At 46.0% G+C, this 72,089-nt stretch overlaps 2 protein-coding genes across 3 annotated transcripts; one reads left to right on the top strand and one right to left on the bottom strand.

Moving 5' to 3' along the window:
• The first annotated feature begins 4,255 nt into the window (after positions 1-4,255).
• Positions 4,256-20,090, top strand: LOC116957989 (E3 ubiquitin-protein ligase TRIM47-like). The gene is made up of 4 exons (XM_032980450.2): positions 4,256-6,870; positions 7,414-7,509; positions 9,994-10,372; positions 20,038-20,090. Exons 1-4 carry the CDS (start codon positions 6,313-6,315, stop codon positions 20,088-20,090), a joined length of 1,086 nt encoding a protein of 361 aa, XP_032836341.2. The 5' UTR covers positions 4,256-6,312.
• Positions 20,091-44,012: 23,922 nt separating this feature from the next.
• Positions 44,013-59,326, bottom strand: LOC142908020 (E3 ubiquitin-protein ligase TRIM47-like). 2 transcript variants are annotated; one of them, XM_076058154.1, is made up of 5 exons: positions 56,868-59,326; positions 56,235-56,330; positions 54,822-55,055; positions 54,372-54,700; positions 44,013-44,126 (listed from the first exon to the last, which is right to left on the bottom strand). In XM_076058154.1, the coding sequence occupies exons 1-4, from the start codon at positions 57,174-57,176 to the stop codon at positions 54,650-54,652; spliced, it is 690 nt and encodes a 229-aa protein (XP_075914269.1). In that variant the 5' UTR covers positions 57,177-59,326; the 3' UTR covers positions 44,013-44,126; positions 54,372-54,649. The 2 variants fall into 2 exon arrangements, with proteins under 2 accessions (XP_075914269.1, XP_075914270.1); XM_076058155.1 differs by having other exon boundaries at positions 44,065-45,901.
• Between the last annotated feature and the right edge of the window lie 12,763 nt (positions 59,327-72,089).

The raw sequence follows: 72,089 nt of genomic DNA, 5'->3' as shown, positions 1-72,089 counted from the left end.
TCCAGCTATGGGATTCTATCTTGAGTTTGAGGCTAAATTGTTCAGATTCTGACATAGGAAAATTGGGTTACATTCTCTGAAACCTAACCCCATCCGTAACCTGTGGACTGTCTGTACTATGGATAGAATAAACGAAGTGTTAGAAATGATAGCTAGGAAGAGCATAACATTGTAAATTGTAATCTGGATAGGTTATGTAATGAATATCATAGATAGGATAAATATGGTCATATAAATGATAGCTAGAATAGGGTCAACATTATTAGTGATAGTCAATCTTGATTTGAAGCTTTCGTGACTGCAGGCATCCATACTATTTGGTTATTTCGGTAAAGTCACGTAGTAGGTAGAAAATAATAGATCGCGACATTGAAATCACAACAAAAGTGACCGTCATCAATTGAGACAATTAAAGCAGGGAAACTGCTTCAGCAGTTTCCTGCTGTAATTGTCTGAAGCAGGTTCCCTGCTGTAATTGTCTGAAGCAGTGTCTCTGCTGTAATTGTCTGAAGCAGTTTCCCTGCTGTAATTGTCTCACCTGATGATGGTCGATTGTGTTGCGATCGAAATGTCGTGATCTCTTATTTTCTACCTACGTGACTTTACCGAAAGAACCAAAGAGTAATGATAGTCAAGTTAAGAAAATCGTAGTCGTATAAAGGATAGTTATGATTAGTATAACATGAATGATTGTTTAGATAATTAGAGTGAATTTTGATTATTGTTCAAATATGTATTCACATATTTGCGAGAGTCACGCTTGAAGAGAGGGAGGCCTGTGTCGGGAGTCCAATCGTGACGCCAGAACGTCGACATTAAAGGGTTCCGTTGGCGTCCCTGTCTAGTGGCGTAACGCGCTCAAGGTTGCAAACAGCAGGTGCATTTCAGGGCGAGCAGGTGCAAGCGTCAGGATATGGAACAGCCGCCAGAGAGGCGCCAGCAATTAAGGAGAGAAGCGGTAATGAGGCAGGTGCATTCGGGGACAGGCAGGTGCAAGCGTGCAAACACGGTGTAGGTGCCGGAAAGACGGGAGATGGAGACAATAAGGGAGCACGTGCAGGAGGCTCGCCGGGCAACTGTGAACCCTTAATGAGGAGGGGGATATAAAGGAGTGTGCGGAGAACACGGGGTTGAGTTGGTTGGAGCTGATGGAACGAAGAGAACAAGAGCCGGAGACAATAAGCCTGGGACCTCGCCCTCCACACCTTGTCCTTTCCAGTGGTGTTCGCTGAAGCCCAGATGGGGGCACGGATGAGGTTGGAGGTGTGAGAGAAGGCTGAGAGGCTAGCGGAGTATTCAGTAAAAGGCTAGCGGAGTAGTAAGTGGCAGGCTAGCGGAGTATTCACTAACAGGCTAGCGGAGTATTAAGTGATAGGCTAGTGGAGCAAGAGAGAGTTCGGAACAAGACTGCGTGGTGTTAAGTGCGAGGAGCATCCGTGCGGGATGCGACAAAATAAAGTTACACAGGAGAAAAGCTGAAAGTGTTCGCGTGAAACGCTACTACACCTGTGTGCTGGGAGCTGGACAAAGAAACAGATGCCGTTTTGGAGCCTCGTCAACCCCTCAGAATGTCTTCGGTGTGTTGTGAGTCTGTGTGGTGTGTGTGCACGTGGCCCGCGTTGGGAGAGAGAGGTGAGAGTCGTGCCGCAGTTGACAAGGAGGAGGATCACGCAGTGGTGCCAAGGAAAACTCCGCAGGAGTGCTATCCAAAACTTTGATTTAATCATTTATTGATAACCGCCACCCCCCCTGTGTGCTCGATAATGGTCACGGCCAGGAAAGATCGAGGCACAGTGGGCACGGGTCACACGTGCCTGTATCTCTCTCTTCTTGTGGTCTTGTGGATTTTTCTCCGGGTCTCTGTATATCTATGTGTCCCTATATATGTATCTATGTGTCACGATGGGTCTAGTGTGTGTGTATATATATATGGGTCTCTATTTATATCTATGGGTCTTTATGTATTTTTATGTATCCATATATATTTATATGGGTGTCTAGGTATCTCCATGGATCTCTGTATATCTGTGTGTCCATATGGGTCTATGTATCTCTATGGGTCTCTATCTATTTGGGTGTCAATATATATTTGGCTGCTGCTATAAATGTCCACAGTGACGATCAGCCACTTCGTAGAGCTTTCATTTGTGGTGGCCAGGTCGCTTCTGGAAAGGGGCTACATAGCTCAGTGTGTGTATGCGATTGTGTTGTCTAGGGATATGTGTGATTATGTGCGTGTGTGATTGTGTTAGTGATTATGTGTTTGTGTGTGCAGTTATTGTGGTTAGATTATTATTGACTCTCGTCTCGGGGTATGTTTCACCAATCGTGATTATATCAATGATTCTCTCTCTGAGTTTATGATTCTTGCTTTGACATTTAAGTGTGCAATTATGGCAGGTCTCAGGATTAAGATTTCACCGCAGAAGACAGTTCGTCATCACGACAATGATGCATGAGCTTAGGGAAGAAGCACTCCGAAACCTGTTTTTTAATCTAAGCAACTTTAATATCAACTTACTCTAATATGCAGAACTGTTATCAACAGGAATTAACAGCAACAACAATATCCATTCAAATATACCTACTCAATCCGTATTGAATGAAAAAAAGTATTGGCTAACATTCACGATCACGTGCTAAAAATAGGCAGACCCTAAAATCGCAATATTCGTACGGAATGCGTGTCCGAAAATACGCGTATTAAATGGTTAGAAGTATCAACACAATCGAATCTCACGATCACTTGATCAAACAATACTTACAGGCTAACCCACAACAGTATCAATGTCAGCATACGTGTTCAAAAACATTTGTATTCTTTTCAAATGTCTAGAAGGCATCAACGATCAGATTTGCAAGATTTTACGATTGAAAGAAAACAAACCGCAAATATCACAATTATCGTGTTCATGTAGCAATATGGGTTCTTAAAATAAATGCTGATCAAATGGTTAGAATAATTCTAGATTTGAAGCTTTCGTGACTGAAATAATTCATACTCTTTGGTTTTATTCGGTAAAGTCACGTAGGTAAAAAAAACAAATTAAAATAAAATAAACGATTAAAACACGACGTTTAGGAGGCATCACAAGCTTCCGTCTTCAGGTGGAAACAGTCAGCGATTTTTTGCTGTGACTGTTTCCACCTGAAGACGGAAGCTTGTGTTGCCTCCGAAACGTCGTGTTTTAATTGTTTATTTTATTTTAATTAGTTTTTTACCTACCTGACTTTACCGAATAAAACCAAAGAGTATGGTTAGAAGAGCAAAGATCGAATCTAACAATCACGTGATTGAAATAAAACAATAGGCTGTCTCATGGTAACGCGACCATACACAATTCCCTTGTTTTGGTGTATGAGGCAATGCACAGACACTCTAAATAACCACAAAATCATCGGGCAGATGCCTGGCAAGCCCGCCATCTACTACAGCGCCGATTCAGTCGTGAGCGAAGATCCTAGCGACACTGCATTTTCCAGTCGAGTTTCTTAACGAACAGACGCTATCGGGAATGCCACCACACGTCCTGCTGCTGAAGAAGGGCGTCATCATGCTTCTGCAGAGTTTCGACTCAAAGAAAGGACTTTGCAACGGCACGCGATTGATTGTCGAGGAGCTCGCGAGAAATTTAATCAAGGAGCTGATCATCTCTGAGTGTAACCGAGGCGATTCGGTGTTGATTCCCAGAATCGACTTGGCCCCCACCGACAATTTCTCATTCTCCCCGCATACGCTATTACAAGCAATAAGTCGCAGGGACAGACTTTAGATTACGTTGGAATCGATCTGCCGATGGCGGTCTTCTCGCACGGCCAGCTCTATGTCGCCTTATCTCGATCCCACAATCCCAACCAGGTGAAAGTCCAAACCCCCAGCAAGGACATCTACTTAACGACGAGAGAAAATTCACACGAAATTTATTTTTCAATGAAGTCTTCCAGATGTAAAATGACATAAGCTTTTAATTAAGGAACATAATTTTATAATTCGAAACAATACAATTAAAAGATGTTTCATATAAAACGGAGCATCGAGTGCTTCCGTGAATGCGTCGTTCGTGTGCAAATTTCGTGACTTTCCCGGCCGAAGGCCGTAAATGGTTTTGAGGGGTGCCACTGGGGAGACAAAGGCGGTTGGGCAGGCTCTGGTTTTACCCCTGGAATACAAATTATTCTGGTCGTGTATAATTGACGTAATTCGTATTAAGACTTTTTTTTACCGCGCTAAATCCAGAAATATGGAGATAAAAAAAAACTGTTACGTAAAAAATACGCAATATCACCCAATATAATTTTTTTGGAAAAGGCATAGATAAACACAGGTGGGACACAGATGACTTTTTAAAAATACATACATACTAGAGACACAGACTAGAAACACGCAGATTCATGTACGGGAGTCCACAGACGGCTGCATACAAGTGGTGAGTTAGAAAGAGAGACCGTAGGCCCGTGTGTGAGGGAGTGAATGAGTATGTGTGTGAGTGGCCTGGCACAAGCTTCATGGTGACGTCACCGCCACTTCGTGGCGAATGGCGGTTGTTGTGTGAGTGTGTAAGTGTGTGAGCGAGTGTGTGATTGTGTGAGTGTAACTGAAAGCATAGCCGGGTGTGGGCTGCTTGGCACCCGAAGGGTGAGCTGTCACCTAAACGGCTCTCCCGGGACGCTGCGAGGATTTGTTGGCTGCAAAACCCGCGGCGGATCACGCTGCCTGCCTGGCCTGGAGCCACTGCGCCTCAAAGCAGGCTGTTTTGTCCCATTGTGTGCTGCCGCGCCCCACTTTGCTCCATGCATACCTCATGCTAATTGTGTCCCATTGTCTCTCAGCCTTACCTTCTCTGCCTATTTAAGGCAACTTTACTGTGTGCTTGTCTCTGTGCTGGTTCGCTCTACTTGGATGTCTGTGTGTGTGTGTGCGGTCTGTATTTTGAGTTTCATACTTAACTTGCAATTTAGCAATCTTTGAAATAGCGTGATCAACTGGACTATGCGTTAATTGTGTTTTGACCGACCGTCTGTGTTGCTTTACATGGTTTCCAAAATTTTGCTAAACCCTGTTTGTCTGGTATGCTTCTATCTCTGTGTCCCCTGTTCTATCTGTGTCAGTTCCCCCTACTTGGGTGTCTGTATATACATCTGAGGTTATATGTTTCCCCTCTCTAATAAATTTAGCTCTTCTGTACCTGATGATGGCTGCTTGTGTTGCAACCGAAACGTCATACGCTGTTATGGTATTTTATTATTTCTTATTTATACGTGACTTTACCGATAAAAACAAAGAGTAATTGCAAAAAATAGTTTAGTTTTATGTGTATTTTATTTTTTACAATCATGGGAAACTCCGATTCCCATCTGTGTTGCTGCGTGTGCATGCGTGTTGAGTAGCCGTGTGTGTGAATGTGAAACAACGCAGCTGAAGTAAGCGGTGGGTGCGGCTGTGAATGGCCGGCACGGGGATCTGCAGTCCCGGACAAGGTGAGAGTGAGAGACGGCGACATCGCCAGCAGTGGGTGATGGAGGCAGGTAGAGTTGGTGACAGATTCACACTGCTAGCAAAAGTCTCAACATTCCAGGATCTGTCACGGGAGCCTACACGCACATTTTTTTTCTGATGCCACGATGACATTAAAGCAACTTGTCACGTTGGGGTAATTACACGGAGATAGAGTTACAGGACATCATGAGATATCTACAACTATGCCAACTATATATATTAATTTTACCAGGCAAGGCTCACTGAGCTGTGTAGCTATTTTTCAGAAACGACCTGGCCACAAATTATGGCTTATCACGTGGTAATGTGTTAAAGCCAACTATTCTAAATGCGTGATGTTGATTGTAAATGTGGAATGAAAAACCGGAGGGCCCGGAGAAAAATTCATGCGACCACGGAGAGAGACGCAAACTTTAAATATAAAGCAGGCGTCAGGATTGGGATCAAACCCCACCACCTCCTGTATACCGGGCGAGGGAGATAACATCTTGCCACCAATTTGCTGTAGAAGTTCATCTCTCGACACTCATCTCACGAATGAGCCACCGCAGCTGAGCCTCACCGATTTATATTAACAACAGCACTAATTTCTATAAATGTCAAGGTGTGTACAGTAGCCGTGTTCACATTGAGGCTGCTGTTTGCACACCTCGGGGCGCGGGTTCACATTCCAGGCAGTGTCTCGTGATATCAGTGACGATAATGAAAATATTTTAAGTATTTTACTTCCTTCTTCACCGTCGCTATAAGAGAAAGGTCCTGGTCCAGCGTCTCTCTGAGCCACACAGTGAGCGATCCCAGCGAAGCCATGAGTCATGGCGAGCACGACTCCCAGTGAGAGTGCGGATAGTGAGCTGCGCTGCTCCATCTGCCTGGACACGTTCGTCTGCCCCTCCACGCTGAGCTGCGGACACTCGTTCTGCCTGCGGTGCCTGGAGGCCGCCTGGGAGACGGCGAGCAGCTTCAGCTGCCCGCAGTGCCGAGCGACCTTCCCTGTGCGACCCCAGCTGAGGAGGAGCGTGGCCCTCGCCAACCTGGCGGAACAGCTCAGAGTTGGAGTCGGGATGGCCGCAGCTGTCATGTGTGACATCTGCGGTGATGGCCACACTCCTGCAGTGAAGACCTGCCTGAGATGTGAGATGTCCTTCTGTGTGACGCACTTGAAGCGTCACGTGGAGAATCCCAGGTTGAGAGAACACCTCCTGGTGGCTCCCATCGCGAACCTGGAGGAGCGACGGTGCCGGGAGCACAGCAGGGAGCTAGAATTCTACTGCACAGTAGACAGCAGGCTGGTCTGCTCAACTTGCACCATCACAGGAAAACACACAGGACATAAGGTCCTGACGCTGAAGGACGAGCACGAGACACGGAAGGTGAGGCCCTCAGAGTGAGACACCGCAACACGATCTGACCAATTCTGTCACTGGGCTGTACAACATGTTGTGAAAAAAAACAATTGTGTGTTCATGCTCTGTTATGATTCTCTGTCTCTGCCTGTGTAGACATCTCCTGCTTGTTGTTTAAGGAAACGACCTTAAGATGTATTGAATGCTAGGTTCTCACTAAACATAATTCTCGTGTAAAGGAATTGAGTGGATAGAGATGTGAGACTGATATCACAGCCACCTGAGAGACAATTCTATTAAATTTATCTTCTAAACGAGACAGCTGTGGGCACATGGGCTCTTGGGGCCGAGTCGGTATGGCCACCAAGCCAGCACGGCTCCCAGTGGCTGCTGCTACAATGAATCATCAGCTTGCCCACTCCGAGTTCCCCCCATCTCAGTCGCCGTAGAGAGGCAGCGTGGAGATGAGGGCCTTCCCTGTGGAGGGGTCGGTGTGGATGGAAGGGCGGTGTGAGGGGTGGTTCAGGGGGCTGGAGTCTCCCCCTGGTGACGTCTCGTCTCTCACTACAGACGCGCGTAGGGGAGGAGACGCGAGCGGTGGAGGAGAAGAGGAAGGAGGCGGAGGAGTCCGTGAAGCGGATGGAGGCCGCTCGCAAGGAGGCGCAGGTACCGTGTCCGGGCCGGGCTCTTTGAGCCCCGTCATCTCCACTCAGTGTGGAAGTCGTGGAGGTCAAAATTTATTCAAGCGAACTTCGTGCAGCTTCATAACTGTGATACCTCTTAATTAAATCATTCACTTTTGAACTCAACATTAACTACAAGGGGGTTCCACATTTACTGCATTCGATAACCGCATTGGCGAGTCTGCCGCAAGGTCGGGTTACTCGGCATTGCGTCTTCAACTCCTGTGGGAAAAAAAAAGTGTCGAGAGTGTCACGGATTGTCGGGGTGGAGCTGTGGTGCAGCTGTTGCACTGCACGGGAGGTCGCGCACCGGAACGGAAGCAGAGGCACGAACACCGCACAGCTGCACCTCACACCGTCCCTAATCGCGTCACCGGAGTTTATTTAAAATACAACTATTTTTATTTTACCAGTTAAGGCCCCACTGAGCTGTGTAGATTTTTTCAGAAGTGACCCTGGCTGTCACAAACAATAGCAGCTCAGCAAAGTGGCTGGCATCATCATCATCACGTGAAATATAGCAGCAGACCCATAGAGATACATAGAGACCCATAGATGTACATTGGGACAAATAGTGATACATAGGGACACTTAGAGATACATGGAGAGCCACAGACTAAACTATTTATATTTTCTTGACATAAAGCTTTCATGACTGAAGGAATTCTTATTCTTTGGGTCTTTCGGTAAAGTCACGTAGATAATATATATTTTTAATAACAATAAAATGAAATAAAGTGAGTAATAAACTCCTTAAAAAAAGTTTTTTTTTTTAACTTTTATTTTAAAGTGCATTAAAAAGTAAATAACTCGATTGGACAACGGGAAGTGGACGACAACTTGATGACAAAAGAGACACGTGACGCCTGAGACACTTGGCGCCTGAGACGCTTGGCGCCTGAGACGCTTGGCGCCTGAGTTGCGTGGCGCCTGCTTCTTGGGCGAGGCGATTCCAGATTTTAGGGACCGTGGCGTTTTTGACCTGCACAAATTGATATTAAACTAAGCCATCCATACAAAAAGTTAATTGCTTTAAAAGAGCCAATTAATTGATTAATTGATGCCGATTTTGATACAGGCATGCATTGTCACCGGATCTGAGTAGGTGTGCTAAATTTGGAATTGATTGCACAACAGGAAGTAGACAAAATGTTGATTACAAGATTTGACCACGACAAACATAGGAGTCCAGTTAAGTAAAACCGTTGAGAAAATAATAAAAATATCACGACGTTTCGATCGCAACACAAGCAATCATCATCAGCTAAGGCCCCACTGAGCCTTGTAACTCTTTTGCAGATGGAACCTGAATTTCACAAATGATAGCTCAATGAAATGGCTTATCAGTTGAAATTTATAGCAGCCAAATACTCTAAATATTGTATTCTAAACGCATACTTGAACCCGGAGATGCTCTCTTGGGCTCTGTCGGTTGTGCACAACAGATAAGGAATCACTTGGATTATAAACCCAAGTCGGATTTATGGGAAAACCCGACCTGGATTACACCGATTCTAAATGTGGAGGGAAAAGCCGGAGGACTCGGAGAAAAATCCACACAGGCATCAGGGTCGTGATCGAACCCACGACTCCCTGCATACCAGGCGAGGTAGTTAACATTTCCCCACATCTCGTCAGACCCACGAGGGGGTTCCCACCGGACTCCGAGTGCCCGTGTCTCAACATCCACGACCCCAGCGCCCTCTAGGGGAGAAACAAGAAGAGAGCGGAACCCCTCTTGCCCCCTTGGCATGGATCGACTCAGTCCCATGGGCGCCTCATCACTGGGGCATGATTCACCACGAGGGAATATTATTTTATTATTTTAGCAGGTTAGGCCCACTGAGCTGTGTAGCTCTTTTTCAGAAGCGACCTGGCAATCACAAATTACAGATCAACCAAATTGCTGATATCATTATCATGTGGAAATATATAGCAGTTGCAAAATATACATAGAGACCCATATCGATACATAGACACCCATATACATACTAGACCCATAGAGATAACTAGACACCATAGAGACACACAGATAAACAGAGACATATAGAGAGACCCCGAGAGAGGCCTAGAGACCCGTAGAGACCCATAGACTAAACTAATTTTTATTTTACCAGGAATAGCTCCACTGAGCTACATAGTTATTTTTTCAGAAGCGACCTGGCTACTACAAATTATAGCTCAACAAAGCGGCTGATTGTAACGTGGAATTTGATAGCAACCAAATACTCTAAACGCGCGACGTTGACCCTAAATGTGGAGGCAAAAACCGGGGGACCCGGAGAAAAATACATACGACTACAGAGAGAACAAACTCCAAATAAACAGGCGTCAGGATCAAGATTGAACCCGACCTGCGGTATACCAGGCGAGGGAGTCAACATTTCCTCGCCACCCCGGCGCCCACACGCACACACGGAGTGGCTTATGGCTCAGGGGGCCAACCGTGGTCCTCGCGTCTCCGCAGGAATCGGTAGCCGGGATCAGGAGTCGCATCACGGGCAAGTTCGCCCGCCTAAAGAAGGCTCTGGACGAGGATGAGAAGGAGGCTCTCCAACGCGTGGCTGTGAAGGAGCGCGAGCTGCTGTCCCGGATCGACGAGGACATCGCTCGTCACAAGCAGGAGATCGGGGAGCTCCTGGCGGCGGCCGCTCGCTTGCGCACCCTGCAGCACGAGAGGGACTCGTTCGCCTTCCTGCAGGTGGGGAGCGCCTCTGTGGAGACGCCGTTTGGGTGTCCAGAACAACAGAGTGGGCAGTGGCAGGCGGCTCGTGATCCAAGGTTAGAGACGTCACTCATGATCCCTGTCTCTCTCTTCCACAGGGGCACCTGGAGGAGACGCGCAGGTACAGATCCTCAATGTCTCACGGTTAAACACTCACAACACAGTAGATGTTAGACACACGGGCTGTGTATGTTAGACACACAGGCTGTGCGTGTTAGACACACGGGCCTTGTGTTTTAGACACAGGGTGTGTTTGTGTGTTTTAGATATGCAGGCTGTCTGTGAGACACGTGCTGTGTGTGAGACACAGGCTGTGTGTGAGACACGGGCTGTGTGTGAGACACGGGCTGTGTGTGAGACAAGGGCTACGTGTTAGACACTTGCTGTGTGTGCTATGGATGCTGAGTGTTCCATGGCTGTGGTTAAACGAGGCTGTGTGTGATGCTGTTGGTGGTTGTCCCAGGAGAGAGATCCCAAAGGAATCTGCACCCCCACCTCCCACTTCACTGGACGTCATCACGATCCGCTCCCTTGAAAAGGTCGTGAACAGATTCCTGCCTCTCGTCTGTGAGTTCCTCAGTCTTGCACCCGCAATGTCCCGCTCTGTTGCACTGCACTTCTGTGCTCCCCACCTTCAACAACATTTTATTTTATTTTTACCAGGTAAGGAACCCACTGAACCTTGTCGCTCTGTTTTCGGAAGCGACATATCACAAATGACAGCTCTACGAAGTGGCTCATCACGTGGATATTTACAGCAGCAACCAAATCCTTTGAACGCAAATTTATTATAAACGTGGAGGGAAAAACGCGAGGAGCCAGGGAAAAATCCACGCTACCATGGGAAGAGACGCAGACTCTGTAAGAGAGCGACATGGATCAGTGGGTTCTACCTGCTGAAATAAAATTAGTTTAAAAGTTTCAACATTCATCTGAACCATTTTGCTGGGTACTGGGGCAAGTGCTGTTAGTGAATAGCAGCACCTAGGAAGGTAGGCACGGCACACGAGGGAGTGGGTGGCCAGCATCACGCCCGGCCGCCTTTGTCTCTCTCGTGCCGAATGTATACACATCACACCAGCAGAGGGCAGTGCAGCGTGAACCATTGTTATACTATACCTCTACGCTTCTACGTTCACGATCCCCAACATAGACAACGCGCACCGACGAGAGTGGTGAAATTTGGTCAAATCACCCCCCCCCCCCTCAGGATGCGCACGGCGTGGGGAGGCGCTCATCCAGCTTGACACACAATGTCTGTGCGTAGGTGTGAGAGTGTGCGAGGCTGTGACACACGATGTCTGTGCGTAGGTGTGAGAGTGTATGAGGCTGTGACACACAATGTCTGTGTGTGGGTGTGAGAGTGTGCGATGCTTTGACACACAATGGCTGTGTGTGGGTGTGAGGGTGTGCGAGGCTGTGACACACAATGTCTGTGTGTGGATGTGAGAGTGTGCGAGGCTGTGACACACAATGTCTGTGTATGTGGGTGTGAGAGTGTGCGAGGCTGTGACACACAATGTCTGTGTGTGGGTGTGAGAGTGTGCGAGGCTGTGACACACAATGTGTGTGTGTGGGTGTGAGAGTGTGCGAGGCTGTGACACACAATGTCTGTGTGTGGGTGTGAGAGTGTGCGAGTCTGTGACACACAATGTCTGTGTGTGGGTGTGAGCGTGTGCGAGTCTGTGACACACAATGTGTGTGTGTGGGTGTGAGATTGTGCGAGGCTGTGACACACAATGTCTGTGGGTGTGAGATTGTGCGAGGCTGTGACACACAATGTCTGTGTGTGGGTGTGAGAGTGTGCGAGTCTGTGACACACAATGTCTGTGTGTGGGTGTGAGAGTGTGCGAGTCTGTGACACACAATGTCTGTGTATGGGTGTGAGAGTATGCGAGGCTGTGACACACAATGTCTGTGTGTGGATTTGAGAGTGGCGTCAACATCGTGGTGCTGGCATCATCACCACTCTTCACTACCACTGCACACACACACACACACATAGTCAAGTTAGTGTGGTAATATTATTATTTATTATTATTCACAAGTGATTAGCAGTGTGTACAGTTATACTAACTAATATTAGTGTGTGTACACTAATACTAACAATATTAGTATGTGTACACTAATACTAACTAATATTAGTATGTGTACACTAATACTAACTAATATTAGTATGTGTACACTATTACTAACTAATATTAGTATGTGTACAATAATACTAACTAATATTGGTGTGTGTACACTAATACTAACAAATATTAGTATGTGTACACTAATGCTAACTAATATTGGTTTGTGAACACTAATACTAAATAATATTAAGTGTACACTATTACTAACTAATTTTAGAATGTGTACACTAATGTTAACTAATATTTGTATGTGTACGCTAATGTTAAATAATATTTGTACGTGTACACTAATACTAACTAATATTAGAATGTGTTCACAAATACTAACTAATGTTAGTTTGCGTACACTAATACTAACTAATATTAGATTGCGTACACTATTACTGACTAATATTTGTATGTGTACACTAACACTAACTAATATTAGTATGTGTACACTAATACTGACTAAAATTGGTATGTGTACACTAATACTAACTAATCGTAGTATGTGTAGACTAATACGAACTAATATTAGTATGTGTATACGAATACTGACTAATATAAGTATGTGTACACTAATAATAACTAATATTAGTATCTGTACATGAACACTAACTAACATTGGTATGTGTACACTAACACTAACTAATATTAGTATGTGTACACTAATACTGACTAATATTGGTATGTGTATACTAATACTAACTAATAGTAGTATGTGTACACTAATACTAACTAATATTAGTATGTGTACACTAATACTAACTAATATTAGTATGTGTACAATAATACTGACTAATATTAGTATGTGTACACTAATACTGACTAATATTTGTATGTGTACAATAACACTAGCGAATATTAGTATGTGTACACTAATACTGACTAATATTGGTATGTGTACATTAATACTAATATTAGTATGTGTACACTAATGCTAACTAATAATAGTATGTGTACACGAATACTGACTAATATTAGTATGTGTACACTATTACTAACTAATATTAGTATGTGTACACTAATACGAACTAATATTAATGTGTGTACACTAATACTAACTAATATTAGTTTGTGTAAACTAATGCTAACTAATATTAGTGTGTGTACACTAATACTACCTATTATTAGTATGTGTACACTAACACTAGCTAATATTAGTATGTGTACACTAACACTAACTAATATTAGTATCTGTACAAGAACACTAGCTAACATTATTAGGTGTACACTAACGCCAGATAATATTAGTATGTGTACACCAACACTAACTAATATTAGTATGTGTACACTAATACTAACTAATATTGGTATCTGTACACTAATACTAACTAATATTAGTATGTGTACACCAATGCTAACTAATATTTGTATGTGTACACTAACACTAACTAATATTAGTATGTGTACACTAATACTGACTAATATTGGTATGTGTACACTAATACTAACTAATAGTAGTTTGTGTACACTAATAAGAACTAATATTAGTATGTGTACACGAATACTGACTAATATTAGTATGTGTACACTAATACTAACTAATATTAGTATCTGTACATGAACACTAACTAACATTAGTATGTGTACACTAACGCCAGCTAATATTAGTATGTGTACACTAACGCTAACTAATAATAGTATGTGTACACTAATACTAACTAATGTTAGTATGTATACACTAATACTAACTAATATTAGTTTGTTTACATTAATAATAACTAATATTAGTGTGTGTACACTAATACTAACTAATAATAGTATGTGTACACTAATACTAACTAATATTAGTGTGTGTACACTAGCACTAACGAATATTAGTATGTGTACACTAATACTAACTAATATTAGTGTGTGTACACTAATACTAACTAATATTAGTATGTGTACACTAATACTAATGAATTTTAGTATGTGTACACTATTACTAACTAATATTAGTATGTGTACACTAATACTAACTAATATTAGTATGTGTACATTAATACTGACTAATATTAGTATGTGTACACCAATGCTAACTAATATTTGTATGTGTACACTAATACTAACTAATAGTAGTATGTGTACACTAATAAGAACTAATATTAGTATGTGTACATGATTACTGACTAATGTTAGTATGTGTACACTAATACTAACTAATATTAGTATCTGTACATGAACACTAACTAACATTACTATGTGTACACTAACGCCAGCTAATATTAGTATGTGTACACTAACTAATAATAGTATGTGTACAGTAATACTAACTAATATTGGTATGTGTACACAAATAGAAATAATATTAGTATGTGTACACTGATACTAACTAATATTAGTATGTGTACACTAATACTAACTAATATTAGTGTGGGTACACTAATACTAACTAATATTAGTATATATACACTAATACTAAGTAATATTAGTGTGTGTACACTAATGTTAACTAATATTTGTTTGTATACTCTAACACTAACTAATATTAATATGTGTACACTAATACTAACTAATATTGCTATGTCTTCACTAATACTAACTAATATTAGTGTGTGTACACTAATACTATGTAATATTAGTGTGTCTACACTAACACTAACGAATATTAGTATGTTTACAATAATACTAACTAATATTAGCGTGTGTACACTAATACTAACTAATAATAGTATGTGTACACTAATACTAACTAATATTAGTGTGGGTACACTAATACTAACTAATGTTAGTATATATACACTAATACTAACTAATATTAGTGTGTGTACACTAATGTTAACTAATATTTGTTTGTGTATACTAATACTAACTAATATTAATATGTGTACACTAATACTAACTAATGTTAGTATGTATACACTAATACCAACTAATATTAGTTTGTTAACACTAATACTAACTAATATTAGTATGTTTACACTAATACTAACTAATATTATGTCTACACTAATACTAACTAATATTAGTGTGTGTACACTAATACTATATAATATTAGTGGGTGTACACTAACACTAACGAATATTAGTATGTGTACACTAATACTAACTAATATTAGTATGTGTACACTAATACTAACTAATATGAGTGTGTGTACACTAATACTAACTAATATTAGTATGTGTACACTAATACTAATGAATATGAGTATGTGTACTCTAATACTAACTAATATTAGTATGTGTACACTAATACTAACTAATATCATTATGTATACACTAATACTAACTAATATTAGTTTGTTTACACTAATAATAACTAATATTAGTATGTGTACACTAATACTACCTAATATTATTGTCTACACTAATACTAACTAATAGTAGTGTGTGTACACTAATACTTTGTAATATTAGTGTGTGTACACTAACACTAACGAATATTGGTATGTGTACACTAATACTTACTAATGTTATTATGTATACACTAATACTAACTAATATTATTATGTCTACACAAATACTAACTAATATTAGTGTGTGTACACTAATACTATATAATATTAGTATGTGTACAGTAATACTAACTAATATTAATATGTATACACTAATACTAACTAATAGTTTGTTTACACTAATAATAACTAATATTAGTATGTGTATACTAATACTAACTAATATTATTGTCTACACTAATTCTAACTAATAGTAGTGTGTGTACACTAATACTGTGTAATATTAGTGTGTGTACACTAACACTAACGAATATTGGTATGTGTACACTAATACTAACTAATATTAGTGTGTGTACACTAATACTAACTAATAATAGTATGTGTACACTAATACTAACTAATATTAGTGTGGGTACACTAATACTAACTAATATTAGTGTGGGTACACTAATACTAACTAATATTAGTGTGTGCACACTAATGTTAACTAATATTTGTTTGTGTATACTAATACTAACTAATATTAATATGTGTACACTAATACTAACTAATGTTAGTATATACACTAATACTAACTAATTTTAGTTTGTTTAACACTAATACTAACTAATATTCGTATGTGTACACTAATACTAACTAATATTATTACGTCTCCACTAATACTAACTAATATTAGTGTGTGTACACTAATACTATTTAATATTGTGTGTACACTAACACTAACGAATATTAGTATGTGTACACTAAAACTAACTAATATTAGTGTGTGTACACTAATACTAACTAATAATAGTATGTGTACACTAATACTAACTAATATTAGTGTGTGTACACTAATACTAACTAATATTAGTATGTGTACACTAATACTAATGAATATTAGTATGTGTACACTAATAATATGTAATATTATTGTGTGTACACTAACACTAACGAATATTGGTATGTGTACACTAATTCTAACTAATATTAGTGTGTGTACACTAATACTAACTAATAATAGTATGTGTACACTAATACTAACTAATATTAGTTTGGGTACACTAATACTAACTAATATTTATATATATACACTAATACTAACTAATGTTAGTGTGTGTACACTAATGTTAACTAATATTTGTTTGTGTATACTAATACTAACTAATATTAATATGTGTACAAATACTAACTAATGTTAGTATGTATACACTAATACTAACTAATATTAGTTTGTTAACACTAATACTAACTAATATTCGTATGTGTACACTAATACTAACTAATATTATTATGTCTACACTAATACTAACTAATATTATTATGTCTACACTAATACTAACTAATATTAGTGTGTGTACACTAATACTAACTAATAATAGTATGTGTACACTAATACTATTATTAGTGTGTGTACACTAATACTAACTAATATTAGTATGTGTACAGTAATACTAATGAATATTAGTATGTGTACACTATTACTAACTAATATTAGTATGTGTACACTAATACGAACTAATATTAATATGTGTACACTAATACTAACTAATATTGCTATGTCTTCACTAATACTAACTAATATTAGTGTGTGTACACTAATACTATGTAATATTAGTGTGTCTACACTAACACTAACGAATATTAGTATGTTTACAATAATACTAACTAATATTAGCGTGTGTACACTAATACTAACTAATAATAGTATGTGTACACTAATACTAACTAATATTAGTGTGGGTACACTAATACTAACTAATGTTAGTATATATACACTAATACTAACTAATATTAGTGTGTGTACACTAATGTTAACTAATATTTGTTTGTGTATACTAATACTAACTAATATTAATATGTGTACACTAATACTAACTAATGTTAGTATGTATACACTAATACCAACTAATATTAGTTTGTTAACACTAATACTAACTAATATTAGTATGTTTACAATAATACTAACTAATATTATGTCTACACTAATTCTAACTAATATTAGTGTGTGTACACTAATACTATATAATATTAGTGGGTGTACACTAACACTAACGAATATTAGTATGTGTACACTAATACTAACTAATATTAGTATGTGTACACTAATACTAACTAATATGAGTGTGTGTACACTAATACTAACTAATATTAGTATGTGTACACTAATACTAATGAATATGAGTATGTGTACTCTAATACTAACTAATATTAGTATGTGTACACTAATACTAACTAATATCATTATGTATACACTAATAATAACTAATATTAGTATGTGTACACTAATACTACCTAATATTATTGTCTACACTAATACTAACTAATAGTAGTGTGTGTACACTAATACTATGTAATATTAGTGTGTGTACACTAACACTAACGAATATTGGTATGTGTACACTAATACTTACTAATGTTATTATGTATACACTAATACTAACTAATATTATTATGTCTACACAAATACTAACTAATATTAGTGTGTGTACACTAATACTATATAATATTAGTATGTGTACAGTAATACTAACTAATATTAATATGTATACACTAATACTAACTAATAGTTTGTTTACACTAATAATAACTAATATTAGTATGTGTATACTAATACTAACTAATATTATTGTCTACACTAATTCTAACTAATAGTAGTGTGTGTACACTAATACTGTGTAATATTAGTGTGTGTACACTAACACTAACGAATATTGGTATGTGTACACTAATACTAACTAATATTAGTGTGTGTACACTAATACTAACTAATAATAGTATGTGTACACTAATACTAACTAATATTAGTGTGGGTACACTAATACTAACTAATATTAGTATATATACACTAATACTAACTAATATTAGTGTGTGCACACTAATGTTAACTAATATTTGTTTGTGTATACTAATACTAACTAATATTAATATGTGTACACTAATACTAACTAATGTTAGTATATACACTAATACTAACTAATTTTAGTTTGTTTAACACTAATACTAACTAATATTCGTATGTGTACACTAATACTAACTAATATTATTATGTCTCCACTAATACTAACTAATATTAGTGTGTGTACACTAATACTATTTAATATTGTGTGTACACTAACACTAACGAATATTAGTATGTGTACACTAATACTAACTAATATTAGTGTGTGTACACTAATACTAACTAATAATAGTATGTGTACACTAATACTAACTAATATTAGTGTGTGTACACTAATACTAATGAATATTAGTATGTGTACACTAATAATATGTAATATTAGTGTGTGTACACTAACACTAACGAATATTGGTATGTGTACACTAATACTAACTAATATTAGTGTGTGTACACTAATACTAACTAATAATAGTATGTGTACACTAATACTAACTAATATTAGTTTGGGTACACTAATACTAACTAATATTTATATATATACACTAATACTAACTAATGTTAGTGTGTGTACACTAATGTTAACTAATATTTGTTTGTGTATACTAATACTAACTAATATTAATATGTGTACAAATACTAACTAATGTTAGTATGTATACACTAATACTAACTAATATTAGTTTGTTAACACTAATACTAACTAATATTCGTATGTGTACACTAATACTAACTAATATTATTATGTCTACACTAATACTAACTAATATTAGTGTGTGTACACTAATACTAACTAATAATAGTATGTGTACACTAATACTATTATTAGTGTGTGTACACTAATACTAACTAATATTAGTATGTGTACAGTAATACTAATGAATATTAGTATGTGTACACTTATACTAACTAATATTAGTATGTGTTCACTAATACTAACTAATATTAATATGTGTACACTAATACTAACTAATATTAGTATGTGTACACTAATACTAACTAATATTAGTATGTGTACACTAATACTATCAAATATTAGTTTGTTTACACTAATACTAACTAATATTAGTATGTGTACACTAATACTAACTAATATTACTAATACTAACTAATAATATTGTAAAGGAGTTCCGGACGACTCACTCGGAGGCTAAGGTAAGGGCTTCCGCCAAGTTTTTATTACAAATCTTTAACAATACATAGGGGTGAACAACTCCCCAGGGGTTAGGGGTCCCGGGCTAGGTCCCGACACAGCCGGCTGCCCTGTGCTGTCTCCTCTGCGCCGGCCGTGGGATCAACCAACACGGCCGTCCGAGGAGCACGGCCACGTCTCGCCTGGCACTGTGCTCTCCACTATCTCTACCCTCTTGCCCCTCGCTCCCCGTTCCCCACCTTTTCTGACCCTATTCTCCAGCTACGACCCCGCTTACGTCACAGGGTCCCCCTTTTATCATTGAGGAGCCTTGACGTCACTCTGCTGCCCCGATCGCATGACATCACGTCATCGCCCTGGACAGCACAAGTGACGCCACTTCCCCATTTACTCCTCTACATTACCCCCCCTGTGAAAAAAAAATAGCCGACCCGGCTGCAACCACCACGCCAACGGGGCATAACCCCCCCCCATTGACGGCCGAACAACTAACCGTGCACGTGCCCGAAGGTAAAACCGGCTGCTAGAAAACCCCAACCTTAGGGCAGCATGGCATCCCAGGCATCACAATAACAACAACAACAACCAAACGAACGGGAAAAAGTAAAGACCGGATCCGCATCCCCCTTGAACGGGTTTGCGCTGCCGGCCGGCTTCCCCATGTGGCGTCCACCACCGGTGCAGGTGGGCTGTCAGCAGGCAACAGGCTGACCGCCGTTTCCTCCCGTGGCCGGGGGGTCCTCGCCGGCGCTACTTGGAAGGGCCCTGGGGGCACACAAACAGGGCGAACGCCGCCCCCGTCAACAGGACCCGGCCGGACAAGCACGACAGACGCATCACCCGCCGGCCGCCCCGGAGTTGGGGGTGGATCCCCCAGGGTAGATGGAACATAGCGTTTGAGCTGGGACGGGTGCACTATCCACCGCCGGCGTCTGAACCGAATCCGGACGCACTGCGGCCGGGGGACTTCCACGACCTCAATGGGACCCTGCCAAGGGCAGTGCAATTTGGCAGATGTGCCAACTTTGACCTGGGGACAATGCAGCCACGCTTTCTTGCCCGCTACCCATGGGAGGCCCGCTGCCTGGTGTTTGGGCAGCCGCTCATTAGCCGCCTGCCGGCCGGCGGATATCTCGGCAGCGGCCTGCCATGCCTCGCGCAGCCGGTCAAGCGCGACTTTCAAAGGGACCGGCACGGCCGACCCCTTCTTGGAGGACCCCACGTCCAGTTGGACGTGCACCGGGGGCTCCGGCTCCCTCCCGTACATTAAATAAAAAGGTGAAAATCCTGTTGAGGCATGAGGAGCCAACCGATACGCTGCCAAGACCCCCGGGATGAACAGGTCCCAGTCCGATTGAGATGTGTTCACATGGTGGCACAGCATGGAAGTAAGGGTGCGGTTCAAGTGCTCTACCATCCCGTCCGATTGGGGGTAGTAGGGCGAGGTGCGGATTTTCTTGGTACCAAGGAGGTCACACATCTCCTTGAGCAGCTTAGACGAGAAATTCCGCCCCTGATCCATCAACAATTGTTCTGGCGCGTCCTTGTCCAACACGTACCCCTGGACGAACGCCTTGGTGATAGAAGAGGCCGACTGATCGACCAAAGGCCACGCCACAGGCCAACATGTGAGGTACTCAACGCCCACCAAGAGGTATTTATGGCCCCGTTGGGATGCAGGGAATGGGCCCAAGATGTCGAGCGCCACGAGTTCATTAACGCGAGTAACCCGGATGAACTGCAGCGGGGCCCGGTCCTGGACCACTGGGGCCTTCCTCCGCGCGCAGTCATGGCAACCCTTCAAAATCAGTGCCACGTCACCCTCCACACCTGGCCAGTAATAGTCCCGCTTAAGGGTCAATAGGGTCTTGTGGTAGCCATGCTGCATAAGCTTCTCGTGAATGGCTCGGGTTAATTTACCACGCAGGCTAGTGGGCACAACCACGTAATAGCGTTCCAATTGGGCATCCCAACGCATGAGGAGTCCGTCATGCACGGCGATCGCTGGGGCCACCGACAAAGCTGAGCCCCGGGCCTTACGTCTGACGCATCGCCGTAGCTTCAGCAGAGAGGAATCCTCCATCTGCAAGCTGGACCATACCTCCCGGGGGAGTCCCAGGCCAAAATCCGCGGACATCGCCACACCTGGGGGGGTGGCCGTCGCGGCCGACGTGACCAACTGGGCGCGACGTCCCTTGGGGCCTTGCAACGGCTAGAGCCCAGGGCGCAAGCACACCCGCCGCCTGCCGGCAATCTGGACAAGCCGTCCGCATTTCTATGCAGTGCCCCCTTCTGTGGATTACGTCAAAGGGGTAATCCTGGAGCACCTCGAGCCAGCGGGACAGCTGACCCGAGGGCTGACCAATCCTCAGCGAATATTGCAGGGCCGCGTGGTCAGTTCGGACTGTAAACCGCCTACCGTACAAGTAGGGCCTATACAATTGAACAAAAAAAAACTATTGCCAAAAGCTCCCTCCGAGTCACACAGTGTCGCTGTTCCATCGGGGACAGAACAAAACTGCCATAGGCTACCACCCTCTCCACCCCGTCGACCACCTGGGCCAGGACTGCCCCAATGCCCGTGTTGCTGGCATCGGTGTCAAGCAGAAAGAGCTTCAAGAAATCGGGGTACCCCAAGGGCGGCGCATCTGCCAAGGCCGTGCGAAGCGTTGCAAAAGCAGCCTCCTCCCCCATGCCCCAGTGAAACTTTTGGCCTTTGGCAGAGAGGGCGTGCAGCGGCTTCGCAATCGTCGCAAAATCGTGGACAAACCGGCGATAGTACGATGCGAAGCCGAGGAAGCTACGCACCTCCGCGACAGATGTGGGAGTTTGCCACATCCGGACACAAGCCGTTTTCTCCGGGTCCGTGGCGACACCTGATGCACTAACGATGTGTCCCAAATACTTCACCGATGGTTGTAGCAAATGGCATTTCTGGGGTTTAAATTTCAAGCCTGCAGCGCGCACTTTGACGAACACAGCCTCGAGGTGTTGCAAGTGCTCGTCAAACGTACGCCCAAAAACAATAACGTCATACAAGTAGAATAAACAAGACTCCCACTGCAGCCCCACCAAAACTATCTCCAGGAGATGCTGGAAGGTGGCTGGGGCCGAATGAAGACCCATAGGAAGCCGGTTGAACTCGAACAACCCCTGGGGCGTGCGGAACGCTGTCTTGGGTCTAGAGGCTTCGTCCAGCGGCAATTTCCAGAAGCCGGAGAGCAAATCTAGAGTCGAAAAGAACTGCTCGCCCGACAGGGCGTCCAGGGAATCATCCATGCGAGGCAATGGATATGCGTCAGCCACCGACATCTTGTTCAATTTACGGAAATCGACGCAGAACCGGAGACTCCCATCCCGTTTCTTGACTAGCACAATGGGGGCACCCCAAGGGCTAGTGGAAGGGGAGACGATGTCCGCCGCCAACATGTCGTCGACAGCCGAGCGGACATGCTCCTTTTCCACAGGGCTAAAGTGGTGGGAATTAAGCTGAATAGGGTGTGAGTCGCCCATATCTATGTGGTGTTCCAAAAGAGTAGTGCAACCCAGATCAAACTTACTTTGGCTAAACACATCGGCGAACCTCTCGATGAGTTCGCGGAGTTGCTGACGCTCCCCGGTGGACAACGAGGCTTTCTCGTCACACAACGTGGCGATCCACAATGCGTCGGAGTCCCCCGTGCGCATCACGCCCACCACGATTCCTCCATCCGGGGCAGCGCTCTCGGGTGGGGGAGCTGGGGTCGCGTGCGCCAGGATGGCACCGGCCGGGATTACGATCAGCGTAGGCCCCGAATTGAGGACCTGTAGAAAAAGGTCCTGGCCCCCCGACACGGCCGTCAAGGCGCCTACCAATCCCATCGTCCTTGAAAAGTAACTCGACGGGGACAGGAGGATACCTGTCTCCATGGAGCCCCCTTCGAGCGGTCTGCGCAACCTAAGGGGTAGCAAGATTTGTGACGCTGGCGGCACGGTCACTGCTGCCCTATTCAAGGCCCGCACACTGGCAACCAAGGAAGACAGGACGGTAGGCGATTGTAGGAATTGCAGCCGCCTCCCTGATGGCAATTCCACACAGCCCTGGTCAACGAGAATTCGAATGGGCATTCTAGACAAAAAGTCGGTCCCCAAGAGGCATGGAACTGCCAAGGTCTTGGAGACCAAAATAGGCCCGGCCAACTCAATATCATCAACCCGAACCGATGCTATAACTTGGCCCAATATGCCCAAACTGCTGCCATTCGCGGCGACACAAGCCCCACGAACCGCCCCTAATGGACCGACACTGTGGGATAGGAGCTTGAAAACGGCCTCTGAACTAATGGTGGCAGATGCGCCCATATCCACCAAGAGGCGAACTTGTACCCCCTGCACGCAACCCGCCAACGCTGAGGAGCCAGCAGCTGCCGCCACCATCCGATGTGCCAGCGCGTTCCAGTGGCGGATCAGCCTGGGCCATCCAGTGGGTGACAATGGTGGTGCATCCGACCCCTCAAGGATAACCCCCTGACGATGGGCCCTAGCCCCGCTAGATGCATGAGGTGAGGGGGGCGGCCGCGCGGGTGATGCGACGCGACTCATCTGGGGCCCTGGGCTCGATGCCGATGAGGGTCCAGGAGGAGTTGGAGCCCCCTTGCTGAAGGCCCCCGGGGCATTCATACACCCCCGCTCAATGTGGCCCTGCTGACCACAGCGGAAGCAGGTCACCATGGCAGTGTCCTGCGGGCGGGAAGGTCCCGGCCACCCCCGCTGATCCGGACGGCGACCACCCGCCCCCCTCCCGCGACGACCGGGCATTGCCAGGGCCGCGAGGGTGTCCACATCCTGAGAGGCGGCCTCCTCTTCTGGCGCCGGGATCCCCGTGCACGCCGCCATCCGGGGCTGTTGGCGGAGGAAGAGGTGCACCTGGATGTTCTCGGCCACCCCCAATGACGTGATCTGGCGATCGCTATTTATGGACAAAGCGATCCCCAGCTCACGTGCCAGGTCGAGTAGCCATTCCAGGGCCATCGAGTCCAGCGCCCTGCCCTGTATATCAGGGTATGTGGCCTGTGCCAAGGCCAGGAGCAAGCAGTGGAAGACCAATGGCGATTCTCCCGCCACCATAGTGAAACTTTTGGTGTGCCCTGGACGGCGGCTCGAGTACGTCGGCCATCCGGAGGTACACCATCGGAAGCGTAGCCTTATCGCCCAGGGGAATGGATTTGAAGACCTGCATCGCCTTCTCGTCCAGGTAGGTCGGAAGGGCCCCCAACGTCTCCTCCATGGACCAGCCGACTGACATATACGCCGCGTCGAACCGGTCCTGGAAGGCCAACCAGTCGCCCACTTTCGTGACAAACGGCGCAATGTGGGGTAACCGGCGCAGCCCTTGGCCGCGCGGTGTGGCGAGGTATGGAAGCCCTCCGAACCCCGCGGCTCACCCTGCAACCATGGCGTGATGCGGCAGCGTTGCGGCCCCCATAGGCCACGCCGAAGACGCGGCAAGGTGCTGTGGCGCTGCGGCCCCCGTAGGCCACGCCGGAGACGCGGTGGGTGGTGGCAGAGTTGCGGCCCCCATAGGCCACGCCGAAGACGTGCAAGGTGCGGTGGCGCTGCGGCCCCCGTAGGCTACGCCGGAGACGCGGCGGTATAACACGGCCCCGCGGTGGCCCCTGCGGGCCACCCCGCAGGTGCAGAGACGGATGGATCTGCATCCGCAGCCGCGGCAACCTCCCGCGATGCGGCGAGGGGCAGCGGCGTTGCGGGCTTCCCGGGCCATGCCATAGACGCGGCGAGGTGTGGAGGTGCCATAGCGCCCGCGACCCACCTGTCCGCGGCACCGTACGGAGCCGCGGTGCCGGCGTGCGTGCCTGCGGCGGCCTCCGCAGCCGCGGAAACCTCCCGCGACATGGCGTGGTGCGGCAGTGTTGCGGCCCCCGTGGGCAACGCCGGAGACGCAGTGAGCAGCGGCCACGTTGCGGCCCCCCGAGCCACGCTGTAGACACGGCGAGGTGCGGAAGTGCATCAGCGGCCGCCGCCCACCCCGCCGGCGCGGCAGGATGCGGAGGCGCATTAGCGCCCGTGACCCACCTTGAAGGCGCGACGAGGTGCGGGCCCGCAACATTGCCAACGGCCAGCTCCGTGACCCCGCCCGCGTGCTGAGCCGCGGCAGCCCCCTCGGCCCCTCCCACAGACGCGACGAGGGCCGGCGGCATTGCGGCCTCCGTGGGCCATGCCACAGACACGGCGAGGTGAGGAGGCGCAGTAGCGCCTCCGAGCCACCTCGCAAATGCGGCAGCAAATGGATCCATGGCGCCCGCGACCCACCCTGCAATAGCGTCAGCGTGGGAGGGGGGCCGCGGCGTCCGTGGCGTCCGCGGCCCATCCCGCCAACGTGGCGAGGTGCGGCGTTGCGGTCCCCGCAGGCCACGCCGCAATTGCGGCGGAATCCGCGGCCCGGCACGCAGCCACGGCAAGTTGCGGAGCCGCGGCGGCATCCGCAGCCGCATCCGCGGCAGCCACGGTCGCAACAATGGCCGCCGTTTCCGGCGTCGCAGCGGAAATTACGTCCGCTTGCGGCGCCCCCACCAACATGGCCGCCACTTCCGGCGGCGCATAAAAAATGGCATCGACTTCCAAATTGGCGGGCGGCAAAACGGCAGAAATCCGCCGGTGCCACGCGGAGTGTGGGCTGGGTGGGTGCGTCCGCGCTCCCACCTCTTTAAGGGCGGCGATGAGCTGCTCCATCACCCGCAGGAGCAGCTGCGACCGCCCCTCGGCATCGCCCCCTGCCACCGGCGGTGGTGCGCTGGGACCCCCAGCCGCCGACACCACCTGCCCCGCCGAGTCCATCTCCACGGCGATGGACTGCCCCCGGGTCGCAGCCGGAGCCTCCCCGACGTCGTCAGCACTCTCCCGGCGTCCCACCGGTGGCTTCTTACGCCGCCCACCCGATTTAGGCATAGCGACGGCAGCGTAACCACTCCTGACACCAGTTGTAAAGGAGTTCCCGACGACTCACTCGGAGGCTAAGGTAAGGTAAGGGCTTCTGCCAAGGTTTTTTTACAAATCTTTTACAATACACAGGGGTGAACAACTCCCCAGGGGTTAGGGGTCCCAGGCTAGGTCCCGACACAGCCGGCTGCCCTCTGCTGTCTCCTCTGCGCCAGCCGTGGGATCAGCCAACACGGCCGACCGAGGAGCACAGCCATGTCTAGCCTGGCACTGTGCTCTCCCCTATCCCTACCCTCCTGCCCCTGGCTCCCCATTCCCCACCTTCTCCGACCCTATTCTCCAGCTATGACCCCGCTTACATCACGAGGTCCCCCTTTTATCCTTGAGGAGCCGTGACACCACTCTGTTGCCCCGAGCGCATGACGTCACGTCATCGCCCTGGACAGCACAAGTGACGCCACTTCCCCATTCTACTCCTCTACAATAGTATGTGTACACTAATACTAACTAATATTAGTATGTGTACACTAATACTAACTAATATTAGTATGTGTACACTAATACTAACTAATATTAGTATGTGTACACTAATACTAACTAATATTAGTATGTGTACACTAATACTAACTAATATTAATATGTGTACAAAAATACTAACTAATATTAGTATGTGTACACTAACTGGGATGTGTTTATACACTGGTGGTGTCATAAGTTGTGGGAGAGATACAACACTAATACTAACTAATAGTATGTGTACACTAATACTAACTAATATTAGTACGTGTACACTAATACTAACTAATATGAGTGTGTGCACACTAATACTAACTAATAGTAGTATGTGTACACTAATACTAATTAATATTAGTGTGTGTACACTAATACTAACTAATATTAGTATGTGTACACTAATACTCACCACAGATGGACGCTCACCGACTCTGGACACAAACTCAGCCCACGACTTCCTCCAGATTTCCTCGGATCTCAGGACGGCGACGCTGAGTGGTGTCCCCCAGGGTCGCCCCCATCACCCACACCGCTTTGAGTGCCGGCCACAAGCGCTGTGCTCTGAGAGCTTCTCGTCGGGTCAGCACTACTGGGAGGTGGACGTGGGGAGCGCGAGGTGGTGTCTGGTTGGAGTCGCGTACGGGACGATACCACGGAGAGGGCGTGGTGCTGAGTGCTCCCTGGGACTGAATGACGTCTCCTGGTGTCTAGAGAAACATAACGACATCTTCTCAGTGCGGCATGGCGGGGTAGTGACGTCACTGTCGGTGCCGCAGCCTCCGCGGAGAGTCGGGGTCCACCTGGACTGGGACGCGGGGCTGCTGTCGTTTTACAGCGCCGATTCCATGGCGCCGTTGCACTCGTTTCACCAAACATTCACTAAGCCCCTACACCCTGGGCTGGCGGTGGGGGGGTGGTTGGGCAAGTTGTTGTACGGTAAAGTTGGTGTCTCAGTGAGGATCGTGGATCTGAGTGGTGCGTCCTGAGAGAGGCGAACGTGAACAGCGCAGAGGGCAGACGCCACGACGCACGGCGCTCGCCACCCTCGTCACCGTCACGCGAAGCGCCACGCCCGTGACTGGCTGGTGGCTGTCGGTGGCTAGGGGCTGCGTGGCTCTCCATCACAGCGTGGGGGGGGAGGGGGGGGTGAGTGTAAACAATCCTCACAACCTTCATTGAGTGGGGATGATAAAATAAGTACCGCTCTGTGTGTGTGTGAAGCCAGCGTGGATGTATTCACCCTGCCAGAGGAGTGTGACTGTGGTGTAGGGTGCAGTGATTAGCAATGATGAACTTGGATGTGTTTATACACTGGTGGTCATAAGTTGTGGGAGAGATGGAGTTTAATAGCGCCTCGCAGCTGTCTCTCTCCCCCTCCTCTGTTCCGACCATGGATGAACTCGTCCGTCTGAACGGGGCCCGTAGCTATCCGTGGTGCTAAAGTTGAGGGTAAGAATCCACCCATTTTTTCGCCATATAGCATTGTGATATATAACGACTTATTGATGGTAGCTTAGCTGATTGGAGAATATAGAGTTTATTGATAACATTAAGGTAATTTATATTTTAGTTTTTTATTGGTTCACTATATAGTACTGTGAATAGCTCAGATGTGTAGGCCTTGACTTCAACATAGTCATTTCTGTGACCAGTAACTAGCTAATCACTCAGTTATTTCAATGCTAAATTCGCCTAGTAATTTCAATGCTAAATTCTTCTGTTTGATTTGTACTAAGTGCCTCAATGAATGTGTATGCTCTGACTTTAACGTAGCTATTTCTGTGACCAGTTACAAGCTAATCACTCAGCTATTTCAATGATAAATTCTATGCTAATTCCTTTGTCAAGGGGTGCCTCTGCGGATGTGTATGCTTTAACTTAGCTATTTCAATGCTAAATTCTATGCTAATTCCTTTATCAAGGGGTGTCTCTGCGGATGTGTATGCTTTAACTTTTAACATAGCTATTTCTGTGACCAGTCACAAGCTAATCACTCAGCCATTTCAATGCTAAATTATATGCTAATTCCTTTGTCAAGGCGCTTTGTTTCCTGTCACACAGCTTAAAGCTCGTGATCTGAACGTGGCTCTTTCACTCCAGCGCTGTCCTACCAGACAGTCTCGTCCCTTCACCTGATGAAGGCCGCTTGTGTTGTGGCCGAAACGTCATGAGAATATTGTGTTATTTTATTTTATCAATTTATTATTTTATTCTCATTCTACATGACTTTACCGAAAGAACCAAAGAAGATTAAATTTGTAGTTTTTATTATTAACATTTTATTTTAATTGTATTTTCTATACGTCACTTTACCGAAAGAACCAAATAATATAATATTATTATTGTTGTTGTATCTCCTGCAGTCCCGAAAAGTTAAAAGTAAAAAAAAATATTATTGATTTTATAAAGTATAAATGTACGACATTGGCAATGTAACGCTTGTATCGTCGATTCTACAATAAAAGTACAGAACAATGTAGTTGTGTACAGCGTCAATCCTGCTCACTGCATCCCGCAACGCCGTTGATTAATTAAACACGAGGACCAAATCCTCTACACAGCCACCGCCAAGCAAATTGAATCTACAAATTAATGAACAAATAAAGAGACGGCGCCAAACATAAAAGGCGCCAACAATGTCCCAGCTATTCAAGTCGTCTGCTGCTGCGTCATGGACGTGGTGACGTCAACACGCTCACTCCCCCAATAACCACCACAACCACCACCACTGCAACCACAACAACCACCATAACAAACACCGCAACCACCTCCACAACTACCACCACAGCAACCATCACCACAACCACCACCACAACCACCACAACCACCACCACATCCACCACAACAACCACCACAACAACCACCACAACCACCACAACAACCACCACAACCACCATAACAACCAGCACCACAACCACCACCACCACAACAACCACCACCCTATAAACCACCACAACAACCACCACAATAACCACAACAACAACCACCACTACAACAACCACCACCACCACGTGTGAACTTCACACAGTGACAGAGACTGGGAACTTACAATAAAAGTCGACTCACACAAATTACGGCTATGGGCAACAATTATTCATATATTTATACACTCATACATAATTCTACTTGTACATATTCACTGTATATTATGTTTTTTAGATGCTTATATTTACATTTAAATATTAATTTATGAAAACTATATTGCGAAATATATATGTATAGTTTCATATGAATATGTTGATATTTCGTCATATATTCATATAATTACGTATCATTTTATAAAGATGCGTATATTCACGTATACATACTAATTTACATGTAAATATATTTCGAAATATATTTATATGTAATTAACAATTATATAAAACGTGTGTATATATTTAGAAATGCATGTGTGTCGTAGTACAATGACAATGACGTGGTAGTGGTAGTAGCTAAACGGTACCACGTGACACACCGTGGTGCTGGTTTGATGACAGCGATGTGGTAGTGGTAGTAGCTCGACGGTGCCACGTGACGCACCGTGGTGCTGGTGCGATGACAGCGGTGTGGTAGTTGTAGTAGCTAGACGGTGCCACGTGACACACCGTGGGGCTGGTGTGATGACAGCGGTGTGGTAGAGGTAGTAGCTAGATGGTGCCACGTGACGCACCGAGGCGCTGGTGTGATGACAGCGGTGTGGTAGTGGTAGTAGCTATACGGTGCCACGTGACGCGCCGTGGTGCTGGTGCGATGACAGCGGTGTGGTAGTGGTAGTAGCTAGACGGTGCCACGTGACGCACCGTGGTGCTGATGTGATGACAGTGGTGTGGTAGTGGTAGTAGATAGACGGTTCTAGATTTAAAGCTTTCGTGACTACAAGGATCCATACTCTTTGGTTCTATTCGGTAAAGTCAAGTAAGAAAACAACAACAAATAAAAAATTCACGACGTTTCGGCCACAACACAAGTGGCCTTCATCAGGTGAAGGGACAGACTGGATAGAGGACAGCGCTGGAGTGAAATAGAGCCAAGCTCCGACCGCGACCTTTAAGCTGTGTGAGAGGAAGCAGAGCGCCTTGACAAAGGAATTAGCTTTTGATTTAAAGCTTTCATGTCTGCAGTAATTCATATTCTTAGCTCTTTCGGTAAAGTGATGTTGAAGGGAAACAATAAAAGAATAAAATATATATAAAACAATAATAATTCTCACGACGTTTCGACCATAACACAAACGGTCGTAATCAGGTGTGTCGGTTTGCATTTATTTATTTTTAAACGGTGTATTTATTTATAAAAAAAACGTCAGCGCCACACGCAGTGATTTTGCACTTTATTTACAATGACTAGTCCATCTATGTTCTGAAAAGAGGAGGGGGGAGACGAAAAATTAATGTATGCTGTCTGAAAGCCACTGTAAGCGTGAACAATCAATTAAGACCTGAAATGGTTTATCAAATCTTTCCAATGATTGCTAAGCCAGAATCCGTCTTCTCGGTTGAAATTGTCTCTGTGCTTGTTTATGTGGATAGCCTCATGAACGAATCTCTCATGGTAGCCAGATGGCTTACAAAGAACCTCTGTCTTGGAAAAATCAATGTCATGTGAGCCTTCTGAATTATAACAATGATCTTCCACGGCCGAGGTGTTGGTCCTACCGTGTTTAAGGTCTGCTTTGTGTTCACGAATGCGGTCCGAGACATGGCGTTTGGTTTCTCCAATGTAACTACTGCCACATAGGCAACTTAGTTTGTAGACACCAGGGTACTGTATGTCCGGAATCACATCTTTTACACACGGAACCAGATCACGGATTTTATGTAATGTCTTGAAACGGACCTGGATCTTGTGTTTATTCAAGATTTTGTAGATCTTTTTTGTGATCCCCGCAATGTAGGGTAAAGTGATGGTTTTGAAAGGCTCCTCAAGAGGGTCCTTCTTCATGGTTTGAGTGATAGCTTTGCGGATTGTATAGTCGGAGTAACCATTCGCCTTAAGAGCTTGGTGTACGTGCTTGAGTTCACTGCCTATGTGTTCCTGGTCGGATATGCATTGGGCTCTATGGTACAGAGTCTTGATGAGAAAATTCTTCTGTGATGGATGGTGGTGGGAATCCGGTATCAGATAAGCATCCGTATGGGTAGCTTTCCTGTAGACAGAGTGGCTCATTGAACCATCAGGTCTCTTTTTTATTAGGACATCCAAAAAAGGTAGCTTGCCATCTTTTTCGACATCCATGGTAAATCTGATGGCTGGGTGTATGGAATTGATGTGGTCGAAGAATTGGTCTAGAGCAGGCCGGCCATGTGGCCAGATGACAAAAGTGTCATCCACGCACCTCTTCCATAAGGTTGGGCGCAGAGTGGCAGTCTGGATGGCGTCAGTCTCAAATTTCTCCATGAAAATGTTAGCTATAACCCGAGATAGGGGGAGCCCATTAGGGGTGCCCTCAGTTTGTTTGTAGAAAGTTCCATTCCAAGTGAAGTATGTATTGGTTAAACAGTGTCTCACCAGGGGGGGTACCTCAGTGTATAGTCCTTGATGAACCAAGTCTTCAATGATTGTGATGGTGTCAGGTACAGGAACATTGGTGAATAAGGAAACTACATCAAAACTGACAAGCAGGTCGTCTGGGGACAGGGAAATACCCTTGATTGTCGATACCAGGTGAGTAGAATTGTGTACCGCAGAGGTGGTTTTTCCAGTGAAAGGACGCAGGATTTCAGACTTAAAACGAGCCAGTTTGTAGGTGGGGGAGTTGATAGTAGAGACGATGGGACGAACGGGTATATGTACTTTATGTATTTTTTGGTAAGCCGTATAATCTTGGTGGCCTGGCAGCAGAAGGCTTCAACGAAAACTGTTTAGATTGATCAATTAATGCGGTTGAATCAGAAATTATTTTGTTGGTTTGTAGGACGAGGCTGTTGGTGGGATCTCTTTTTATTTTTGTATAACTACCATCGTCGAGTAATTATTTAATTTTGTTGTTGTATTCTATTTTATCCATGATGACAGTAGCATTGCCCTTGTCAGCTGAGAGGACTACCATGTCATCCCTATTTTTAAATTTATATAATTCAAAACACTTATCTTTGCTGAGGTTGCTAGCTGGCATCTTAGCGTTTTTGAGGGTTGCAGCGATTTCAGATCTTGCTACGTCTGCAGTGATGTGACCCAGGCCCCTGAGAGCAACGTCTACTTGGGCAATTATATCATTAACTGGTATGTGTTTAGGTGTGACTGCAAAGTATAGACCTTTAGCTAAAACGGATTTCAGACCATCGGAAATAGAACTGTTACTGCGATTAATAACGACTTTGTTAACGTCTAACTTTTTGGTGTGTGGGTCCGGTCGTTTGTTGAAAAGGAGGTTAAATTTGGAAATCAGGTTGTCCTTACATTTGGTCGTCATAGTAGCAGCTGAAGAGGCAGTCATATTGATCGAGTCTCTCACCTTTCTGAAGAGATGCCGCGACTCTGGGGTAATACCAATCGTATTTACACTGACCTCTGCTGCTGTAACTTCTTCTAATGCGGAACGAATTATTTTCAAAACTAGCTTAGCTCTTATCTCAGAAAAAATCAGACTTATATGCAGCGAACTAGATCAGTTAGATAAGACACTCTACAAATCACACTTATCATTGACGGCAAAAATGTCCACATCGGATTGGGAACATGTAGACAATATGACTGCCTCTTCAGCTGCTACTATGTCGACCAAATGTAAGGACAACCTGATTTCCAAATTTAACCTCCTCTTCAACAAAAGACCGGACCCACACTCCAAAAAGTTAGACGTTAACAAAGTCGTAATTAATCGCAGTAACAGTTCTATTTCCGATGGTCTGAAATCCGTTTTAGCTAAAGGTCTAAACTTTGCAGTCACACCTAAACACATACCAGTTAACGATATAATTGCCCAAGTAGACGTTGCTCTCAAGGGCCTGGGTCACATCGCTGCAGACGTAGCAAGATCTGAAATCGCTGCAACCCTCAAAAACGCTAAGATGCCAGCTGGCAACCTCAGCAAAGATGAGCGTTTTGAATTATATAAATTAATAAAGAGGGATGATATTGTAGTCCTCTCAGCTGACAAGGGCAATGCTACTGTCATCATGGATAAAATAGAATACAACAACAAAATTAAAGAATTACTCGACGATGGTAGTTATACAAAAATAAAAAGAGATCCCACCAACAGCCTCGTCACACAAACCAACAAAATAATTTCTGATTCAACCGCATTAATTGATCAATCTAAACAGTTTTCGTTGAAACCTTCTGCTGCCAGGCCACCAAGATTATACGGCTTACCAAAAAATACATAAAGTACATACACCCCTTCGTCCCATCGTCTCTACTATTAACTCTCCCACCTACAAACTGGCTCGTTTTTTGCCTGAAATTTTGCGTCCTTTCACTGGAAAAACCACCTCTGCGGTACAAAATTCTACTCACCTGGTATTGACAATCAAGGGGTTTTCCCTGTCCCCAGACGACCTGCTTGTTAGTTTTGATGTAGTTTCCTTATTCACCAAAGTTCCTGTACCTGACACCATCGCAATCATTGAAGACTTGGTTCATCAAGGACTAAACACTGAGGTACCCCCCCTGGTGAGACACTGTTTAACCAATACATAATTCATTTGGAATGGAACTTTCTACAAACAAACTGAGGGCACCCCAATGTGCCCCCCCCCCCCTATCTCCGGTTATAGCTAACATTTTCATGGAGAAATTTGAGACTGACGCCATCCAGACTGCCACTCTGCGCCCAACCTTATGGAAGAGGTACGTGGATGACACTTTTGTCATCTGGCCACATGGCCGGCCTGCTCTAGACCAATTCTTCGACCACATCAATTCCATACACCCAGCCATCAGATTTACCATGGAAGTCGAAAAAGATGGCAAGCTATCTTTTTGGATGTCCTAATTAAAAAGAGACCTGATGGTTCAATGAGCCACTCTGTCTACAGGAAAGCTACCCATATGGATGCTTATCTGAAACTGGATTCCCACCACCATCCATCACAGAAGAATTCTCTCATCAAGACTCTGTATCATAGAGCCCAATGCATATGCGACCAGGAACACATAGGCAGTGAACTCAAGCACGTACACCAAGCTCTTCAGGCTAATGGTTACTCCGACTATACAATCCGCAAAGCTATCACTCAAACCATGAAGAAGGACCCTCTTGAGGAGCCTTTCAAAACCATCACTTTACCCTACATTGCGGGGATCACAAAAAAGATCTCCAAAATCTTGAATAAACACAAGATCCAGGTCCGTTTCAACACATTAAATAAAATCCGTGATCTGGTTCCGTCTGTAAAAGATGTGATTCCGGACATACAATACCCTGGTGTCTACAAACTAAGTTGCCTCTTTGGTAGTAGTTACATTGGAGAAACCAAACGCCATGTCTCGGACTGCATTCGTGAACACAAAGCAGACCTTAAACACGGTAGGACCAACACCTCGGCCGTGGAAGATCATTGTTATAATTCAGAAGGTTCACATGACATTGACTTTTCCAAGACAGAGGTTCTATGTAAGCCATCTGGCTACCATGAGAGATTCGTTCATGAGGCTATCCACATATACAAGCACAGAGACAATTTCAACCGAGAAGATGGATTCTGGCTTAGCAATCATTGGAAAGATTTGATATACCATTTCAGGTCTTAATTGATTGTTCACGCTTACAGTGGCTTTCAGACAGCATACATTACATTTTTCGTCTCCCCCCTCCTCTTTTCAGAACATAGATGGACCTATCCTTCTAAATAAACTGCCAAATCGCTGCGCGTGGCGCTAACGTTTTTTTTATAAATAAATAAATGCACCGTTTAAAAATAAATAAATGTATGCAAACCGACACACCTGATGACAACCGTTTGTGCTATGGTCGAAACGTCGTGAGAATTTGTATTGTATTATATATTTTATTATTTTATTGTTTCCCTTCAACGTGACTTTACCGAAAGAACTAAGAATATTAATTACTGTAGTCACGAAAGCTTTAAATCAAAACACCACCATTAACACCACTACCACTAACACCAATACCATCACCAACACCACCATCACTACCACTACTGCCACTAACACCACCAACACCACCATCTCTACCACTACTACCACTAACACCACCAACACCACCACCACCACTAGCACTACTACCACTAACACCACCAACACCACCATCACTACCACTACTACCACTAACACCACCATCACTACCACTAACACCACTACCACCACTACCACCACTACTACCACCACCAATACCACTACCACCACTACTACCACTAACACCACCAACACCACCATCACTGCCACTAACACCACTACCACTACCACCACTACCACCACTACCACCACCACTAACACCACCAACACCACCATCACTACCACTAACACCACTACCACCATCACTAACACCACCACTAACACCATTACCACCATCACTACCACCACCACTAACACCACCACTAGCACCACCACTACCACCATTACCACCACCACTACCACCACAACCACCACCACTAACACCACTATCACCACTACCACCACCAACAACACCACCACTACCACCACCACCACTAACACCACTACCACCACCACTACCACCACCACCACTACCACCACAACCACCACCACCACTAACACCACCACTACCACTACCACCACTACCACCACCACGACCACCACGACTACTACCACCACCACTACTACCACCACCACTACCACCACCACTAACATCACCACTACCACCACTACTACCACCACCACTACCACCACGACCACCACTAACATCACCACCACTAACACCACTACCACTACCACCACTACCACCACCACTACCACTAACACCACCAACACCACCATCACTACCACTAACACCACTACCACCATCACTAACACCACCACTAACACCATTACCACCATCACTACCACCACCACTAACACCACCACTAGCACCACCACTACCACCATTACCACCACCACTACCACCACAACCACCACCACTAACACCACTATCACTACTACCACCACCAACAACACCACCACTACCACCACCACTAACACCACCACCACTACCACCACCACCACTACCACCACAACCACCACTAACACCACCACTACCACCACCACCACTACCACCACCACTACCACCACCACTACTACCACCACCACTACTACCACCACCACTACCACCACCACTAACATCACCACTACTACCACTACTACCACCACCACTACCACCACGACCCCCACTAACATCACCACCACTAACACCACTACCACCACCACTACCACCACTACCACCACCACTACCACTAACACCACCAACACCACCATCACTACCACTAACACCACTACCACCATCACTAACACCACCACTAACACCATTACCACCATCACTACCACCACCACTAACACCACCACTAGCACCACCACTACCACCATTACCACCACCACTACCACCACAACCACCACCACTAACACCACTATCACCACTACCACCACCAACAACACCACCACTACCACCACCACCACTAACACCACTACCACCACCACCAACAACACCACCACTACCACCACCACTAACACCACCACTATCACTACCACCACCACTACCACTACCACCACCACCACCACTACCACCACCACTACCACCACCACTACTACCACCACCACTACTACCACCACCACTACCACCACCACTAACATCACCACTACCACTACCACCACTACTACCACCACCACTACCACCACGACCACCACTAACATCACCACCACTAACACCACTACCACCACCACTAACACCACCACTAGCACCACCACTACCACCATTACCACCACCACTACCACCACAACCACCACCTCTAACACCACTATCACCACTACTACCACCACTACCACCACAACCACCACCACTAACACCACCACTACCACCACCAACAACACCACCACTACCACTACCACCACTACCACCACTAACATCACCACCACTAACACCACTACCACCACCACTACCACCACTACTACCACCACGCTCCACGCCCACCAACGGAGTGGAGCTGATGAGTTCTCTGCCCCACACCTCCACAGCTGCGCATTGTCAGAGTCGTGGTTTAGACTGCAGGAGGGGGAATCCGATGAGCTGTGAAGCTCTTTAAGTTTTCACATATGTCCAGTCAGGGCACGGGGTCACGGCAAGTTACAGCAGCAAACAATGTTAATTAAAAACAATTAGGCATGTAAATAGGGAGAAAGGTAAATAAGTCACGTAAAAACAAATAAAACTATCCAAATCTAATTATACAATATATATAAATAAAACTAAACGATGTTTTATCATTCCAGGTAAAGCCGACTGAGGTATGAGCTCCTTCAAAAGGTATGCAAGACACTAAATATAAGTAAATCAATATAAATAAATTATGCTCTATTACATTATCCGCTTGAACATGAAACTACATAATAAATGTTTATTTTCTCGTTACCCTTGTACAAGTAAGGAACAAAGCGAGTGGCATTGCGTGTGTGGATGTGAGAGGAGTGGCCACTAAACGACAGCGCTCAGCTGCACACCGCAGACAAAGATCCCCCGCGTAGCCTCCACAGGCGGCGGGGCAAGTGCTGTTAGCGAGCGCCTATTAATACAAAGATCCCCCGCGTAGCCTCCACAGGCAGTGAGAGCAAGTGGTTAGCGAGCGCCTATTAAGACAAAGATCTCCCGCGTAGCCTCCACAGGCGGCGGGGCAAGTGCTGTTAGCGAGCGCCTATTAAGGCAGGAACGGTTTACACGCTGAGGGCTGTGTGGACAGCACCACGCCCGACCGCCTTTGTCTCCCCGGTGCTGGCGATGTTTACACGCCGTGCCAGGTACTCATTTGAGGCTGAGTCGACCTAGGGGAGGCCCGGGACTGGTTCAGACACAACACACACGGGCCCTACGACCTCTCTCTCTTACTCACCGCTTGTGTGAAGCCCTCTGTGTCCTGTCTGTATCCCACTGTGCCCAATTCTGTGAGTCTCGAGTGTGTGTCTCTGTGTGTGTAGTACTGTCCGTGCTTCTGCGTGTCTCTAGTCAGTGTAGGATGTGTATCTGTGGCTCCAGTCGATGTGTATCTCAGTGTAGTGTCTGTGTCTCTCTAGTCAGTGCATAGTAATGTCTATGTTTCTCTGCGTTTCTGGTGTATGTTTGTCTCTGTGTGCAGGGAGTTGACTCTGTGTATTGTGTATATAGTGTAGAGAGTAGGCTGTGTGTATACAGAGTGTATGGAGTAGACTCTGTGTGTATAGTGTATGGAGTAGACTCTGTGTATCGTGTGTATGCAGTGTAGAGAGTAGGCTGTCTGTCTGTACAGACCGAGTGTTCAAGTGTAATATGCTGTGGATTTTGCACTGCACTACAACCCCAGTGAAGTTAGTTCAAATCCCTTCGATGGCTGACATTCAAAGCAAGTAATATCTTAGTTACAAATATCTAAACTGGTCCTGAACATCGCCGAGGTCGACTTAACCTTAAAACCGACACCTGCTGTAATGTGTCAGCTTGAGTACTGTGAAGGCTCTAAGCCTTGCAGTGTCCCACACCGCCCTTCTTAGCTCCTCTGCTCGCTTTACAGCATTCATCCCAGCGCCTCGGTGGCTTGGAGAGGTTCACTTCCTCGCCTGGTATACAGGAGATCATGGGTGTCATCCCGGCCCTGACTTCTATTGTGTATTTGGAGTCTGGACGTTGCTTTCCCGTGGTCACGTGGATTTTTCTCCGGGTCCTCCTGTTTTTCCCCACATTTAGAATCAACATCACGCGTTTAGAGTCTTTGGCTACTATGAGTTTCCTCGTGGTAAGCCACTTAGTTGCGATAGCCAGGTCACTTCTGAACAAATCGCTAATAGCTCAGTCGGCTTTACCTGGTAAGATACAAAATATAGTTTAGTTTCATTTGTATCTTTTTTTAAATTGATTTGTTTACTTTTCCTGACATGTTTTTGTTTTGTGTTTGTTGTGTAACGTTCTGACCCCCGTGCCGCTACTGGACCATCTGTGACAAAAGAGCTTCATAGCTCATCGGATTCCTCCTACAGTTTGTATATTCAGATTCTGATTGTAATGTATAGTTGAACTTCTTTCGCACCGTACATAGCCAACAGTGCTAATCGGATATGTGGGGGAAGGAACGCCCCCGTGACCCCTACAGACCAGGAGGTGAAGGCCTTTTGATTGTATTTTTTGAGTGTGAAACATCCTAGACTACGGCAACGGTGTGAAGGAGCGACGTCAGCGGCACGAGTTCACGTTGAGACGTCTCCACGTGGGGTCTCCTCGTGATGGGAGCCCCACGGTGTCCGCGTCTCTGCTGCTCAGGGCTGCGCTGCCACCCAGCGTGGGGAGCGGTGGCACAGCGATTAGCGGCGCGCTGCGCTACAAACCCGGGCCGACCGAAGTGGATTCCCGCTCATGGCCCCCAACGCCGGCGACGATTATCTGAACCGGTCTTGGACCTCCCCTAGGTCGACTCGGCCTCAAATGTGTACCTGGTGCGGTGTGTAGTAAACATCGCCACTGAGGAGACAAAGGCGGCCGGGCGTGGTGCTGACCATCCACCCCCTCGTGTGCCGTTGAGCCGGCCTTCACAGACGCTACTTGCGAACAGCACTTGCCTCGACAGTCTGTCAGTCTGTTAAGGCTACATGGGGATCTTTGTCGCTGGCACTGCTCGTCAGGGCTGTGCTGTCATCTAGTGATAATAAAATGATTAATGTACTTATTTTTAACCGCTTTAAATGCAAAGAGCTGATTAATACAGGGGCCGGGTGCTATGAAGATGCGCGCTATTTGGTTACATTGGGTGGGCACGTGCGTGGTGACGTCACTCCACACCCGGAACGTAGGCGTGGTGAGGGTGGGAGGGGAGTGAAAGGGGAGGCACTCTATACCACACAGACGTAATAGATCTTGTGTGGGAAAATAGTCGTGTGTGGGGAAATTGCAAATGTGCGATCAGAGTAATACTTATGTATAAATATATCATATATTATTTGCTAATTAAAATATTTTATCACTTCCAATGTGCACGCTCCATTGCTTAGTAACGCTCCCAGTTGCCACAAAGTCCCCATCCATAAATTCGGCATCAACAAAAGATTATTCCTCACCGCTCCCCCCCATTTGTGTTTTTTGTGGATCCAGGCCCACGCGGTGCCAATGGAGGATCACGCAGCAACATCGCACCAACACCACGGTGCGTTACGTGGCGCCGTCTAGATACTACCACTACCACACCGCTGTCATCACACCAGCACCACGGTGCATCACGTGGCACCGTCTAGCTACTACCACTACCACACCGCTGTCATCACACCAGCACCACGGTGCATCACGTGGCACCGTCTAGCTACTACCACTACCACACCGCTGTCATCACACCAGCACCACGGTGCGTCACGTGGCACCGTCTAGCTACTACCACTACCACACCGCTGTCATCACACCAGAACCACGTTGCATCACGTGGCACCGTCTAGCTACTACCACTACCACACCGCTCGTCATCGCACTACGACACTTATTTCAAAATATATACACACGCATATTTATATTTTTATTTTCAAATTGTTATGTATTCATATAAAAAATTAATTCATGTATAAATATACCTACAAATATATAGGTATATTTATATATAAACATAAATACACATGTATTTATATTTTATATGAATATGAAACATTTTTATTGTTTGTTATATATTCATCTAATTAAGTGTTTTTTTATAAATGTGATATTTTTTTATATATCAAAATATATATTGACATATATATTCATGTTTATACGTAAATATACGAAATATATAATATATAAATATATAACAAAATATCAATATATTTACGTATTTGTATAAAACTATAAATATATCTTGATTTAAATTTTAGAAATAAATGAATATTTATACATTAATTTACCCATCTATGTAAAAAAATGAATATTCAAATATAAATATGTATTAATGTATAAATACATAATTAATTGTTGCCCATTGCCGAAATTTGCGTCCGGCGTGTTGACAAAAAGCCCGGGGACGACTTTTTTTGTAAGTTCCCAGTCACACGTGGTGGTGGTTCCAAGGCCACGTCGCGCTACTACGAATCACGCACGCCCCCTCCACAGTGCTGAGTCACAGCAGCGAGGCTGCAGGTTGCCCCTCAGTGTCTGTTTGTTTTTGTTTTCGACAACGCGGTGACGTGGTGACGTCACAGCGGGACTCCCCCAGTGGCGGGAATCCAGAACGTCAGAATATGTTTGTCGTGCACGAGGAATCCGATGAGCTGTGAAGCTCTTTGTGTTCACAGATGGTGCGGTGGTGAGGGGCGGGCGTGGGGGCAACGCATGGGGGAGGTGGGGGACAGGGGGGGTTGACGTGGTGACGTCACCGCGTTTGGGGGAGCGTGCGTGGTGACTCAACCGCGTTGGGGGAGCGTGCGTAGTGACGTCACCACGTCCATTATTTAATTTGCTTGGTAGTGGCTATGTAGAGGATTTTGTCCTCGTGTTTAATTAATGACCAGCGTTGTGGGATGCAGAGAGCACGAATGACGCTGTACACAACTACATTGTTGTTGGTGTTTGTGTTCTGTTTGTTTTATTGTATAATCGACGATACAAGCGTTTCAATGCTACTGTCATACACGTACATTTATACTTAAAAAAAAATATTATTGTTGATGTTGTATCTCTCCCACAACCCATGACACCACCAGTGTAGAAAAACATCCCAGTTCACCATTGCTAATCACTGCACCCCTACATCACAGTCACACTCCTCTGGCAGGGTGAATACATCCACGCTAGCTTCACACACACACACAGAGCGGTACTTATTGTATCACCCCCCTCCCTTATTAAGGTAGTGAGGATTTTTCGATTTAAAGCTTTCGTGACTGCAAGGATTCATCTTCTTTGGTTCTTTCGGTAAATTCACGTAGAATGATAATAAAATAACACAATAAAATTCTCTCGACGTTTCGCCCACAACGCAAGCGGCCGTCTTCAGGTGAAAGGTACAGACCTGTCGGGACGACAGAGCTTCAATGTCATCCCGACAGGTCTGTACCTTTCACCTGAAGGCGGCCGCTTGCGTTGTGGCCGAAACGTCGTGAGAATTGTATTGTGTTGTTGTGAGGATTGTTTACGCTCAGCCCCCCCGTTGTGATGGAGAGCCACGCAGCCCCTAGCCACCGACAACCACCAGGCAGTCACGGGCGTGGCACTGCGCACGACAGTGACGAGGGTGGCGAGCGCCGTGCCTTTGCAGCGTCTGCCCTCTGCGCTGTTCACGTTCACCTCTCTCAGGACGCACCACTCAGATCCACAATCCTAACAGAGGCAGCGCACCCCCAAACTGCCAGCCCAGCATGTAGGGGCTGAGCGAAGGTTTCGTGAAACGAGTGCAATGGCGTCAAGGAGTCGGCGCTGTAAAATGACAGCAGCCCCGAGTCCCAGTCCAGGTGAACCCCGACTCTCTGCGGAGGCTCGGGCACCGACAGTGAGGTCTCTACCCCGCCATGCTGCACAGTTAATTTGTCGCCAAGTTTCTGTAGACACCAGGAGACGTCATTCCATCCCAGGCGGCACTCAGCACCACTCCCTCTCCGTGGAATCATCTCGTACGCGACTCCAACCCGACACCAACCCATACGCCCCACGTCCACCTCCCAGTAGTGCTGACCCGACGAAAAGCTCTCAGAGCACAGGGCTTGGTCCCAGTAATCAAAGCGGTGTGGGTGTTGGGGGCGACCCTGGGGGACAACGCTCCATGTCACCATCCTGAGATCCGATGAAATCTGGAGGTGGTCGCCAGCTGAGTTTGTGTCCAGAGTCGGTGAGCGTCCATCTATGGTGGGACAGCGACGACGACAGCACAGTGGTCACGGCGACACGTGCGCAGCAGCTTCACGAGCATTGCACGTGGTGTGTACACACACACGCTGGTGTTGTGTTGTCTGTTGTATTGTTGTGGTAATACCGCAGTACGTGGTACGTTGATATGTAACACTGTGATCATCACGCGTATGACAAATGCATACAATATTAGTGTACACACGCTAGTATTCGTCAGTATTAGTGTACACTTAATAATATTCGTTAGTATTAGTAGACACTTCATAATATTCGTTAGTATTTGTGTACACTTAATAATATTCGTTAGTATTAGTGTACACTTAGTAATATTCGTTAGTATTAGTTTAAATCTACTAATGTTCGTTAGTATGTGTGTACACATTTTAGTATTCTTTAGTACGTGAGCAAACATACTAGTATTTGTTAGTATTTGTTTACAGATTATAGTATTTGTGGACACATACTAGTATTTGTGTAAACATACTAATATTCGTTAAAATGAGTACTCATACTAATATTCGTTACAATTTCTGTACACATACTAATATTCGTTAATATCTGTGTACACATACTAATATTCGTTAGCATTAGTGTACATATATTAGTATTCGTTCGTATTTGTGTACATAAACTAATAATCATTAGTATTTGTGTACATATACTAATATTCGTTAGTAGTTGTGTACACATAGTATTTGTTAGTATTTGTGTACACATAGTATTCGTTAGTATTTGTGTAGACATACTAACGTTCGTTAGTATTTGTGTACACATAGTAATGTAGAGGATGTTCGCGAAATCCTCATACAAACACCACACAACCACGGGTTAAGGGTCACGGGAGCATGGGTTAAGGGGCATGGGGGCGCTGCCGGGTATGACACCCAATCCGATCATTGAGTGGAGAACACTGATCGAATTGGCCGCATGGGGGGATTAGCAGTATAACGGTAAGCCCGAGAAGGAAATGAGTCTAGATTTGAATCTAGATTTGAGTAAGGGAATGAGTGTTAGACGGGCTATATAAGAGAGACGATTTTGAGGGCTTGAGGTTGGTTTTCGATGATTGGAAGCATATTCATCTTCTTTGGTTCTTTCGGTAAAGTCACGTAGAATGAGAATAAAATAATAAATTGATAAAATAAAATAACACAATAATATTCTCACGACGTTTCGGCCACAACACAAGCGGCCTTCATCAGGTGAAGGGACGAGAATATTATTGTGTTATTTTATTTGATCAATTTATTATTTTATTCTCATTCTACGTGACTTTACCGAAAGAACCAAAGAAGATGAATCCTTGCAGTCACGAAAGCTTTAAATCGAAATGGAAGCATATTGTGAGTTGCCTTGTGAATAAAGGTCCTGCTGAAACCATATCAAATCTTCTCTTCATCTCGTGGCAGCGGTGGGGAGACTCAAGCCGAGGACCATCTAGGCGCCCAGGATGAGCGCTGGTTCGAGAAGGACCCGCCGAGTCGGGACTTGTCTCCCAGCTCCTTCATCCACCTACCCAGCGGAGCCGTTTCAACGCCACTACAGTAGACCATCCTCCAACTACTGGACATAGTGAAATTGCTGCTTCACCAGCTGAAGGCCGAGAGGGGATGACCGGGGGAAGTCGCGGTGGTCGCACCACCTCGGCAAGGTGGCGGGAGCCCTTGCCGACCCTAGCAGCCAGTGGCAGGCAAATCTCCAGTGACGTCGCTGACGGTGCATCCAGTGCAAGAGCAGGGAGTGATTGCTGTTCCATCTTCCGCGACCCTGCCAACAGCAGAGCAGCCGAGTGAGCAGTGGGCAGCAGAGAGAGACGGGGTCAGGAATTGAGCTGCGTTCCCACCAGAATGACCCTAAGAAAGTGGATGTGGGTGGGCCTGCCAGTTGGGCCGGGTGGATAAATTCGTGTCCAGAACCGGAGAATGGCGTGCCTTTGTGTGCCGGTTTAAAGCCACGTGCCGGGCATGGAGATGGGCGGAGGAGGCGCTGGGGGCACTACCCACCACCCTGGATGACCCGGCGCTGGCGGTGGAGGGAGATCCCACAGGTTCAGGCGCTGGTGCAAACCACAGTCTCGGTTCTGCCGGGTGCTAAGGTCCTGGTGCCATTGCATAAGCGGACACCACTTGTCACTTTACAGATGGATTCGTCACTCGTGGTGTCCAGGTTGCGATCAGTAGCGGGGTGCTATTGCTTGGCAGTGGCCGACAAGATTATTCAGAATAATCAGCCACTCTTTTTACAAGTCCTCAACACTGCTGACACCCCAACGACAGTACAGGAATGGACGTTGTTCGCGCATGTCAGCCCTATAGTAGCATGGCCTGATGCGCGAGGTGTGTATAGCATGTTGGTGGGTAAGCTGTCAGCCGGAATAGAAGACGCGTCCTGGGTAGATGAGATCCTAGAGCAGAATGCAGATCTGTCAGAAAGTGAGGCAGGCGAGCTCAGGGCATTGCTGTACAATTTCACTGATGTGTTCACCAAAGTTCCATATGATGTGGGCCGCAAAACATTAATGGAGCACCATATTGATACAGGAGATGCACTGCTCGTTCGACGGAACACCTATAGATGAGTCCTACGGACAAGGACATCATATCACCATCGACGAGTCCGTGGGGGGCACCGATCATGTTGGTTAAGAAATCCGATGGCACTCTGTGGTTGTGCGTCGACTTCAGGCACCTGAACAAGGTCACCTTGGCTGACACGTACCTGCTCCCGCGCATTGACGATTCTTTAGAAAAACTCGTGGGAGCATTTTTTTCTGCACACTGAACCTGTTGGCAGGATTCTGGCAGCTTCTGCTGGATGTGGAATCCAAACCAAAAACGACATTCAGAATGCCACTGGGACTTTTTCATTTTAACTGCCTCCCAATGGGATTGATGACAGCCCCGGCCACATTCCAGCGGTTAATGAAGATGGTGCTGGCAGGGTTACAGTGGGAACACGTAGGCTTTCACGACCATTATTCATAATAGAGGTTTTTGGGTTACATCGCGTAAATATATAAATCTGTCCTTAAAACCCGCCACCACCCGACACAGCCAACTAGTAACGTTTGTCATGAAAACAGAACATGCCAATTCGTCACGAGTGCAGCACACTGGTGTGTTGGAGAGCCAAGCCACAACATTTAAATTAATGTTGGAACGGATAATGCAGCACTAAAGTATTCGCTGCGCATTGATCAGCCAGCAGGTCAGATGGCTCAGTGGCTCCAGCTACTGCAGGAATACTCTTGCCGTGTGGTTCACCGTAAAGGGCTGCAACACACGAACGCCGACGCTTTGTCACGGTTGCCCACCCCCGTTCTATGCGCCTGTGGGGATAGGTCACCGTGATGTAAACCTGCAGTCGCGTCAGCGCCCGGTGTCGTTGCGCCAATATCCAGCGAGGTCTCTAACCGGGGGGAAGATTCAGCAACCATTGACTGTGATATATGGTGGTGACACTTGGGAAATGGAAGGACCGGCAGTGGGCGGATACTACATTAGCGCCACTCCAGCAGCTGGTGGAGGTTGGAAGTAGTACCGAGCTGCAAAAATCTGGAAAATTTTAATTATGTAAATAGCCAGCTGATGTGCTGGGACGTCATGGTCCGCCGCAGGGTGTTGGTTCTTCCCTCTTCCCTGCAGAGAACTGCTGTGTGCAGACATTCACATTCGACAGCTGATCCATTTGGGTAGCAGGAAGACATAGGCAACGTTATGCCTACGCTAATTTTGGCCGGGGATGTCCGCCAATGTTTATCTCTTCAGTGGCATGCTGCTTGGACTGTGGCCGCAGAAAACCTCTGGCCACCATGCTACAAGCTCCCCTGCAGTCGAGCTCGTGGCTCTCAATATTTTGGGGCCCTTTCCAGCTACCCTTCGGGGAAATGAATACCTGCTGGTGAGCATGGAATATTTCACCTGCTGGCCCTTCGCGTGACCCTTAGTGGATCATACCGTGGCATCCATAACTGACACTTTTGAGAACGGTTATGTGGTGGACAAGGGGGCTCCTTAACGGCTGTTAACAGACCAGGGGCATAACTTCTCCAAGCTATTGCAGGAGGTGTGCGACATGTTATGTGTCAAGAAGGTGTTGACTTCCCCGTACCATCCGCAAATGGATGGCATGGTTGAGTGCTTTAACCGCACGATCTCGGGAATGTTATGCCACTTGGTGAACACCCAGCAGATGGACTTGGATTTGCACATTCCTGGGGTTCTGACAGCATATTGTTCGGCGCCACATGCATCCATGGGGTACTCGCTGTTCTTTTTTATGCATGGGCAGGAACCTAACCCTCCGATAGAGACTCAGCTGAACCCAATTCTGCCACAAGCAGGCGATTGGCTGGCCTCGTTTCGCCACTCGCTGGAATATATGTGCGAGGCTCGAGAGGCGGCCTCAGTGGCGTCTGCGGCGGCGCAGGCAACAAATGAACATCTGCGGGCCAAGGTAGCAACTGTAGTCCCGTTTTTCAGTTGGTGACCTGGCCTGGCTGCACTGCCCACAGGTGCCAATACGCACCTCCATGAAGTTGCATCGGGCAAGTGCTTCGACCCCAGTGTGTCTGCATTCATTTGGGTAAACGTCGGTGGTACGTCCACCCATCTAGACTGAAGTGCTGCGTTGTGGACGAGCCACCGAATCACGCACCCTCATGATCCCTTCCATCATCATTGCACTCGCGGATGGCGGATCGGTTGATGCATATACTGGTTCCTGCTCCTACGGGATACGAATGACTGGTGTGCATGCTCGGGCTCCGGTAGCGGAAGCAGCCGGGGACGCGACCCGAACGGTCACCCGTCCAAGGCTGGGGGTCCGTACAACCGCTCTCAGTCAGGCCATCTTGCCGCAGAATCGGCTCAAGACATTCCTGCAACTCCCTTGTGTTGGGTCTCGGTCATGGATCTTGGACATTATCGCTGACAGAGGTGGCTCATGGCTTAAAATGTAGGGAATCACAAAAGTTGTTGTTATTGTTCCTCCCCGCTATGTGGTTACCACTGGAAAAAAAATTCTTCTCGATTTTGCCCTGTTATCACCACGGAAGTTATTGTTAAGCATGTATTCGGGTGCTACGCCGGGTTGTGTGTTGTTTGCCTAATCGGGGAATAATCCGAGCCGAGGATGGCTCGTTCTTAACAGAAAGGGAGGGGGGGGGGTAATGTAGAGGATGTTTGGGACATTCTCACACACAAACACCACACAACCACGGGATAAGGGTCATGGGAGCAGGGGTTAAGTGTCAAGGGAGCGCGGGTTAAGGATCATCATTGAGTGGAGGATACTGATCGGATTGGCCCCCATAAGGATTAGCAGTAGAACGTTAAGCCCGAGAAGGGAATGAGTGTTAGATAAGGGCGGGAAACGGGCTATATAAGAGAGACGATTTGGAGGGTTCGAGGTTGGTTTTCGATGAGTGGAAGCACGGTTTGAGGTGCCTTGGGGATAAAGATCCTGCTTAAACTTTTTCAAGTCTCCTCTTCACTAATATTCATTAGTGTTGGTGTACACATACTAATATTCGTTAGTATCTGTGTACACATACTAATGATCATTAGTGAATAATAATTATTCATAATAATAGTACTACACTAATATGACCATGGGTGTGTGAGCAGTGGTAGTGAACAGTGGTGATGATGCCAGCACCACGATGTTAATACCACTCTCACAGCGTCTCTCTACAAACACGAACTCGCATACTCACATCCACACACTGCCATTGTGTGTCACTCTGCTGCTGGAAGAGCGCCTCCCCACGCCGTGTGCACCCTGGGGGAGTTATTTGACCATACTTCACCACTCTCGTCGGTGCATGTTGGCGATGGTGGGGATAGTGAACGTAGAAGCATAGAGGTACAGTACAACAATGGTTCACGCTGCACTGCCCTCTGCTGGTGTGATGTGTAAACATTCGACGCGAGGGAGACAAAGGTGGCCAGGCGTGGTGCTGGCCACCCACCCCCTCGTGTGCCCTGACGGCCTTCATGGGTGCTCGCTTACAGCACTTGCCCCTGTACTGTGCTGTATGGTTTAGCAGAATATTAAAACTTCGATTTAAAGCTTTCGTGACTGCAATGATTCATCTTCTTTGGTTATTTCGGTAAAGTCACGTAGAATGAGAATAAAATAATAAATTGATAAAATAAAATAACACAATAATATTCTCACGACGTTTCGGCCACAACACAAGCGGCCTTCATCAGGTAAGGGACGAGACTGTCTGGTAGGACAGTGCTGGAGTGAAAGAGCCACGTTCAGATCACGACCTTTAAGCTGTGTGAGAGGAAACAAAGCGCCTTGACAAAGGAATTAGCATTGAAATGGCTGAGTGATTAGCTTGTGACTGGTCACCGAAATAGCTATGTTAAAAGTTAAAGCATACACATCCGCAGAGGCACCCCTTGACAAAGGAATTAGCATAGAATTTAGCATTGAAATAGCTAAGTTAAAGCATACACATCCGCAGAGGCACCCCTTGACAAAGGAATTAGCATATAATTTAGCATTGAAATAGCTGAGTGATTAGCTTGTAACTGGTCACAGAAATAGCTATGTTAAAGTCAGAGCATACACATTCACCGAGGCACTTAGTACAAATCAAACAGGAGACTTTAGCATTGAAATAACTAGGCGAATTTTGCATTGAAATAACTGAGTGATTAGCTAGTGACTGGTCACAGAGATGGCTATGTTGAAGTCAAGGCCTACACATCTGAGCTATTCACAGTACTATATAGTGAACCAATAAAAAAAACTAAAATATAAATTACCTTAATGTTATCAATAAACTCTATATTCTCCAATCAGCTAAGCTACCAACAATAAGTCGTTATATATCACAATGCTATATGGCGAAAAAATGGGTGGATTGTTACCCTCAACTTTAGCAACACGGATAGCTACGGGCCCCGTTCATACGGACGAGTTCATCCATGGTCGGAACAGAGGAGGGGGAGAGAGACAGCTGCGAGGCGCTGTTATACTCCATGTTGTAAACGATACCATTAACCGTGGTGTGAGAGGTATTAAGATTCAATGCTGGCGAAAGAGCTGCGGTCTGAAGGTCATCGTAAAAATACAATTAATTAAGAACAGAAATGGTTTAAAACATCTTTCTAATGGTTACTAAGCGAGAATCCATCTTCTCGGTTGAATTTGTCTCTGTGCTTGTATATGTGAATGGCCTCATGAACAAATCTCTCATGGTAGCCGGTTGGTTTGCAAAGAACCTCCGTCTTGGAGAAGTCAATGTCATGTGAGCCCACTGAATTATAACAGTGATCTGTCACGGCAGAGGAGTTCGTCCTACCGTGTTTCAAGTCTGCTTTATGTTCGCGGATGCGGTACGAGATATGTCGTTTGGTTTCTCCAATGTAGCTACTACCACAGAGGCACTTTAGTTTGTAAACGCCCGGGTACTGTATGTCTGAAACAGCATTTTTTACAGATGGAACTAAATCACGGATTTTATGTACTGTGTTGAATCGGACCTGGATCTTGTGTTTATTCAGGATTTTGGAGATCTTTTTAGTGACCCCTGCAATGTAGGGTATGGTGATGGTTTTGATTGGCTCCACAAGAGGATCCTTCTTCATGACTGGAGTGATGGCTTTGCGGATTGTGTAGTCGGAGTAACCATTAGCCCTGAGAGCCTGGTGTACGTGCTTGAGTTCACTGGTAATGTGTTCCTGGTCGGAAATGCATTGGCCTCTATGGTATAGAGTCTTGATGAGGGAGTTCTTCTGGGATGGATGGTGGTGGGAATCCGGTTTCAAGTAAGCATCTGTATGGGTAGCTTTCCTGTAGACAGAGTGGCTCATTGAACCATCATGTCTCCTTTTAATTAAGACATCCAAAAAGGGTAGTTTGCCATCTTTTTCGACCTCCATGGTAAATCTGATGGCTGGGTGTATGGAATTGATGTGGTCGCGGAATTGGTCTAGAGCAGGCTGGCCATGTGGCCAGATGACAAAGGTGTCATCAACGTACCTCTTCCATAAGGTCGGGCGTAGAGTGCCAGTCTGGATGGCGTCAGTTTCAAGTTTTTTCCATGAATACGTTGGCTACAACCGGAGATAGGGGAGAGCCCATTGGGGTGCCCTCAGTTTGTTTGTAGAAAGTTCCATTCCAGGTGAAGTATGTGTTGGTTAAGCAATGTCTCACCAGGGGGGGAACATCAGTATGCAGTCCTTGATGAACCAGGTCTTCAATGATAGCGATGGTGTCAGGTACCGGGACTTTGGTGAACAAGGACACCACATCAACACTGACAAGCAGGTCGTCTGGGGACAGGGAAATGCCTTTGATTGTCGATACCAGGTGAGTAGAATTTAATACCGCAGAGGTGGTTTTTCCAGTGAAAGGTCGCAGTATATCAGCAAGAAAACGTGCCAGTTTGTAGGTGGGGGAGTTGATAGTAGAGACGATGGGACGAAGGGGTGTATCTTCTTTGTGTATCTTTGGAAAGGTCATATAATCTTGGTGGTCTGGCAGCAGAGGGTTTCAACGAGAACTGTTTTATCTCATCAATTAATGCTGTTGAATCAGGGATGATTTTGTTCGTTTTTGTGACCAGGCTGTTGGTGGGATCTCTTTTTATTTTTGTATAGCTGCCATTGTTGAGTAGTTCTTGAATTTTGTTGTCATATTCTGTTTTGTCCATGATGACAGTGGCATTGCCCTTGTCGGCTGAGAGGACGACAATATCATCTCTCTTTTTTAATTGATATAATTCAAAACGTTCATCTTTGCTGATGTTGCTGGGTGGCAACTTAGCGTTTTTGAGGGTTGCAGCGATTTCAGATCTTGCTACGTCTGCAGAGATGTGACTCAAGCCCTTGAGTGCAACGTCGACATGGGCAATGATATCATTAACTGGTAAGTGTCTCGGTGTGACAGCAAAGTTTAGACCTTTAGCTAAAACGGATTTCAGACCATCAGAAATGGAACTGTTACTCCCCCTCCTGTTACTCCCCCCCCTCCTCTGTTCCGACCATGGATGAACTCGTCCGTATGAACGGGGCCCGTAGCTATCCGTGTTGCTAAAGTTGAGGGTAAGAATCCACCCATTTTTTCGCCATGTAGCATTGTGATATATAACGACTTATTGTTGGTAGCTTAGCTGATTGGAGAATATAGAGTTTATTGATAACATTAAGTAATTTATATTTTAGTTTTTTTTATTGGTTCACTATATAGTACTGTGAATAGCTCAGATGTGTAGGCCTTGACTTCAACATAGCCATCTCTGTGACCAGTCACTAGCTAATCACTCAGTTATTTCAATGCAAAATTCGCCTAGTTATTTCAATGCTAAAGTCTCCTGTTTGATTTGTACTAAGTGCCTCGGTGAATGTGTACGCTCTGACTTTAACATAGCTATTTCTGTGACCAGTTACAAGCTAATCACTCAGCTATTTCAATGCTAAATTATATGCTAATTCCTTTGTCAAGGGGTGCCTCTGCGGATGTGTATGCTTTAACTTAGCTATTTCAATGCTAAATTCTATGCTAATTCCTTTGTCAAGGGGTGCCTCTGCGGATGTGTATGCTTTAACTTTTAACATAGCTATTTCTGTGACCAGTCACAAGCTAATCACTCAGCCATTTCAATGCTAAATTATATGCTAATTCCTTTGTCAAGGCGCTTTGTTTCCTCTCACACAGCTTAAAGGTCGTCATCTGAACGTGGCTCTTTCACTCCAGCGCTGTCCTACCAGACAGTCTCGTCCCTTCACCTGATGAAGGCCACTTGTGTTGTGGCCGAAACGTCGTGAGAATATTATTGTGTTATTTTATTTTATCAAGTTATTATTTTATTCTCATTATACGTGACTTTACCGAAAGAACCAAAGAAGATGAATATTAAAACTGTTAACCTAATTTTTCTATCACCAGGTAAAGCCCACTGAGTTATGTCGCTCTCTTTCAGAGTTTTCATCTCTCTCCTCTTGGTCGTGTGGATTTTTCTCTGATCCCTCGCGTTTTTCCCTCCAAATTTAGCATCAATTTGCATTCAAGGTATTTTGCTGCTGCTATAAATATCCACGTGATAAGCCACTTTGTTGGGCTATCATTTGTGATTCATTTCGCTTCTGAAAAAAGAGCAACATGGTTCAGTGGGTTTCTTACCTGTAAAAATAATAATAAAAGTTAATGAAGGTGGGGAGCACGTAAGTTTAGCGCAACATAGTGGGACACGCGGGTGCAAGACTGAGGAACTCACAGGCGAGAGGCAGGAGTCTGTGCATGACCCTTTCAAGGGAGCGGATCGTGGTGACGTCCAGTGAAGTGTGAGGTGGGGGTGCAGATTCCTTTGGGATCTCTCTCCTGGGACACACAGCCCGTGTCTCACACACAGTCAGTGTCTCACAAACAGCCATCATCTCATACAACCTGTGTCTCACACACAGCCCGTGTCTCACACACAGCCAGAGTCTCATAGAAAGCCCATGTGTCTAACACACATATCCAGTGTCTCACACACAGCCCCGTGTTGAGTGTTTAATCGTGAGGCATTAAGGATCTGTACCTTCGCGTCTCCTCCAGGTGCCCCTGTGGAAGAGAGAGAGAGATCATGAGTGACGTCTCTACCCATGCACCACGAGTCCCTCTGCCACTGCCCGCTCTGCTGTTCTGGACGCCCAAACGGCGTCTCCCCAGAGGCGCTCCCCACCTGCAGGAAGGCGAGCGAGTCCCTCTCGTGCAGCAGAGCGCGCAGGCGAGCGCCCGCCGCCTGGAGCTCGCTGATCTCCCGCTTCTGACGAGCTATGTCCTCCTCAATCTGGGACAGCAGCTCGCGCTCCTTCACGGCCACGCGTTGGAGAGCCTCCCTCTCGTCCTCGTCCAGAGCCTTCCTTAGGCGGGCGAATTTGCCCGTGATGCGACCCCTGATCCCAGCCACCGATTCCTGTGGAGAAGCGGGGACCTCGGTTGATTCCTTGAGCCATGAGCCACTCCGTGTGTGCGTATTGGCGCCGTGGTGGCTAGGAAATGTTGACTCCCTTGCCTGGTATAGAGGAGGTCGGGGTTCATTTCTGACCCTGATGCCTGTATATTTGTAGTTTGTGTGTTCGCTCTGTGGTTGTGTGGATCCTTATCTGGGTCCCCTGGTTTTTACCTCCACATTAAGAATCAACGTCGCGTGTTCAGATTATTTGGCTGCCATCAATTTAAACGTTACAATCAGCCATTTTGTTGAGTTATCATTTGTGATTGCCAGGTCGCTTCTGAAAAAGAGCTACACAGCTCAGTGGGCCTTACTTGGTAAAATAATGAAATATTATTCCCTAGTGGTGAATCATGCCCCAGTGACGAGGCGCCCATGGGACTGAGTCGATCCATGCCAAGGGGGCAAGAGGGGCGCCGCTCTCTTCTTGCTTCTCCCCTAGAGGGCGCTGGGGTCGTGGATGTTGAGATTCGGGCACTCGGAGTCCGGTGGGGGGCCCCCTCGTGGATCCTACGAGATGTGGCGAGATGTGAACTACTTCGCCTGGTTGACAGGGGTTGTGGGTTGACTCACGACGTTGGTGCCTGCTTAGAATACAAATCAAACGTTCAGAGAGTTTGGCTGCTGCAATAAATTCCACGTGATGATAGCAGCCACTTTGTTGAGCGAAATTTTTTAATAGCCAGGTCGCTTCTGAAAAAGAGCTGCATAGTTCAGTGGGGCCTTTCCTTGTAAAATACAGATGTAGTTTGAATAGACTCCACAGACGCGATTAGGGACGATGCGTGGTGCAGCTGTGCGATGTTAGCGCCTCTGTGTCCATTCCGGTGCAGGACCTCCTGTGCAGCGCAACTGCTGCACCACAGCTCCACCCCGACAATCCGTTGCACTCTCTACATCTTTTTTGCCACAGGAGTGGAAGATGCCAAGCTGAATAACCCGACCTCGCGGCAGAATCGCCAATGCAGCTATTGAATGTGGCACACTTGCAACCCCACTGTAGTTAATGTTGAGTTTGAAAGTGAATGATATGGTTATAGTAAGAGGCATCAAAGTTAGGAAGCTGCACAAAAATTCGCTAGAATGCATTTTGACCTCCACGACTTCCACACTGGGTGGAGTCAGACCCGGACACGGTACCTGCGCCTCCTTATGAGCAGCCTCCATCCGCTTCATGGACTTCTTCGCCTTCTTCCTCTTCTTCTCCACCGTTCGCATCTCCTCCCCTATGTGCGTCTGTAGTGAGAGACGAGACGTCACCAGGGGAAGACTCCAGCCCCCTGATCCACCCCTCAGAACGCCCTTCCTTCCACACCGACCCCACCACAGCCAAGGCCCTCATCTCCACTCTGCCTCTCTACAGCGACTGAGAGGGGGGGGGGTGGAGATTGGGAGTGGGCAAACTGATGCTGGTGGGAGCCATACTGGCTTGGTGTCCGTACCGACTCGGACTCAAGGGCCATATGCCCACAACTGTCTAGTTTATAAGATAAATCTAATATAATTGTTTGTCAGGTGGCTATGATATCAGTCTCAAATCTCTGTCCACTTATTTACTTCATACAGCAATTATGTTTAATGAAAGACTAGGATTCAATAAATCTTGAGGCTCCTTCCTGAAATGCAAACCCGAAGATTAGCTACACAGGCAGAGAGACAGAGATTCAAAAGGGAGAGCAGGAACACACGATAGTTTTTTTTCATCAGATGTTGTGCAGCCGAGTTACGGAATTTGTCAGATCGTGTTGCGGTGTATCACTCCGAGGGCCTCACCTTCCGTGTCTCGTGCTCGTTCTTCAGCGTGGTGACATCATGTCCTTTGTGTTCACCTGCGATGGTGCAAGTTGAGCAGACCAGACTGCTGTCTACTGTGCAGTAGAATTTCAGCTCCTCACTGTGCTCAGGGCATCTTCGCTCATCCAAGCTCGTAGTGGGATCCACCACGGTGTGGTCTTTCAACCTGGGATTCTCCACATGAGGCTTGTAGTGGGAAAAACAGAAGGACATCTCGCATCTCAGGCAGGTCTTCACTGCAGGGGTCTGGCCGTCACCACAGATGTCACACACGACGGCCGCGGCCATCCCGTCTCCAACTCTGAGCTGCTCCGCCAGGTTGGCGAGGGCCACGTTCCTCCTCAGCTGGGGTCGCACGGGGAAAGCCGTTCGGAAACTGCGGGCAGCTGAAGCTGCTCACCGTCTCCCAGGCGGTCTCCAGGCACTGCAGGCAGAACGAGTGTCCACAGCTCAGCGTGGAGGGGCAGACGAACGTGTCCAGTCAGATGGAGCAGCGCAGCTCACTATCCACACTCTCACTGGGAGTCGCTCTCGCCATGACCCATGGCTTCGCTGGGATCGCTCGCTGTGTGGCTCAGAGAGACATTGGACCAGGACCTTTCTCTTATAGCGACGGTGGAGAATAAAATAAAAAAATATATTTTCATTGTCGTCATTGACATCACGAGACACTCCCTGGAATGTGAACCCCTGCCCCTAGGTCCGCAAACAACAGCCTCAAGGTGTACACACCTCCCTAGATCTAAATAATAGAGCTTTGTTGTCAATATAAGTCAGAGAGACTCAGCTGCGATGGTCAATTTATGAGATGAGTAAAGAGAGATAAACGTATTCTTCCGCAGCTGAGGGCGCGGTGTTGTACCACTAGCGCTGCACTACAAACACAAAAGATTCCTGAGTTTGATTCCCACTCACGTCCATCACCCCCACTATTGGTAACAATTATCTGAATCAGTTCTAGGCCTCATCCCCTAGTTAAACTCAGCTTAAAATGTGTACTTGGTGCAGTGTTTTGTAAACATCACCACAGGGGAGAAAGAGGCGGCCGTGGGTGGTGCTGGCCACCTACCCCCTCGTGTACCGTTCCGGCCTTCATAGGTGCTCGATAACAGCACTTGCCCCTACAGTCTGTTACAGGCTATATGGGAGGATCTTTGTCTTTTTTATATGCTTCTGCGTGTCTATAATATGTGAGTGTGTCTGTGTGTGTTTCTCTGTAGTAGGAATCGAGAGTGCAATGGTTAGCGTGTTGCCCTACAAAACCGGCATCCAGAGTTCGATTCCTGCTTACGGCCAACACCATTGACGATTATCTATATCAGTCCTAGTCCTCCCCTAGGTTGACTCAGCCTTAAATTATTACCTGGTGTGATGTGTAAACATCGCCACTGGGGAGAAAAAGGTGGGCGGTGCGTGGCGTTGCCCACCCACCCCCTCGTGAGCCGTTCCAGCTTTCATAGGTGCGTGTTAACAACATTTACTCCAAGTCTTTGAAGGATATATGGGTGGTCTTTGTGTTGTATGTGTGTCTGCGTGTCTCTAGTCTGTTATTCTCTGTGTTTAGTATTGTATATTCTTCTCTAGTTCTTCAATCTGTGTGTGTATCTGTGAGTAATACTGCACAGTATATACTTGTGTGTCCCCAGTCAGTGTGTCTGTGTATAAAACTGTAAATGCTTTTGAATGTCTCCAGTCTGTATGAGTCTATGCGGCTAGTACTGCACATGCTTCTGTGTCTCCTGTGTGTGTGCCTGTGTGTAGTACTGCACATACTTGTGTCTCCAGTGTGTGTCTGTATGTGGGACTGTACATGTTTCTGTGTCTCTTTGGTCTGTGTCTCTGTGTGTAGTTTTTGCATGCTTCTCTATGTCTCTAATACTGCGCCCCCATGAAATACATCTCGAGGTAGCAGAACAAACAGGTAGTTGAGATGTTTTCTGAGTAAGGAAGTGATAAGCTAAGGTATATGATGTTCAACACAATCGTGTATAAAGTGTGCAATAATAAAGTAAATTAACAAACAAATAATAAGTTGAGACGACTATTTTTTGTGCCACATCATTTCAGTTATTCATAAGCAATCTCAAAATATCGTCTTCAATTCAGTCTTCAATTTATTATTCGTAGGTGTACTATTGATACGTATAGGTAAGTTGTCCCAGAAGTTTTTACCCCTGCAAGTTGATAGCGGTAGATAAAGGATACCATGGACGTTACACTTAAGTTGGACTCTGAACCTGACCTGCACTGTACTAAACACGTGGCATGGATGTATTTGGTCAGCTTATTAACTGGCATAAATGTGGCCACGGTGCGTGACATCGAAATAAATCCTCCATCGAGAAGTTCACCAATGCGAGCCAAGAGGATCTCATAATGCTCACGCCTCATCCAACATCTCCACTACCTGGCAAGATTGCCCCGTTTGCAAATGTTATATTGACACATGGCCAACGAAATTATCAAATATTTGACCAATCATGTTGTTTTAATCATACTTTTTATATTGTCTCTTAACTGTGATTTTTGTAATGTTTAAATGTAAATTTTAATGTTCGGTGAGAAACATTAATATTTGCTGATCACCAATTGCCCATGTGAAAAGTGGGTGAGGTATTTCCCAATCCTGACCAGCTGGCTCAATAAACTTAAAAAGCTAATGAACATAGAGACTTATAGAGGTACAGATAGACTCCTAAAGATGCATAGAGATAGAAACACAGATACTCGTATAAATTATGACATAGAGACTCATAGCGATACATAGAGACTCATATAGAAGTTATGTCCAATTCTGGCTAACTGGCCAGAATTCACCGATGGCGTGAGAATTTTCACGACCGAGTTTAACACCAATATACAACGTGCTTCTCTCAGACTGTGTAGAGCGTCTGCAGCTACAGTTTATCTGGAAACCGTGTGGGCTGATTCAGGTGACTGCACTTTAATTACCCCTCTGTAACATAATAAACTTTCAAAGATTGGGCATTTTGGTCCATAAATGACGTCACGCGATTATGGACGATTTTTATATTCCCCCCCCCTCGTCACATGGCGTCACAAAAAGTCAGACCCCCCTCAAATATGACGTCACAAAACTCTGCCTCCCCCCCCCCCAAAAAAAAAACATGCTTCAAATCGCTTTAAACTATTGTCTTTGTATTGCGTATTTAATGTGGCGCTGCACTCTGATGTTGTAGGAGAAAGCATTTATTAAAAAGTATATTTAATTAAGTAGAACGTGTCTATATTTAAAGTTGCGCATTTTGATGTGACATCACATTTCTCAAACCCCCTCGTCACATATCGTCACAAATGTCTAACCCCCCCCCCCCCCCAGGTGCGTGACGTCATTTATGGACGGCCACTAAATGGGTCATTTCCATGAATTCGCAATTCTGGCCCAGACTACTTTTTATATGTTGATTATTTATTTCATTAAAATGGACACCTGGTGCAAATGGGTCGGTGTGTTGCTTTCTTAATGGTTTTGCTTAGTGCGATTATCAGACTATATTGTTATTACATTGTTACTTATCAGGTTAAATATGTATATACATATCTTAGTAGGGTTGGTTCTGTTGATTTGTAAGCGAGTGTGGTTCGTAGTACAGTTTGCATATTTACTTGTTATTGATAGCATGGCGCCATGCAGCACGTCGTTTATAACTGCCTGCTCTGTTATTGGCGTTGCTTTTATGTCTTTCTATCTTGTCTTTACATAGTTTATATAGTGCCTTAACCAAGGTGCTTGATTTAGAACTAACAACGGTACATTTTAATGTAATGGTGATGAGGTAAATGACATATTAGGGGAAGCAATGGGCAAATATTTTATTCGTGAATTTGGTGAAAGTCAAATTGATGACAGTAAATTATGATGATGAATTGATTGAATGAATGGGGGAATGCGTGATAGCCATGTCTTGAGAATTTTGTCATGATAATTTTTAGAGACCCATCGCGGCTGTGGAGGTTCAGCCACCTACGATTTTCTCTAGTGTACAGTACTGTTTGCATGTGTAGTGACTGAATCGGAGATACTAGGAGTTGAAGGCACTCTGTTTATTAACATGCACCAATGGGCTACCACTTCCCTCAAATCCGTCTATAGTTGACTACGGTTCACAGTCAGGACAGTTGGTAGACTGCCTGATTGGCGACGTGGAGATGATGAAGACGAAGACATCCGAGAAGAACGGTGAAAACTTCAGTTCAGGGGACCGGCTTTTATACCGATTTCTGTCTCACTCCGCCCCTAGCCACTCCTCCCTTCTGGAACAGTCTGGAGGGGCCTCTTGGGGGTCTGGGGTCAGTACCCCTGGTCCCGAGCTACACTGGGGTTTACCTTGGCCTAACGGCCTCACTCATCTCCATCGGCGTCCCTTTGCCCCCTCTTTGCTCAAAGCTGTTACTACAGGCCATAAGTAGCAGCATTTACGCACAACGGTCAACGATGCCGCTACAGTGATATAAATACAGGGGCCTTAAGCCCACCAGTTCAGTTTATTTCCAGCTGCCTAAGTGGGTACATTTATGCATTTTTCTGAGATGGTATCAATAGGCTGCAAGCATCCAGCAGACGCATTTTTCTATGTCTGCAGCCAATTGATCAAGACAAGGGCGAAAATTACTCTTTGAAAACATCTGCTAAGATTTGTGAGGCCTGCAAGGCATATTTTGGCATGCCTGTCAGGGATAAAGACAAACCCTGGATACCTAATTTCACCTGCGAGCAATGCAAAAAAACACTGGCAGGTAAGATGGACAATTGTTGCTCTCAATTTTATGTTATAAAATTTGGTACAATTTTTTTAAATTGTAAACGTTTTAAATTTTAAAATGTTTCATAATTTTCAATTTTATTGAAAAAATATATCAGACAGAAAAATGTTGCGAGAATCTCTTACACATTAGTCATCGGTGAAATAAATGTTTTTATGTAGGATGGTACAGAGGGAAAAAGAGCCTTAAGTTCGCTATCCCAAGAATTTTGCAGGAACCCACTGACCATTAAAGCAATTGCTACTCCTGCATGGTGGACCCTTCCAAGCGTCGGAAGGGTCCACCATGCAGAGAGAGCAGCCGTCTTTAGAAGAGAGCAGCAAGTCAGAGAGCGAGGAAGACGTTGTAGATCCAGATGACAAATTCAGAGGTGGAGCTGAGGAGAGAAACCTATACTACCCCAACCAAAAAGACCTCAACGACTTGATCAGAGATCTTGGTCTCACCAAGTCCAATGCCGAGATCAGAGGAAGCGTCACCAACCTTTTTGCATCTTTTTCACCTGTCAAGATGGGCTCTGCTTCTGCCACAATGTGACCAGTCCGTTCGAGGCAATCGGAATCACCTGTACACAGAATGAGTGGAGCCTCTTCATTGACAGCTCATCCAGGAGCATCAAAACTGTGCTGCTCAATAAGTACACTATCTTCCTCTGGCTCACTCGGTGCACCTCAAACATGATTACAACAGCATCAATACCTTTCTGCACGCCTTGAAGTATGGTGAGCGCGGATGGGAGGTAATCGGGGACTTCAAAATGGTGACATTCCTGATGGGTCTTCAAGGCGGTTTTACCAAGTTTTCCTGCTATCTTTGCTTTGGGAAAGCAGGGAAACTAAGGCGGGACTGGCCACAACAGACCGAGTTCTCTGTGGGGAGGAACAACGTCAAGTGGGAGCCACTGGTAGACCCTCAGAAGGTGCTGATGCCACCACTGCACATCAAATTGGGCCTTATGAAACAATGTCAGAGCTGTAAATAAGGAGTCGGAAGCCTTCATGTACCTCAGATAGAGAAGATCCTGGAGTGAAATTAATTCCCCAAGAAGCTCACTAGTAAGGAAAACGCAGCTTGGAACAGCTTTGTCACAGTGGGTCGTGGCTAAATGGCCAATCAAAAGGTCGAAAACTATGTGGTGCTGGTTCAGACTCTGGTGAAGAACTACGGCACAATGAGCTGTAGGATGTCCCTCAAAGTCCATATCCTTGATGCTCATCTTGATTAATTCAAGGAGAACATGGGAACGCACTTGGAGGAGCAAGGCGAGCACTTCCACCAGGATATACTGGACTTTGTACTCCGCTAGCAATGAGAGTATAATGAGAACATGATGGGAGACTACATTTTTTGGGCTGATTCGTGAAAGTGATTTACAGTATAATCGTGAATCTCAAAAAAACTACTCACGTCTAAATCTTTTGTAGTCATTTTTGTATTATTTTAGTGTAAATACATGGTAATTTTTATTCATAAGTGTTTTTTTCTGACTTTATGTAAACTAATTCGCCCGTTTTATCATTGAAAATAGGTACATTTTAAAATATCACTGTCCTGGTCACAAACGCAAAGTTTGTGGGGAATAATAGCCTTTTATATACTTTTTAGGCATAAACAATTACGAAATAAAACTTACCACCTAGGAACAAAAATTGTGTTACATAGTGTAATATAATGAGCAGCTGTACATGAATTGATTTAATCGCTCCATCTCCTTGGTTCTCTTTCTCTTGGATGAGATTTATTCCGAGGCTGCCCCTTTGTGATCCATCGTTATAATCAGCTGTCAACACATGTGGCATCATAAATCGATAAACTAAACTTTTAATTTATCACGTCAAGTCCACCGAGCTTTGTAGCTCTTTTCTGAACCGGCCCTGGACCTCCTCTTGGTCAACTCAGCCTCAAAAATTGACCTGTTGTGGTGTGTAAACATTATCATTGGGGAGACAAAGACCGCCGGGCGTGGTTCTGGCCTACCAACCCCTGGTGTGTTGTGCCGGTCAACATAGGTGCTCACCACTACCACTTTCCCCAACAGTCTGTTGATGCAATAAGGGGGACTATTATCTTAGTCTTGTCAGACTGTAGTATGGGTTGGTGTGTGGGGTGGGTGGCATTGTGGTTAATATCAGTTGTGATTATCACAAACGAGTGCCTAATGCCATGTGTAAACATCCACACTAGGGAGAAAAACCTGGCCTGACCTAGCGTGAGCCTCACATCCCCCCATAGCCTTAAAATATGTCCGCTTACACCACTGGCCTCACCTGTCAATATCATTGCCTTTGTAAGTCTATGCACAGGTAAGTGTCTTTGTATGTCTCTGTGTTTGTAAAAGCATGAACGCATACAAGCAATCCGTGTTGAGTTCAAAATATGTAGCTCGTCCTAATCTAAATGGCGATGTTTGTCCAACTCTATTATTGAGTGATTATACATGCGGGAGATAACCAGAGTACCTGAACACATCTATCGCGATGGAGCAGGTGGAAATGAATCTACTTGCTGTGCTGCCATCTGCTGGCAAGCCAGGGTAAGGTGACCTCAGTGACCAGGGGAAAGGACTGATCCACCTGGATTACAGGGGATCCCTCCCTCAATGGAATCCAGTGCTGGATTTCAGGCACACATCGCCACAGCCCGTGCTATGCAGGTACAGTCCAGTAGGTTGTTTGAGGGCAAAAAAGGGTGGTTACAAAGTCGGTGGAGAAGTTTACGAATAATAAAAAAAACTAAAGCTTTAGCTGGTGCAGTAAAAAATGGATAAGATGTCGAGAGAAATCAGTAAAGTTAGGTATTTCTACTATGGACGGAGCTATTCATCTCCAAGCCACCCATTTCAACGCACGCAGTTATTCAGAATAAATAATTTATAGTATCTACTGGCCGTGCGGATCGTGGGGATTGTTTGGCCATACTTCACCATGCCAGATAGTACAGGTTGGTGGTAGACGTGGGATCTATAGACAGAGGTACATGTTCCAGTACAATATTGGGTTGTTCTGCTCTACCCTGTTCTACCGACAACAATGTGCAGCCTAGCAACTGGAAAATAACTGACTGACGGAGGCAAAGCACATATAGGGCCACACAGAAGGTTTGACGAACACGCTTCATGTACAACATCTGGCTACTTGGCAGCCTCAGCTATTTTTTAGTTTCACAAATATTCGTGAACAAACCAAACCCCCCACCCCCTCAAAAGGCTTCCACTCAGGTGGGCCCCACCGAGTGATGCTGATCAAGGTGGTGGTGAAGCCTCTTCAGTCTGTGCGCGTGTTCTACGGACGATGTGTTGTGCTTTACGAATTGTAATTTTCATCGTTTTTCAAAACAACTCAACACATCAATAACACTGCCATAAATATAAATGCAGGTTCATTTTTTTTACTATTATCAAACTTATTAGTTGCCAGATATGTCTATAATGTTTGTGTGCAGATAACAACTCAGGTTCATTGTTTACTATTATGAAACAAGTTGCCAGATATCACAATCATTGTTTGTCTGCACAAAATACATTTTTTTATTATTACGTTGCTAAATATTCCCTTTTTCAGCTGTATTTTTATGACGCTGTGATGGTCTATTGCCAGTCTGTGATGTGGCCTACTGCCCGCTGATTAATTATCGTCAGTGCACTGCCACTCTATTATCTACACTGCTAATTATCCTTTTTACCATTATGAGTGCATGCCAGTCTATAATCTGTTGCCTGCTTCTTTACCTCACTCATTGTCCTGCCAGCCTTTCATGTCGACTGCATTCTGCTTTTACAGCTGCTGCACGTATTGCCAGGTTATTATGTCGACTCTAGCAATGCTTATGTCATTGAGTCACCGTACTGCCAGTCTATCATCTAGACTTCAGCCTGCTTCTCAACTTGCATGTGCGTACTGCTGCTCTTTAATTTACACTTATTTCTGATTATTTCTTCTATTAATTTTTATTGTTTCGATTGATCACGTCACGCTATTTCCGCATACATAGTACTGGGATACTAATAGCTGTGCCATCATCGGGGATTGCTGTGCACGTCGATGTGTGTGTGTGTCAGTCCATATGTGTGTGTTAGTCCACATGTGTGTGTAAGTCCATAGATCTGTGCGTGTCACTCTATGTATGTGTAAGTCAATGCGTGTGTGTGAGTCGATGTGTGTGTGTTAATCCATGTGTGTGTATTTAAAGTAGATGTCTGTGTGTGAGAGTCCATATGTGTATGTAGGGCAATGTGTGTGTCAGTCTATGTATGTATGTGTGAGTCTGTGTGTGTATAAGTCGACGTGTGTGCGTGGGTCCATGTGTGTGTGTAAGTACATTTGTTTGTTTACGTTAATGTGTGTGTGAGTCCACGTATGTCTGTGTGTGAGTCGATGTGTGTGTGTGAGTCGCTGTATGTTTGTACGTCGATATGTGATTGTGTAACTCCATGTGTGTGTATCTCAAGTGGATATATATGTGTGTGTGAGTCCATATGTGTCTGTGTGTAAGTCGATGTGTTTGTGTGTTTGAGTCGATATATGAGTGTGTGTGTCAGTCCATGTGCGTGTGTGTTAGTCGCTGTGTGTGCATGGCTCCATGTTAGTCAGTGCAAGTCCATTTCTTTGCGTGTCTGTAGGTACATGTGTGCGTGTTAGTTCATGTGTGTGCTTTATTAACCTGATCAAGGCCTATGATATCATCAGTAGTTCTGGCCTCTGGGTTGTTCTCCGTGCTTTCGGAGTCCCTGACCCTCTGCTCACGATCATTAAAGATCTTGATGATGGTGAGTGGTCCCGCGTCAAACTACGTGGCCGTGAGTCAGAGCCATTCTCTCTACACCTTGGGGTGCAACAGGGATGTCCTCTGGCTCCCACATAATTTTACATATATTTGGACCTGGTAGTTCGTGAAGCCTTCAATGCCTGTCCCGGAAGAATTCCCATCTGGTAAATATATAATGGGAGGCTGATTGATGCCCTGGTGTGGTCAAAGGATGCCTCCCAATTGGTCAACCATGTTATGTATGCCGATGCTCTGGTGATTGCTGCTCACTCAGAGGAGGAGTTGGAGGCACTGCTGCTGAACCTGGAGCTTGCCACTAAAAGATGGGGCCTTACAATCAGCCCCACCAAAACTAAGCACCTGCCTGGGTATTTTGGACCATCAGACAATCCACCCCCACAACTCACAATTGCTGATGGGGCAGTTGTGGAGAGAGTGGAGAGTTTCCCATACCTGCCCAGTGTGCTCATGACCGGCTCCGGTTTAACAGCAGAGGTCTCACTCCGAATCAGTCGAGCGGCATTATATTTTCATCGGCTGCGTAATTCTGTGTGGAGGCTACCATGCCTCTTGCTCCGCACGAAGCTCCAGGTCTTCTCCCCAACGGTCATTCCCTTCCTTCTCTACGCTATTGAAACTTGGACCCCGCTAATGGAACATATTCGCCGGTTATAAACATTTAGGCTGGCCTGCCTATTATCCATCCTGGGTTTAACCAGGCTGGATTGTGTGATGAGCTCACAAATCCTTAAAAAATCTGGACAAAGTCCCAATGGTGACCTCCTATGGCAGGCCAGGCTGCGTTGGTTGGGCCATGTGGCCCGCATGCCCAGTCACCGCATGCCTAAACAGCTTTTGTTTCGCCAGATGGAGGGGGATAAACGGGCTCGGCACAGGCTAGAGAAGAGATGGAGTGATGTGGTACAGGAGACAGTGGAGCTGAGTGCACATGTCGATGACTGCTACCAGCAGTGTCAAGATCAGCCTCTGTGGAGGAGGCTCATGAAGGACACTTCTGGGCAATTGGAGGCAGTCGCCCTCCTACAACAATGGAGGGTGGAGGAGCAATGCTCAGAACAACGAGCGGAGCACCGGGTGCCTAAAGCACAGGTGGTGCATCAGCCAGTCATCTCAGTCAGTCGACCCGTGGCACCTGGGTCTGCCCCGTGACCTCCAGCAGGCGTTCGACACTTCACGTGGCCTCAATGTGCACATAGCCTGGCACAAGCGTCGTGGTGACGTCAAAGCCACTTAGTGGTGAATGGCGGTTGTTGTTGTGTGTGTGTGTATGTACATGTCTGTGTGTGTGTGTGCATAAGTACACACACACATTATATTCTTAGCTCTTTCGGTAAAGTAACGTTGAAGGGAAACAATAAAATAATAATATATATAAAACAATAAAAGTTCTCACAACGTTTAGACCATAACACAAACGGTCATCATCAGGTGTGAAAACCAACGGCAAGAAACATTTGAAAGAAGTGGCGGTTCGCACTTATTTATTTATTTACAAACGGTGTTCACATTTATTTATTTAAAAAACGTTAGCACCACGGGCAGCAATTTGGCAGTTTGTTTAGAAGGACGAGTCCATCTATGTTCTGAAAAGAGGAGGGGAGACGAAAAATTAATGTAGGCTGTCTGAAAGCCACCGTAAGCGTGAACAATCAATTAAGACCTGAAATGGTTTATCAAATCCTTCCAATGATTGCTAAGCCAGAATCCATCTTCTCGGTTGAAATTGTCTCTGTGCTTGTATATGTGGATAGCCTCATGAACGAATCTCTCATGGTAGCCAGGTGGCTTACAAATAACCTCTGTCTTGGAGAAGTCAATGTCATGTGAGCCTACTGAATTGTAACAATGATCTGCCACGGCCGAGGAGTTGGTCCTACCGTGTTTAGGGTCTGCTTTGTGTTCACGAATGCGGTCCGAAACATGGCGTTTGGTTTCTCCAATGTAACTACTGCCACAGAGGCAACTTAGTTTGTAGACACCAGGGTACTGTATGTCCGGAATCACATCTTTTACAGACGGAACCAGATCACGGATTTTGTGTAATGTGTTGAACTGGACCTGGATCTTGTGTTTATTCAAGATTTTGAAGAATTTTTTTCGTGATCCCCACAATGTAGGGTAAAGTGATGGTTTTGAAAGGCTCTTCAAAAATAAATATATAATTAGATGCAAACCGCCACTTCTTTCAAATGTTTCTTGCCGTTGCTTTTCACACCTGATGATGACCGTTTGTGTTATGGTCGAAATGTCGTGAGAATTTTTATTATTTTATATATATTATTTCATTGTTTCCCTTCAACGTGACTTTACCGAAAGAGCTAAGGATATACATACACACACAAAACAACCCCTACCTCCTCGTGGTGCCGGACGGGCAACTCTGTCGTGGACAGTGCTATGGGGGGAGGTGCAATTCCGATTGGCTCCTCCCCTCATGGCGTCTATGACCACCACAGTGGCTAAACGGGGGCTCTGGACGGGTGCGAGGGGCTGGTAACCCCTCCACCTTCAAAAATTTACCACTAAACCACGTATAAAATATCTAATAAGCTTGTGCCGGAGGCCCCGGGGGGACAGGCGTCTATGATGTCTCCTGGCCAAACCCCAATTTGCGGAGCCAGGAGATTTAATCTCTACTCTCGGGGCTCCTCCAGAAACAACGAAAAGCCACTACGTGTGGCCACGTGGAATGTTCGAACGCTCACTGCGGAGGAGAGGCTGCCACTCCTCTGTCAGGAGCTGGACCGGTACCGCCTGATCTCTGTGGCATTCAGGAGGTCCGGTGGACCGGTTCTGGCTCCTGCCATCATGACGTGTGGACAGTCCTCTACTCGGGGCAGCAGACTGTCAAGAAACAGGGTGTGGCTCTTCTTATGAACAAAATAATGAAGGGGGCATGGGAGCATGGTGGTGAGGTGTGGGAAGCTGTAAGCCCCAGGCTACTTTGGGCTCGCTTTCCCATCAATCGGAGGCGAGGAGTGGTGGTCGTGGTTACTTATGCCCCCCCCCGAAGACGAACATCCGTGGAGGGATGCAGGCAAAACCAATAAATCAGATGCCTTATATGACCTCCTGTCACAGGTGCTGGCTAAAGTGGTCCCTCGGGATAGAGTCATCTTGTTGGGTGACTTCAATGCCCGAGTGAGTCATGATGCTGGCACCTGGTTTGGAGTGATTGGAGGGCATGGGCCAGATCAGCTTAATAACAATGGTAGGAGGCTGCTAGATTTTTGTGCAGCCCATGGGCTTGTAATTACCAACACGCTGTTCCGGCATCGGCACATCCACACAACATCATGGATGCATGCCGGGTCCAAGCAAAAACATCTGCTGGACTACATAGTGATGGACCAGTGGATGCGAGCCCATGTCCTTGACACCAGGACCTACCGTGGAGCTGATCTGCCCTCTGATCATCGACTTCTCATCTGTAAGATGCGCCTGCCATTCTTCTGCTCCAGTGGTGGGTGTACACCCAGGACGCCATTCCAACCTAAAGTGGCCTGGTCTCAGTTATCTGATGAAAGTTGCAAGCGAGAATTCCATCATCGCCTGCGGCTGGGGTTGGGATCGTCCCCCACTCCTTCGGATGTCGAGGGTAAATTGGCGACGTTTAGGACGGTCACTCATGCAGCTGCATTGGCTGCTTTGGGTACGCAGTCCAGACCTCCCCAGAGACCCTGGCTGACAGAGGAGGTGCTCAGGATGGTTGAAACAAAGCAACAGGCCCACTGTCATCGGCTACAGAATCCCACGTCAGAGAATGAGGAGGCTTACCGCAGCCTTCGCTCGGAGGTTCGGAGAGCCGTGAGGCACTGCAAGGATGGGTGGTGGTCGCGGGTTGCTGAGGAGATGGAGTCTGCCTCAGTGGCCCGCAATCACAAATCTCTATTCAACTCCATCAAAAAGTAACCTGCAGCGCCACACCTATTACCATTATTAGGGGAAAAAAAACCCCAGGAACAGGTTTGCAGATTTGCTGAGCATTTCTGTGAGGTCCTGGGGGAGGGAAAATCTCTCAGCCAGGAAAACATCGTGGCACAAAGTGAGAATGACCCTGCTCAGGCTGCGGGGCCTCAAATATTGGAAGAAGTCACCCCCTGTGAGTGGCTAGCTGAGGTACCATCTGTTGAGAAAGTACTGAAGGCGATCCAGAGTCTGAGACCAGGAAAGGCAGCGGGCAGAGATGATCTCCCAAGCGAAATGCTGAGGGAGGGTGGCATTTGTGCACAGACTGCCCTATATGACATCATAACAAGAGTCTGGACCACTGGACGGGTTCTGCAGGATTGGAAGGATGCCCTGGTGGTCCCCCTCTTTAAGAAGCGGGACCGCACAGGCTGTAACAACTACAGGGGCATCTCACTCCACAATGTGCTGGGAAAGGTCCTGGCAAGGATTATTAAATATCGCCTTGCCAGGCACGCTGAGGAGAGGCTTGCGGAGCCACAATGCGGTTTCAGGAAAGGGCGGTCCTGCACAGATGCCATATTTTCTGTCCGTCTGCTACAGCAGAGGTGTAGGGAATTCCAGCAAGACCTACATCTCTGCTTTATTAACCTGGTCAAGGCCTATGATACCATCAGCAGGCCTGGGCTCTGGGTTGTTCTTCGTGCTTTTGGAGTACCTGACCCTCTGCTCACGATCATTAAGGACCTTCATGATGGTGAGCGGGCCCGGGTAAAACTACGTGGCCGGGAGTCAGAGCCATTCTCTCTACATCTTGGGGTGCGACAGGGATGTCCTCTGGCTCCCACATTATTTAACATCTATTTTGACCATGTAGTTCGTGAATCCTTCAATAGCTGTACCAGGGGAATCTCCATATGGTACAGATATAATGGGAGGCTGATTGATGCCCGGGTGCGGTCAAGGGATGGCTCCCTATTGCTCAAACACATTATGTATGCCGATGATTTGGTAATAGCTGCTCATTCAGAGGAGGAGTTGGAGACGCTGCTGCTAAGACTGGAGCGTGCCACTAAGAGATGGGGCCTCACCATCAGCCCCACAAAAACTAAGCACCTGCCTGGGTATTTTGTACCATCGGTCACTCCACCCCCACAACTCCCAATCAGTGATGGGGCAGTTGTGGAGAGAGTGGAGAGTTTCCCATACCTGGGCAGTTTGCTTATGACCGGCTCCAGTTTAATTGCAGAGGTCTCACTCCGAATCAGTCGAGCGGCAATATCTTTTCATCGGTTGCGTAACGCTGTGTGGAAGCTACCTGGTCTGTCGCTCCGCACTATGCTTCAGGTCTTTTCGGCCACGGTCATTCCCTCCCTTCTCTACGCTTGCGAAACGTGGACCCCCCTAGTGGAACATCTTCGCCGGTTAGAAACATTTAGGCTGGCCTGCCTACGATCCATCCTGGGTCTAACTAGGCTGGATTGTGTGAGGAGCTCACATTTCCTTGAAAGATCTGGGCAAGGTCCCATCAGTGAGCTCCTCCGGCAGGCAAGGCTGCGTTGGCTGGGTCATGTAGCCCGCATGCCCAGCCACCGCATGCCGAAACAGCTTTTGTTCGGCCGGATCGAGGGGGCTAAATGGGCGCGGCATGGGCTAGAGAAGAGATGGAGTGATGTGGTCCAGGAGGACGTGGAGCTGAGTCGACTTGCCGATGACTGGTAC

This window comes from Petromyzon marinus (assembly GCF_048934315.1).
Source record: "Petromyzon marinus isolate PM22_M1 ecotype Great Lakes invasive population chromosome 68 unlocalized genomic scaffold, UKy_Petmar_22M1.pri1.0 chr68_unloc.1, whole genome shotgun sequence".
In the NCBI taxonomy this organism is placed as follows: Eukaryota; Metazoa; Chordata; class Hyperoartia; order Petromyzontiformes; family Petromyzontidae; genus Petromyzon; species Petromyzon marinus.
Note: the sequence above shows the minus strand (reverse complement) of the source record. Positions and strands in the feature narration are given on the sequence as shown.

Bases quoted from the DNA above. Each gene is read 5' to 3' on its own strand.
- LOC116957989 (XM_032980450.2), top strand. From the start codon at position 6,313: ATGGCGAGCACGACTCCCAGTGAGAGTGCGGATAGTGAGCTGCGCTGC. The intron at 6,871-7,413 runs GTGAGGCCCTCA...CTCTCACTACAG, and splicing joins ACGAGCACGAGACACGGAAG to ACGCGCGTAGGGGAGGAGAC. The intron at 10,373-20,037 runs GTACAGATCCTC...CCTATTCTCCAG, and splicing joins CACCTGGAGGAGACGCGCAG to CTACGACCCCGCTTACGTCA.
- LOC142908020 (XM_076058154.1), bottom strand. From the start codon at position 57,176: ATGGCCGCGGCCGTCGTGTGTGACATCTGTGGTGACGGCCAGACCCCT. The intron at 56,331-56,867 runs GTGAGGCCCTCG...CTCTCACTACAG, and splicing joins ACGAGCACGAGACACGGAAG to ACGCACATAGGGGAGGAGAT. The intron at 54,701-54,821 runs GTGGGGAGCGCC...TCTCTTCCACAG, and splicing joins ACTCGCTCGCCTTCCTGCAG to GGGCACCTGGAGGAGACGCG.